The 72,089-nt window shown below is 38.1% G+C and overlaps 2 protein-coding genes across 2 annotated transcripts; both read right to left on the bottom strand.

Moving 5' to 3' along the window:
- Positions 1-2,433: 2,433 nt before the first annotated feature.
- LOC149011600 (Protein kinase superfamily protein) lies at positions 2,434-23,974 on the bottom strand. Its single transcript, XM_089164252.1, has 13 exons — positions 23,320-23,974; positions 21,719-22,159; positions 19,995-20,098; positions 14,399-15,666; positions 8,471-8,511; positions 6,748-6,816; positions 6,515-6,615; positions 5,688-5,766; positions 5,506-5,604; positions 4,732-4,800; positions 4,232-4,281; positions 3,946-4,122; positions 2,434-3,802 (listed from the first exon to the last, which is right to left on the bottom strand). Exons 1-13 carry the CDS (start codon positions 23,767-23,769, stop codon positions 3,721-3,723), a joined length of 3,030 nt encoding a protein of 1,009 aa, XP_089020378.1. The 5' UTR covers positions 23,770-23,974; the 3' UTR covers positions 2,434-3,720.
- A 2,595-nt stretch (positions 23,975-26,569) lies between these two features.
- Positions 26,570-35,192, bottom strand: LOC149011601 (glycine dehydrogenase (decarboxylating), mitochondrial). Its single transcript, XM_089160361.1, has 15 exons — positions 33,778-35,192; positions 33,433-33,678; positions 33,272-33,349; positions 33,072-33,172; positions 32,796-32,991; positions 32,556-32,681; positions 32,249-32,434; positions 31,448-31,561; positions 30,318-30,470; positions 28,417-28,605; positions 28,002-28,079; positions 27,789-27,914; positions 27,603-27,701; positions 27,311-27,428; positions 26,570-26,892 (listed from the first exon to the last, which is right to left on the bottom strand). Exons 1-15 carry the CDS (start codon positions 35,020-35,022, stop codon positions 26,798-26,800), a joined length of 3,150 nt encoding a protein of 1,049 aa, XP_089016487.1. The 5' UTR covers positions 35,023-35,192; the 3' UTR covers positions 26,570-26,797.
- Between the last annotated feature and the right edge of the window lie 36,897 nt (positions 35,193-72,089).

The raw sequence follows: 72,089 nt of genomic DNA on the forward strand, positions 1-72,089 counted from the left end.
TCATATTATCTCTAATATCCAAAATCACCTTATTCCTGAAAAATACACAAAAATACTCAATTAGCTCTCTTTAATTAAATAAGTATGGGGAATTAAATCAAATAAATAATGGTAAATGCATGTTTATCAATTTCTATCTTCAATTTTAAAGGCATTATTGGGTGGCAACACCCTTGCCCTTGTCATGTATTTGAGGACCTGTCAACATTTACAATAAGGAGCTTTACGGCCTAGTAAGCAATATTAACAACCATGTAAGTAAGTCAGGCAATTCATCATGCATCCATTATAACATCAAAATCATATAGCATTATGCATTCCAATTTTCTTTCTATTTTCCTTTTTTTTTTTTTTCCCTTTATTAAACCAGACCTAAGCGCTACATGTAGAGAGGACACCATTAGTCTATAAGCCACACAAGTGGCATTAGTCTCAGTCTCACTCTTAGAGATTTTCATTAAGAGATTCTCTTTTTAGTTTTTTTGCACAAGGCCAGGTGTTCTCTACAGGAGGTCATCATTAGTCTAGTCTATCTTTCCACTTTTCAGTCTTGCTTCATGCCCTCCCATTTGGATACACTAAGCACCAGGACTTACAGAAGTTGCTTCATGCCCTCCTATTTGAGTACGTTAAGTACCAGGACTTACAGAAGCCATTAACATTTTCTTTTTCTTTTTCTTTTATTGTTTTTATATTTAATTTCAGTTTTGCATTACTATACTCTGTCCATTTCAATGTATCTTTTGCATTTCAATCATCACTTAGTCTTATATGAATAAGACTAGACACAATTCATACAATCCAATCATTTAAATATGAGAATATGATAATTCTAAATTTAACAAGCATAACCATCATTTCAAATTCATAAGTCAACATCTCAAAAATACTATCGGCATTTCATCAAAACCTTAAGTTGTCATCCGATCCCATGCATTTGTATTCCATTCACAAAGCAATATATCATGCATTTCTATAAATTGTATAAGTGAATAAATAAAATAAAATTTATATTAACATGTGAATGCTATATGTCTACTAAGTGAAATCACCCACTTATAACATGCATGGGTTGGTCAATATCACTTATATGTTCATGTTCCATGTTCGTCTCTCGATCTTGCCTCAATTTTAATTTTTATCTTCTCTCTTGTATTTCGAATAATTATCGGCTATTTTCAATTCAGTTGAGCTTGAATTGAAGGAGTCCTACAGCTGAAGAACCCTAGGTTCAAAAGGTTTTTTTTTTTTTTGGTAAGACCTTGGTTCAAAAGGTTAAAAGGCAGGAAAGTTGCTAACTAGCTTTCTGTAGTCAAGAGTGTCGTATCCATGGTAATCGCCGACATGAGGCGAAATTTCGAGGTGTCGCTGGGGAGCGACACGATACCCCCCAGCGACACCGACTTAACATTAAGTCGGCGATATGTCGCCGATTATCAGTGATATATCGCCGACATCGACTTTTTCGACGACACTTGACCACCCCACCGTCGGAACCCAAGCGAGAACCTCAACCACCTCCACCTCCACCCTCACCTCCGGCACCCAAACCAGAGCCATCAACAGAGCAATCAGGAAGATAATCAGCTTGTGGATCAGTCGATCTCTAAACGAAACACTTCTGACCATTCGATTTTTGATCATTTTCCAACCAGTTTGAAGGCGCAGCAGCTGATTGCTGAGGAATTTGCTAAAGAAAATCACAAGAAAGAGAATAACAGTCCAACCGTAAAGGATAGCACATTAGCACCATGAGACGAGGGATCGATAACCAGACTTATTACGTGTTAGGTCACCGAACTGCGAAACCACACAATCACCCTTCCATCTGCTAGGAACCTCCATCTGCTAGGAACGCGACCCCGATCGTTGAAGTTCTTCCATCTGCAGATTCCGGTGTTGATGACTCCAATCACAAGATTTGAGCCAAAATCGCACTCCTTTAGCAACTTAGAGCTATCTTCAGTTCTCAAGCCAAGGAACTGAGGAGATCAAGTGGTTTGGGGATGGCAAACATGTTTGACAGCGAGTAACGCTGGGAAGGAGCGAGAGTTGCAGAGAAACAAGAAACGGAGAAAGTGAGAAATCCGACCGACTTTAGGTTGGGGGAATTGGTTTTGTGATATTTAGGTTTGCAAATATCGACCGACTTCTGGCGACATGTCGCCCGAGTTGCCGTGTCGCCAGGGTCCGACACGGGCCGACATGTCAAACCTTGGTCGTACCTCTGCGCTCGTTCTTTTGACAATTATAGGTCTCACTCTCAGCTTTGATTTCATATGATCCATACTCAACACTGATCGATGTTTAGACTGCCGGCACCCAGTGCGAACCGGTAAACGGGTGGCTTACCCATAACAGGATCATATAACTATATAAGCCTCTTCAATTCATAGACATAAATTTCAACTACAAATGCTACCACAAACTCTTTCATTATTAATTTAAAGCTACATATCAAGTGATATGCTACTCCAGACTCCAGAGGATACATTTAACTTTAATGGATGCGATTTAGGCATTCGAGGACCAGCGGATAATGGAGCAGTTTTCACAAGTTTCATTTGATTCTAAGAGGAATTCTTTCTATGAAAGTGTAGATTTTGATCCAACTTCCCTGAAGAAACAGAAATGTCATATGAAGCCAGTACCGGAACCTCCCCAATCCAATAAGAATCATTCGTCATATCGGTTTTTCATTTTCCGATGTTTCTGCATTATTACAGATCTATTGCCCATAAACCCAAGAGCTGTGTGCACAAACCCCCATTTAGAAATGACACCGTGATGCTCTACCAAGAACCCAGAAACAGCTGCAGCCATGTTAAGCTACAGCATTAGGTGGCCATGGCCATAGAAACTCTCTAAGAAACTAGAAACAAAGGAATTAATGAAGTCTTTGTTGCTACATTTAGTTTTGTCCAAACCTAAACAACATAAAACAAAGAAACGCTAGGTCATTCAGTTACTTCATGAGGAATCGCAACGGCTAGACATTAAACCCCACCGGAATTATGGCTGGGAGTAAACTGCTCTCTGGTATAGAACAAGTCTAAATGTAATCAGTGGAGACCTTCCTGCTACAAGATGAAAAAATACATTTGCAGACATTTATTCTTACCCCTTTGGCTGAATAAATAAATGTAATCTATGCATAAACAATTTGTTCCCACACTTTTGCCTTTTCCATTGCTTTTAACTTTTTTTTTTTCCCTTTTCTTTTCCACAACAATGAACAGAATAATACAGATGTATACATTTTCAAAAGCTACTCACACTTGTGTGAATGAAAACCCTTTTTGACAACCACCCCCAACCCAACCAGAAAAAGAAAGACATAAAACAATCACTGCATATATAGTTTCCCCTCAAACATTCTTTGCTGAAGGTTGGAAAAGAAATGAAAAGAAAGAAATACTTCCCCGTGGTATCCTCAACCGCACTTTGCGCAGTCATTTCAAGGATTCCCACAAGACTGGACTGAATTTCTTTGCTTGGTTGGGTATTGGTCCCCACTTTGAATGAACCAACAGCCCCAATTCAGTCCAATGATTTTCCCGTTTTCCCCGCTAATAATGGGTGACTATAGTATGTGTTTGTCTCAAATGATATCTCCACCTAGAGTTTCCGCCCCAGCTCTTTGAGCCTCGGCAAAAGTTGTTCTAGAATCCAAAGGTGCTACTCCTGTTTGGAGTTGGCTCTTTACTTACAGCTCCGTTCCTACGATTTTTCAACTACTAGGTGCTGAAGACTCTTGAGACGGGACATAAGCTGAGCAAAAGAAGGTCGCATGTTCGGTTCACTGCACAAGCAACAAAAAAGGGTTCATTAGGACAAATTGATTTTCCTTTCTTCCAAGTCCTCCCCCACCTCTCAAGAAGAAGAACAACAATAATAATAAGTAAATAATGAATCCCTTTGACAAACTCCCATTTAGGGACCTACCTCTGCCAACAATCACAAATGATTTGCCCTACAGCTGGATCAACCTCTTCAGGGATCTCCAGGCGTCGATTTTGGAACCCAACGGCTCCAACTACCTGCATTGGGTTCATACCACCCCATGGCATACGCAAAGTAGCCAATTCCCACAAGATCACACCAAAACTATAAACATCACACCTGTACCAAGGTCAATTTGTCAATTAGCACAATGCAAAGAAAAAATATTTAAGCACAACTGCCCTATTTTTCAGAGATTTCCAGCAATCTAATGGATTTCACTACTTACTTTTCATTGGATGGTTCATTTCTGAGAACTTCTGGTGCCATCCATTCTGGCTGCAGTTCAAAAGAAAACCTTCAACTTATGGCAAAACTTTATAAAACAGAATGTATAAATTTTTCACAAGATGAAATAATGTCACGCATGTACAATTGTAATTTCCTTATTGTTTTCCCAGTTAGCAGGCCCCGAGGAGAGTAGAACTCATAACCTAATCCTACCTGCGAAGTGTTGATTTTTGCCAAGTGAGCAACCCCTTTGGTTTACATGGATAAACATTATTCTGGACCAAAAAGTATTTCTTGAACAAACCCTATCAAATATTTTGCTTCCTGAATAAGTTTGTTATTGTTATTGGGCCAAAAAGAAATCAAGAAGTAAATCGGAACCTTGTTATAGTTGGTGGAACTATATTCAAACTGTATAAAACTTAGAACAGACACCCAAGACAAATAAATAAATAACAGAACAGGGATGCAAGTAGTTGGAGTTTTGATGGAGAATACCGTTCCAGCAGTAGATTTTGAAGACAAAAATGTGTGGTGTTTCAAACGTGACAACCCAAAATCGCAGACCTGCATAAAGCCACAACATATGGATACAAGACATCAGAAACTTCTAAGATGAATCTCCAGAGGTAGGGCCATTAACAGCCCAGTACTACTAGCCCAAGCAAAGGGAAGTCAGTCAGGAGGAGTAATTTGACGTTAGAGTTCAGCCAACCCTGCCTTACAGGCTTGAAGTTGCCAAAAGAGAGTTGAAAATTTAAAAATTTTGCTCATTAAGAAGATTATGCAGCCCTAGCTGTCAACTACTATTTCAAACCCCCACTCCACCCAACAAAAAAAAAGAAGAAGAGAGAAAGAGTCAACATCTTTAACTATGGTCATGAAAAACTCAAACTTTCGCAGTTAATCTTAAGTCAAGCTTCTAGGCATTTGCCAAGATATTGTCGTTCAGAAGAATTAGAACCAGGAAGCTGGCTTCTACGGTAAACCCCTGGTACATATGACTAAATTAATTAATTAAAAGACCAAAAGAACACATGTCAATTGAATATCTAAATCGACAAAGACAATTAAATTCTGGTCTAAGTCCAGCATCCAACATCTATTTCCTTTTAAGGATTAATAGTTCTGCACTTGAGCATATAAATTAGGTTGGTAATAGAGTATCTATGGCACTAACTCTCAAAATTCAAATACTTTGTAGTCATAAACTAATAGAATAGAAAAATCACTTGAAAGCACTCAAGGCAAAAACAATCATAAGAACCACACCTTTACAACCCAGTTTTTATCAACAAGAAGATTAGGGGACTTCAAATCACGATGTACAATTGTCGGATGGCTAGTATGCAAGTAATTCATTCCCTTTGCCTGCAAAACAAATAGGGAAACTTAGTTTACATGCATGTAACCAGATGCTGGAAGCTTGAAAAAAATAATGATCACATTTATACCACATCCAGAGCCATTCGTAGGCGTCGCTTTTCATCGAGTTGAACACTGGGCCGATGCAATAACCTATATAAACTCCCCCTGCAGATGAATATTTGACAGATTACGTCTCACAAATTGATACCATCAGGTTCCATCACAAAACACAGTACAAAAGTTGTACACAATCCATGGTAAATACAAGGAACCAATGTGGAATATTATAGGATGTAATGTAGATATTTTGTACCCATTGTCCCAAATAATACTAAAACAAAGTTCATGGATGGTGAGAAAGTAGATAATATCTGTTAGAAAATTCATTGCGATGAATTTTAAGCCTCAAAAGACAAGTTGACTCCACATTCAGAGATTTTCTCCACCCACATCTGTGGTTTGGGAACTCAAAGACTCTAATCAGTTTAGCAATTTAAATGTTGTATAAGTTCTTCATTTTTCTTTTTCTTTCTTTTGGTCTCATTTATTATTCCTCTTACTCTATTCTCTTTATGGGGACCTCAGTTTCCCAAAGGCTGTTGCTTTTTGTTGTGAAAATATATCACCTCTATTGTGTTACACATCCATGCATATTCAAATTCCCAAAAAAATAGAAATAAATAAATAAATATTAAAAAAAATGCACACAGGAGAATGCTAATTAAGAGTGATATGTTCTACAGTACACCCTGCCCCATTCTAAATGACAAAGTAACAGACGAGCCATTTTGAATAACTTAGTATGAAAAAGTCAAGGCCATAGCAATCAATATTAGCACACTTGTCAAGTTTTCAGGAAAACGAACAACAAACAACAATCACAGCATGCTGCAAAAAAGATCAAATATACAACCTAGGAAGAAACTCTGTCAGTATTGACAAATTTGGAGGGCGAGTTACTGCACCCATAAAAAGAACAACATTTGGATGCCGCAGCCGTAGCATGATTTTAACCTGCAAAGTAACACCGGTGGATGCTGTTTGAATATCTTGTTAAGAAGATTAAAAATAAATAAATAAATAAATGTAACCATAATTCGTACTGCTTTAGCAGTTCACGAAAAAGTTTGACATAGTGATGCTTACTTCACATCTGAATTGTGCCAACGCATCACCTGAAAAATCCTGGTCCAAGAACTTCTTCACAGCAACTTCCTGTTGTACAAAAACTAACACCATCAATCATGTAACAAAACATGAAAGAACAAATCTTGTCAGGTAGGACCATACATGACGTCAATTTTCTATAACAAAAAGGGTCCATGATTAATTACAAAATTAAAACATACTGAATGATAGATCTACAAGCGATGGACAACTAAGTTGGTGGTAGAATTTTATGATCTGAAGTTTGATATGGCCAAACCTGATTATTACCATAAAAGGAACTGGTGAAGAAAGTGACAAATTATTTGTAAGGCAAATGAGTAACACAAGAGTGTAGAAAGGAGACCACAAACAAACAACAGAAGCTGTTTTGCTGGTTACATTGCTATTTATAGAAACGGTTAGATGTCCCCCAAGTTGACTCCACCAACAACTCCTGACCTTTCTAACTGACAATTAACCTAAAAGATCTCTTCTAGATTAAATTACTTAACAGCACATGGGACCCAGACAATTGTCCATTAATCCCGTGTATACCTTAAATCCCAACTTTGGGGTTTATACAATAGGTCAATTACAACTGAAAAACTCATAAATAACAGGCTTATGGTCCATAGAAACCAACCATGGACCACAATGAAATATTCTATTGTTAGACTGGCAACTGTGAGCCACATCACAAATTAGGGATGAGTTTGAGGCAAAGGAGCTGATAATGGACCGTAAATTAGCTTAATAACATGGCAAAATACTAGCAAAAAGATTCCAGTATCACACTAGACCGCATAGCCAATTAAATTAATACCACAGGAAAACAGTAGCAAAGATATCAAACCAGCATAACAACTACGCAGCCTCCTCACAACTAAATGGGGTAGGGTACAAGGATACTTGCCCTCCAATCAGCTCTATTTGATGCAGTTCTTGAAAGAAGACCTATGTATGTCTTTCGTGACCACTCCTAATGTCATTGTCATTTTAGGTCTACCCTGGCTCTTTTGGTTCCTTGAATCTGAATCAAATCACTCTTCCTAACTGGAGCATCAAAAGGCCTCCACTGAACGAGGCCAAGACAACTTGACTTCTCATAGCTTATCACATATCGGTGCTATGATATCACACTAGTTTTATTTCTAGTATGTAGCATCAGCATCTCAGAGATCTAATTTGAAAACAAGATTTCAACCAATAAAAATCTAATTGCCTTCAATCAATCTCATAGGTATACAAACAAATAAGCGAACTGAGAGCAGCATAAGAAAAGAAAAAAAGGATTGACGCTGTGTAGATGCTTTTTGTAAAGGGGAAAAAAACAAGGTTTTGAATCGAACAACTTCAAACTCACATCCAATAAGCAATAAACTATTTGATATTTTCAGATTACTCATGCAACCTCAACCATCACAAGTTAAATATATAATGATTCAGTTCTACATTAATTGGATGCTGTTTAGAAAATAAAATCCAAAGAAGCCAATTAATTTATTAACAAAGTTTCATCGTTAAGAGCAGAACTTACACGAAGCCAATTCTCAAGTATAAGCTAACCATCACTAGGTTGAAACTGAAGATATTTACTAAATCGCTCTCCCACTCATGAGTGGGACAACTGATTTAAGTTGACAGTGAGGGGAATGCAACAAATAGCCTATATCAGAGAAGGATAACTAACTTATGGTAAAGAAACAAATGCGTAACTTACAGTGCCATGCCAATCTGCATGATACACCTCCCCATATGAACCTGGTAGATAAGAAGTTACACGAAAGTGCATCAGGATGTTGATGTGTCATAAAATCAGTTATCGTTATATTTCTAAGTCAGCAACAATAAAAATTTTGTATGAAAGAATGGAGAGAAGATTGCAAAGAAGCACGGTTGAAACTGGTTGACCATTGTTATTCTTGAGATGGGAACTTTAATGAGACAGAATATCTTATGGTGGCTCCACCATTACTTTTTTCTTTCCCTAATCAATTGGATAAGTGGAAAATTTTTCTATACAAGTCCCATCCAGGGGCTGTCTTTTACAAACCCAACTTTGTAGAAGCTAGTCGAGCATTACCCTTTAACACAACCGTAAATTCATATGAAAAAATGATACAGCAACATTTTAATTTACAAAATTACAAACCATTCAGTATATGAAAACATAAGGAAAACTCTTGGTACATTACCAAGGACCTTTTAAAGAAATGGCGGGGGGTGCATGGGGAATATATTAGACGGTGCTCCATTAGGGGTGGAAATTCTCACTCATCTGGGCATATCTAGGGCTGGCGACATGCCTATATATGTAAAACTTCACTCAGCCTTGTCCGAGCATGGGGAATATCAAAACATTAGAATTCCTTGAATATGGCAAAATTTCCCTTCCCAGCAGATCAGATGAAGAGGTCCATGATTGGGACACCTGCTTCTGCCATGTGAAAGGCTCAAATGGCAAAATTTGACCATAGGAGATCTAGAAATGGTTTGTGAGACCATGTCAAATTTCAGGGCCAAATTCACTAACTAATCCCATGCATTGCCATACCCCTCCCATTTATGTCCAGTCTCTGCACCCATCTGGAATCTCAGCTATCTGTTTTGCTGAGGTCAACTCCATTTAAGTCGGCATCAGGTCCCCACATGGGAACCATGGGTCCAATCTGGAACTTCCATGGGGAATGGGACCCACCTCTGACAAGTGGGACCTACACACCCCATAGAGGATCCAGATTCGATACCATACATCCCCATGGGGACCTGACCCAAACTCACCCCATTTGGGCTGGGTTAAAAAAAACTGTCCAAAAACTTAGCCTGTCACATGGCAGATGCAGCCATGCAGGCAACTGACCATGGGTTGGTTATGTAGACAGTTAGATCAGAAAACCTAGTCCAAATGTAAGGAGTAAGTATCAGAAAAGGGAATTGTATTGGAGGAATGATTCAAGACAAATATCAAATTGTATTGGAGATACACAAGATACATTAGAGATATGCATAAAAACGATCAGCTTCTATTTTCTTCCGCCCAAGAACATTTTCCACCATCCAAGCTGTTGTTCCAGTAATTCTGCAATAACTACAAGTTCACAATATCCCCAGCCCCAAGCTTCTTCTAATCCTCTGATTTCCCATATCCTCCTGGCAAAACAATTTAAATTTGACTAAATTCTGAGCAGTTAAAACCCTAAATCCTCCCCCCCCCCAACAAAAGATTCTGTTTCCCAAAATCCAGGAACCAAACCTTAATTTGCTGTTTCTTCAAGTTTGGCAATATTCTACCATCAGCGAAACCCACAAATATTCACTGATAGACTCACCTATATTCACCTAGGTTCTACCAAGCTCTAATCCATGGCCCTAATCCTTTTTGACCTACCTGAGCTTACCTGTTCATCCAAGATCCTGAATGTTGGCTCCTAGTTGGATTTTTTCCAATCTGGGACTGCATTACTTAGACAGTAAAAACCCAACCCCAGAGAAAATTCTAATTTCAAAGAGAAAGAATGACTGTTAAATGTCTCAACATTAAGTACAAACGGGCATTATAGAAGAAGGGAAGAAATCCTACACTACGGCCTTATTGTTAGCAGTCATTCTTGCATTTTCCAATTTTGTATGCACTACAGATCTGTCTAGTGCTTCTTTCCATAAAAAATAGATGTTTCATGGACTTTAAGGAATTTCTATGGTGTCTTAGGCTCTGGCATGGAATATTGAATGGTAAGGAAGATACAATATGCTTGCCATCAGGCCTGGGTTCTGACAGGCAATACATAGGGAAGGCATGGGCCAAAGTAGTGAGGTCCCAAGGTCAGGCCTGAAGTTCTTACCTGTAGGCTAGGATATGCAGATATATCACATAAATAAGGCTTATTTTAGTGGATACAAGCCTTGGGAAGATTTCTATACATTTTAGGCCATAGGTCCCAATTAGTTTTCACTATAATGGGTCTAATCTAAAGGTAGAGTTAGGAATATGGCATTTATTTTATAATCAGCTAAAGTTGGGGAGTCTTTTATTAGTAAACTAACTAGATCGATAATAGTTGATTAAGGCTATTTCAAGAATGTTGGAAGTTTTGTTCTTAGAGGGCAGACCACTGTGACCAAGTGGAGACAGATTCAATTTGGGAAACAAAGTCTTCACAAAGTGAGGTAAAGCCTGTGTATATTATGTGGCGGCAGCCTCGTGCACTGGGGACACCCTTTTTGTTAGAAGTTAAGACTCTTAGAACGTCATGCAGTAACCTTGGCCCGGCCAGAGCTGCATCATCCACATTGGAGATCCAAACCAAGGGCTGGCCCTAAACCAGTGGGAAGGGCTGGAATTAGAATTAGTACGGAAATTATTTACTTGTGTAGATTACGTAAGAATATCATAGTAGCTTTTCCTTTGATGGCAGTTCCCTATTTTAGCTGGTTTCTATTTTGTGCAGGGCCTACTGCCTGATACTTCATTGTAACCATAGAGGACTCACTTAACAGAATTGATTATTGAAATTTTAGTAAAGAGCTGTAAGTGACTGCATGAATGAACTTCCCTTCTCCCTTCTAATCCTTTCTCTGTGGAAGCCCACCACTATATATAAGTATGAGATGAAGTCGATATATCTAAACTGAAACTTCCTGTTTCCTCACTGCTCAAGTAAATCTCTACTTGTTATCTGATAATTCTGACTTCTAATTCTAAAATTTGAAGTTCCAGCTCGCTAGTGAAAAATCACTAGAGCACTAGGAAAGCTCTGTAACTTTTACCAAATTATGTAGGTCCATTCATCAACTAAGATAGACCATCCTGACCTAAGTCCTAACCTTATCTGACAACTTCTAAGTTTTAACCTTATCTAACAACCATATAACGAATTGTACGAATTCCTATTTTCTGGTCCTTCCTTCTCTACTCTTGCTTGTTAAGTACTAGTTGCTTGCTGGATCTTCCCATTCGGGATTAAGAATGAAATAGTGAAAATGAAGACTTCTATTCATAAAATTTGTGTGAATTGTTGACCGGCCCATAGAAGGGACGGATTATGATAATTTGTTGGAAGCCAAGTCTACATTACTAGGCTTAGTCCAGGATTGGTTCATCGCCACCCAGTGTCCATGCTTGCTTCTCTTTTATTATATACCTAATTTAAGATTTCCAATTATTCTTCTGTTCAATCGATTATGATTCAAGCCACTAGACCACTCCAAATTATTTCGGCAAAACACTAATATTAGGCAATAAAACACAAGCTCTAGATTATTATTTGCTATCAAAACATCTTTTCTTCCATTGGAAATCAGAAGGGTGGGTGATTCAGCTAGGGTAAGTCAGTTCAAAACCTCAACAGACTACCACTTCGTCAAAGAAACAGGAGATATCAGCAGATCAATCATTTCAGATGGTCTGACAGCTGCAATCATCCAGAATTCTAGATTGTTTGGATCAGATCGACCATCTGATGTAACCAGCCCAATCGGCCCCAAAAGAGCTCAAAAGAGGCCCAAGTCCACCAGAAGAAGGCCCAAACCAGGGAGGGGGACCAGAATCTGACCAAGGGCAAATTTGTCATTTTCCACCCCTTGGTTCGAGTCATCATCAGCAGGATCGAGTCCAGATTAATTTCTGAAGCTTAAATCTGCTTTTATTTCCCAATTTAGAGTCTTAGTGTCCTAGTTGTTGAGTTAAAGTTGGTATTAAATTGTTAGCGTGATTTGTTAAGATCATAGTTGTCACGGCGACGAGGCGATACAAGGCGGTTTAGGCTAGTTGAGGCGATGAGTCGATGAGGCGCCCTCCGAGGCGCTTTTAAGGCGGTTGAGGCATTTTAAGTGAAATTTTTAGTGTACATCTCATTCACTCTAATCCATTATAAATCTATCATATCTTATATAATAAAAAACTAATATTAGCCTACCTCAAGTCATCCAACATACTACAAACCACACATAGTAGGTCCTAAATAAAAAGTCACAGGAAGAAACCAAGAGAAGAAGTCGCATGTCGCTGGCCACTGCTTGCCGGAGTGTCGTCGTGGGAATCGAAGAGAAGAAGAGAGGAAAAGAGAAAGAGATTAGGATTAGAGTGAGAGTGAGAGTGAGAGTGAGAGTGTGAGATTCGAGTCAAGAACTTATTCTCTTTCGATTTTGTTTGTTTTTATTTTGATCACATGTAGCTTCGTTATAAATATGCATATAGGTTCAAACAATAAACACTTTACAATCGGAATCTAATAAGTAATTCAATATATGCCTTCAATTTGGCATCTTTCATGTGATTTAAAAGAGAAAAAAAAAGCGGACGCCTTAAGGTATAAGGCGTCCAAGGGGCCTGAGGTGACGCCTCATACCCTAAGGCGGTCGCCTTATTGCCTAAAAATAAGGCAATGCCGATTTGAGGCGCTTCAAAGGCACTTGGACGCCGAGGCGACAATTAGGCGACGCCTTGACAACTATGGTTAAGATAGGGTTTACCAAATTAGAAACCTTATCTTAAGGGTAGTTTTATTTTAGTCAAGTTCTATTTTAGTATAAAGTCCCAGTTTGTTAAGTCTTAGTTACTTAGGAATCAAGTTTCATTGTTTGAGTCTACTTTTGGCTTGAGTGGCTATAAATAGCCTAGTCTTATTATAGTTTTACAGATTTGATTAATTGAATGAATTGAGTTTTGAGCATAGACTTGGCATAGTCGTGGGAATCCCCTTGGGACCCTGCAGCTGGGTTAGAGAGCCTTGTCCTCTACAATTTTGAGATTCCATCTTCTCCTTTATGTTGCCACCGGCAACTCCAGCAAGACCTTCTACTCGCAGGTAAGGTTTAAATATCACCAAACCCTTCCCCAACATCACCAAGCCCTTTCTCCCAGCCGAGACCTGAATCACCATAATCCCCACCCTCCCCCTGCCTTCCAGCAATACCTCAACCTATACCTGCTAGGATTCCCTCATCCCTTGCCCAGATTGAACTCATTCCACCACCATTAGAGTGGCCCAAGCCTGTAGAATTTAGTCCTAATCATATTTTCTGCAAAACGGCATTTGTTAGTGATTTCTAAAATTTTGCACTTCATCTGCAACCTTGGGTAGTTGCAGTATTTTCAGTGTAGCAGAATGTGAGTTTTCTTAGATCTTAACCCTCTAAACTAGTTCTGGTTGTTGAAGCATCAATAGGAAACAATTCTGAACATTAGATCAGCAACCCTAGTCCACCCCTCAACCCAACTGAACCCTAGTTTTGCTCTAGAATTCAAATTTTGAATTTTGGAATTTGAATTTCATTCATTTTCAGATCTGTTTCAATATTCCAGCAGCCTTATCGACTCCTAAAACCCTAGCTAAAACCCCTAGAGGCCCTAAACAACTGTTGAAACCTTATTAGATCATCTTGGAAGCTAACCCTAAAATCTGAGGTTATATCACCATCTCTGATGGCATGTTTTATATTTATTTCCACAAGTTCAAAAATTATGAAAGAGGAAGCTTGAAACTTACACCTTTAATTATGTAACCATCTTAGCACTGAGTTTATGGCATCATAAGAATAGCATACGACAAAACGGTTCTCTACTACAATCACAACATTTATTATTGAAACAGAATAAAATTTAATTTCCTTCAAATTAAATAAAATAAATTGCTGCTCAGTAGCTTACCAAGACCAATTCGTTCACCAATTTGAAGATCCTCCCATGGAATCTCCCATTCTGCAACCTCATCAAGTATTGGATTAGTTTTCTGACCATGAAAACCAAACTGTGAGATTTTATTGGCTGGCTCAATCAATCCTCTGGCACTTGGCTGAAACTCTAGCAAAAAATTATTTTGCATGGGTTCCACATTATTTGCAACTCTTCCTGCATTTCCTTGAGAAGTAGTCTCATCCCCAGCAAAAACATTTTCAAGTTGCTTTTGGCAAGAGCCAAATGCAGATGGTGCGGGATATTCATGAACTTTTTCTTCACATACAGGTCTTGCTAATGATGAACTAATCACAGGAAGCAAGCCCGCAACAGGAGAACCATCACAAGTCATTTCATTAACTGCATTGTTAACCATCACAAACTCCTCTCCTCCAGAAGCCACAGAAGCACAACAAGCACCATGGCCAATTACATTTTTGCCAGCAACACAATGAAGATCTGGGCTGGCAAAGCCCGGTTTATCCATTGAATTCAGAATTAGTCTCTTGTCATTAATATTAGCCAAATCAGTTGCATTCTCTTTCTTTTTTCTTGCCACCTCCCCTATCAAAGTTGGTTGTCTATCATGACTTACTGAGTCAAAGCTGAAGCAATTATCATGAAAAAATTGATCCCTACCAGCAATCTTGTTGGCATCGACAATCTGGCTTTGACCAAGCACAAAATGTTCTTTCATGGCAGTAGGAGTCATATCAGAAAACAAATCTGGTGGAGGTGATGCACCACTCTCTAGCAAGACGGCATGAAGTTTCTGTGCAAATTCTGGATCCTGTGCTGCACTAATCACATATTTAGAAACATCTGTGACCTTTATATTCTGAACAGATGAAGCTTTCCCAACAGGGCTAGCTGAACTTTCATGTGATCTATGCAAGCACGGAAGAAGTTTTCCAAATTCATACTCAAATCTCTCAGTTTGATTTCTTTCAGAAATATCCGTGGCATCCTTCTTTGCTTCACTGCCAGTATCTGATGCTTCATTGGAGGTTAAGTAACCATCTTGAGAAACATTATCTAGGCGGGATGGAATTCCTCCAAATGTAGTTGTTTGATTTTCAAATTGACAATTTCCCTTGTCAATGGCAAGATGTGGATCCTCTACATTCTCTCCAATGCTTTGAGAGCTCCTTACATCTAATCCAAAACTGGGAATGCAATTATTAGGTATCTCTGCAGGAATTAGGGTCCCTGGAGCTCCCATTAAATCAATTATGTACTCACTGCATTATACATAATCAACAGTGTCAGTAAAAGTATCCATTAAATCCACACAAGTATCATGCAATAAATGAGATAGTTGACAGAAGTTAACAAAGAATACAACGATACTATCCGTAATCAGCGAAACAGTGAGTTCCCACCTCCCCTTCTGACAGTAGAGGAATGTAAAGAATAGAATTTTTTACATGCAACACCCCCCACCCCAACCCACTTTGCAAATCTTACAAAAATGTCCCCTGATGTGAACATGATTTTACCCCCTGGCCAAAACCCTAAGTGGGGCCACAAACTGACCCTAAGAAGCCACCCTAGGCTGCCCGAACACTCAGGGAGGGGGTGTTTTGGGCATTTCCAGCCCCATTTTGTTGCAGGAATTTAAATCCAATTTGATTAAGAAGTCCTATGTTGAGTTAGTAATTGAGTCCTTAGTTCTTTCAAACTCCAGCACATGTGTCAATTAGAGCTCTAATTAAACAGAAATTAGCATATGCTTATTAGAGTTTTAAGTTGTTTAACAGCATGTGTCTATTAAGGACATTTACTTTAGATCTTTTGTTTTTATTTTCAATGGTTGTGATTATTGTGGTGGGATCCTAATCTATAAAGGAATCCCACTTAGTGTCAAGTTATTTTAGTAGCCTATAAATTAAGGCCTACTCTCTTTCTTTGTAAGTTAAGTCTGATTGAATAAAAATAAAGTGCTGGTGAGAAACTGGGTCATGGTTCTCTTTGGGAGGGCCATGGCAGATTTACAGCTCTTCAACTGTCAAGTGCAGCATCCTTCATTAATAATCAGCAACAATTCTCAACTTCCAGTAGCTCCCAAGTACACACCCACCCAGCCCCTTCCCTTTCATCCAATCTCAATCGCAGCCCCTCCCCTTTGCCTCCGTCCCATCGCAACCCCAGGAGAACTCCTCCCCCACCATTGCAGCCCCCTCCCTCCCCTTCCCCAGTAGTCACACTAGCACCCTAGCCCTTCCCCAGCTCCTGTAGACCCCCACAAGTACTAACTGCCCCTCCCCTGTCCTGCGCAAGTGCCTCACCCCATTCCCCCTACTTCCACAGCTTGGCAGCAAGCATCCCAGCCCCCCTCCCACCCCCTGTGACCCTTCTGGACCTCTCTCCCCTTTGAACCCTGTAGCACCCCTGCCCCTTCACCTTCTTCCTTCAGCCCCCTCTCTCTGCCTCTTCTCTCTTGTGGCGGAACTTGAAACAAAGGAGGGGGGGGGAAGGAAAAGAAAGAAAGAAGGGGAAGAAAAGAAAAGAGAAAAAGAAGGTAAGATCCAAGGAAGATTTCAAGATTCAGCCCATATTGTTCAATCCCTAGTTTTTTCTTTTCCAAATTATCCCATCCTATTGAGATTCCCATCTTTGTTCTCCACTAGTTTGTTGCATTCCATAAGGATTGATAAAACCCTAACTTTTTGCCTTCCCAAAATTATCCCATCCCATATAATTTGTCGAAACCTTATTGATTCCCTATTAATAAATAGACCATCCCATCCAGGATCTGGAGTTCTCCCATCATATTTTTAAAGTATTTGCTGGAAGATTTTGGGTGAATCCTAAATTCTAGGGAAATCTCTTAGAAACTCTAACCCATGAATCGGGTTCACAACAACCCCCGCCCCCCATTAGGCACCATCAAAGACTACTTACAATATTAGAATTCAAGAAAAGAATTTTAGTATGACCAAAATGCCTCAACTTGTAAAAGTGACAAAGAACCCCTTACTTTACATTCAATTTTCAAGTTTGAATCACACTCATAGAGGCGGATGGAGAGGAATTCCTCCACCCATACTTGAGAGATACCACAGATTATGTGAAAGAGCTTCTGGAAAAAATCAAGTGTCTACAAGGGATAATCGAATAGAAATTCTGATCAGGTGCACCTGATGGACACTTCCAAGGACCTAATTCCAAATGAAATCCTGGGTAGAAATAGCCACAAGGTACAGTTTCTCCATTCTGCAAGGCTCAGCTCAGCTTACAATCAAGCAAAACAATCTCCAGGAATTTCTTTTTTACCCTACCCCAGATTCAGACAATCTCCAGGAATTCCCTTGTTTTTTAACCCAGATTCATGAATCAAATCTTTATCTTGTGTAGTTTGATGTGCAAAGGAGGAATACTGATACCAGGGTCTGGATTTGCTGCGCAGGAAACCTTGTTGTTGCTGTCAACAGTGAACACCTTGGAAGCACTGGGCCTTGAGATTCAACAATGCATCATAAGCTGTTTCAATGATTTTGTTATGCATGTATCTCGTTCAGAGGTACGCTTTTAATTGATCCAATTTCTTCACCCAAACAAACACACTTCACACTTTCAAATTTAACATAATCTGGTGGTGGGTGATCTCTGGCAGGGCCCTTCATTTTTCCTGGGGGACCAACTTAACCAAATTAATGAAACAAATCCCGTTTTCCTATTTTTTTGCCCATATTTTAGGCCCATTGAATTGACCAATTATAAAGTAAACCCAAGGAATTAAAGGCCAAATATAATTTGGTGATGATTCTGCATCAGGACTACTAGACTGACTATTCTTGCTAATCAAATAGGATCTCTAGTGGTGCACCAGCAAATTTAGGCTGCACCTTTTAGGAGCTGGAGATCCTATTTAATATCTATTTTTACTGACTTCTAGTTACTATCAAGTAAGTTCCTATTTTAGCCAAGTGATGCACTCTACATAATTATAACAGGCTAACAGCCCTGACAGACTCCTACTAATTATTAAAGTTAATTAAGAATTTCCTTGACGCAAAGAATGCTGTCATTTCTGGTAGGAATGAAGGGCTCACACACCTGGCTGGTGAGAGCCAAAACCCCTAGGGCTGAGAGAGGTTTGCTAGCAAAAGCTGATGAATCTCCTTATCCCTTTCTCTTTTTCTTCGATCTTGTTATGCTGCCTGCTAAATTTTCCTTACTGCTGTTATCACTCAGAGATTCTTGCAAGTGTTGTGAAAAAGTTCATGAAGATCAGAAATTAAAAATCCCAATCAAGTCCAGATCTGTTGCTGTTGCTGACACATTATGATCGTTGCAAGTTCTGTGAATGGCCATTGAAGAACAAAATCAAATCCCAATCAAGTTCAGTGCCCAGTTTTCTCTATCAACTTCAGACTTCAACATCTATTCAAAAAAGTTCAGATCCAGGAGAGGTTAGCAGATTGACCTTAAGCACCAACACACTCAATTCCTGGTTTAGTGTCCAAATACCTACTGCTTTGGAAGACCTGCCCAAACCTTCTACTTATGGTTCCAGTTTATACCTCCACTAGAAGCCATCAGTACAGGTGGATCTTTAAAGTACATGACCTACCAAAAGCCAGTATTCCATTCAATCCAAGTCTGGCTGGATTCTATTGTATTTGATATTTTCTAATTCTGACCTGTTGCAACTATTAATGCTCCTGCTGAAGGGTATTTCTTAGCTGAACCTCTAATATGTCACACGACTTACACAACAGTAACTTATGAGGTTGTGAATGGTGATTAAGGAAGACTTCAAGCACACTCTACATAAAGTTGTCATCACCTCTGATGCTACTCTAAAAATTCAAGAATATTGTTAAGTTTGTGATTTCACCTCACTACTTTGAAGAGAAAATTTTTAGGTTATATATGTTTTTCCTAATTCCCTTAAATTATTGAAGATATGTTTTGGAATGATCGAAATCAATATCCATAGGTTGTATCCCCTAGTCACTGCAAAAATCAAGGTTGGGTTTTTGTCAAGTCGGGAAATTTGGTTCAGTTAGTTTAAGCAAATAGGTTTATTTTATTAGAAATAAGCTTTTGGCTGGGTTGTGTATATCCAGGCCTTTAGTCCAATAGGTTTTCAATATATGGCTACTTTACTCGGTCTTAAATATTGGAACAGTGCTAGATATACAGGATTAGTCCAGTTAGCATCTTTATGTATCTGTTATTTCAGTTTATTAATCAGCTTAGGTTACCTAATTGGTTAGATATACAGGATTAGTCCAGTTAGCATCTTTATGTATCTGTTATTTCAGTTTATTAATCAGCTTAGGTTACCTAATTGGTTAAGGATTGGATTAAGCCTTTCCCTCTTAGCGTCAAGAGTCTGTATTTGAGTCTTCAAATTCAGTTCTAAAGTGCATGGTCTGGTTATTAACCACTCTCATGTGATTTCATACCTGTTCTCTTTTGTTCCCTCTATTAGAAGATATTGTATCCATAAGATCTTGTTTTATATCCAACAAAACACTTTTAGCCAAATCAGGTGAAATAGAAGGATTCAAAGATTTTAACATCTGCATTAGGAAAGATCCAACAGATGAAGCATCACCTGTCATAATCAACTTTAACCAAATTTACTGCTCCATCATCAGTACCAGTGTAGTAGCTCCCTTTCACCAGCCTACATGGAAGATTGATCCGATCGGCTAGTACCTAGCAACAAACAAGAAAAGGATCGTTCAATAAAATTCCGGCAAAGCATTGATGGGAAAGAGAACATGCAAAAAACAAGGGAGAAACATGGACTGCCACATCAAAACTAGGAATATAAACACTGCAACAATGAGTATAATTTTAACAATCTTAGCCACTACAATTTATCTTTGGTGAAGCCAGATTTTAGACATCAAGTTCCATTTGTTGATGAAAACTGGAATAAATGGTGCTGTAAGAAAATTTAAAGCTTACAATAACACATGAGGAAATTCTGCTTCATGAACATGGTGGGAGATCTCGCAAGATATCTCGCTTTTTCAAATAGGGGAGACGAGATGGAGGTCAAGAACAGAGAGTTGGGATATCTCACTCGAGATCTCGCCATATCTCGCCATGGATCTCGCTGGAACTCTCAATTTTTGCTCTTTTTTTTGTGGATTTCAGCTAGATTTTCACTTGCAACTACTCTTAGCACATCTACAATATCGAAAGAAGATCAATCATTCTCTACATGTCTTATGAACTTATGATTTAATGACTTACATAGAACTTCCAATGGTTGTATAATTTTATTATTCTATTCTTGAAAATTGAGATTATGATACTCATATGGATGGAATTTTGATAACATTTAGGTTACTTGATGCATTTGATACACTTATTTTCATTTATATACCTTGAAGGTTCTATATTACATATTGTATAACCTTGCATCCCTATCCTATAACATTTCGGTTTCACACTATGGGTAGACTTAGAAATCATACTTAGGGTCTGACAAATCCAATGCCACCAATGTATTGAAAAGGCCTTAAATAGGCTAAATACCAAATTTCAACCTAATTTGGACCCTAAAACCCACCAAGATGAGCCACCAAGTTGATGCCAAAAAATTGTATATCTCGCCGAGATGGTCAAGATCTCAATGTGTTCTATATTACAGCTTGCAGTTTCATGAAATTTGAAAGTTCATCCCTTCATGTATGCATAAAACAATAGAATAATTTGATAATTGAATTTCCTTATTGACACGCCTTAAGTTGTCAACTAATCATTAACCTTATTTATTTTCCCTAGTAAAATAACGTTACATTTTGGCATTGGTAAAATTATGTAATTTCACATGTGACAATGACATTATGGCCAGTTACTTTTGAATTATTTTAACAACCTACTTTTACCCTTGATATATAATTTTTGAGAATAAGATAAAAGGCAAAGGAAAGAAGTTTATAAGTTATAACTACAAGTGTGGAGGTCAATCAGATAATTTCATTGATAATGGTCTTAACAGTGGGAAACAGGTAAGAAAGACACCCTAATACAAGGAGCAACATGGGCAGCAATACATTAATATAACTTGCCAAAACAGTTAAATTAAACTACAGAAACAGTCAATTTTTCATTGTCAGGGTCAATTCCATGAAAACCAAACCCAGAACTAAGAAAAGATGAACAGTAAGTTGACATACAGCCATACAGAAACATTGAAAATGCAAGCCAGCCATATTTAAGAAAAATAATTTGATGTGCTCAATGACAAGAAGATGAAAATTGAGATTCAATATTAGAATTTTACTTGACATATAAAAGCAGCAAAAATCATGACAATTATACCTTAAAGAGCAGCGCCCTGTGACGAGAAAGTCCAACATCCAAGCAACCAAGGGGAAGAATAATTGTGTGCAAAGTATCTCTTAATTCATAACTCCTAACTTTCCACCGCCTTAACATTTCATCAGCATCTGCAACTGGCCCACCCATGCAACCAACTACAAGATCTGCAATCTTCTGAATAAGATCACTTGAAATTCGACCAAGCTCGCTAGTTCGGTATTCCGAGGCTAGATTAACCGCTCTTCTCTCGAGCTCACGCAGTGCAGGATCCGCACTTCGGTTTACTACAACCACTTCATAATCAACATTCTCAGAAGTGGATGCTGCTTGAAGGTCTACTAACATTGGCATTTTTCCCTCCGTGTTTGAGTTTGAGGTAATGCCGTACACATCATAAAATCCATCAATCACTTTTTCATCATAATTTACAACATTGAAGTTCTGTACAGAAGAAACAAGGAAAACAAAATATGGTTCTTAAAGAGTCAATGGCAGATAGAAGTTGTGAACATCTACATGCATGTTACAGAAGGCTCCCTAATGATCAATAATCACAAAGAAAACGATTCCACAATTTAATAAAAAAATGACTTCAATCTATCAGAAGAAAATATAAAGATAGTTTCACCTTACACATGAAATAAATTATCACAGGATTTACCTTCAGATTGACCAATTTATTACTTAAGTATTTACTTAAGTTCATGCTGAAGTTCATAGGAAAATATAGATATTCCACAGTGTAAGAAATTGATCCCTAGAAACTCAAAAACCAATTATTATTTCCTAGTTGAAGACTAGTCTACACCAAACTGTGAACGGTGCCACCACAAGTGAGAAATCAGAGCTTCTTTCCCTATCCTCATCCCTCTTTTCCTCGAAGAGGGGAGGAAGCATGTTTTTCCAACTGTTGCTAAGGATCTTCTAGGCGCAAATTAGGCCTTAGTCAACAGTTAGGTGACTTATGTGTGATGTCCCAGTTGGAAGAGCGGTTTTGAATTGAACCTTGGCAATGGAAGGATCAGACCGAACCCCAAAGCAGTTCCAAACTATGAAAACAGCGTTATTTGATATGAAAAGCGGACTGGAGCATATGGGAGTTCCAGAAGAGTCAGAGAAGAACAAAGGGAATGTGAATTGGATAGCCCCACGCATATAAGGAAGCATAGAAATGCAGGAGGTCGAATAAGTTCACCGATAATATCCGATGAAAATTTCACACCCAATTAGCTGCACTTTGGTTTTCTCAAATCGCTGAGTCTTCGAAGCTTAAGAGGTTTTACCGCTAGAAAGGAAAAACATAACCGAAAAGAGAAATGAAGAGAAACAAGTCACAAATACACGATGGTCAACTGCAGAAATGGATCCCAATGACACCCTAAAAATAAATTTCAAGGACAAAGTAACCACTGCGCTAGTTTACCAGGTCTGGGGCATCAAAGTCAACAGGCAACCAATATCCACAATGAGAATCGAGTAAAGAACAAAGAAGTTGAATAAATAAAAATTCCAGCACCAGCAACCCAAGAGATCCAAAGTTCAAAAGTAGTAGTATGTTCGACCTAAATCTCGCACGAAATGGTAAAAAAAAAACTACTTACCCAGTACCGAAGAGAGAGGTATTCAACAAGGGTTTCATTAGCAGAAACAGAAGGTGAACAACCCAAACTCATCCGCTTCGCGGCCTTGATCTGGGCAGCTTCGGGGTCCTCACGACCATCAGGATCAGAAACACTGATCGCCAAAGCAAGCTGTACCTGAAACTCCTCTTCAAAAAAACTAAAATCAGCGGAACTATCCGATGATGGGGCTGTCGTAACGGCTCCAGTAGTTGCCCTATCTGATGCATCCACCACTCTATTCCTCGGCGCTAATGTGGGAGGCGTCGGCGAAACTAGCGGAGGAACCACAGCCGCAGACGACGACGACGAAGATGCCGAGGAAGACGAAGAAGACGAATTAGGAGAAGGACGCGTTTCGCCCAATCTCTGATGCTCGCTCACTGCTCCTCCGATGTGGAGTTTGCGCAACAGATGCTTCATCTTGGACATTGGAGACCGATTTGAGAGAATCAAACCACTTCACTCTCTCTCTCCTTGGAACTCCATCGCTTCTTCTTCTTCTTTTTTCTCTCTCTCTCTCTGTAACCTAAGCTATTCTCTTCTAAGCCCACTTCTCTCTATCTCTCCAAAGCAGATTCTTTCAATCTGCGCACGTCTTCAGCGTCAAGCTACCACCAACTGGAATTAAATTAACCGCTCTCCTTCCCTCCAAGCATGGCTAGTGGGGGAAGGATACCGTATATTAATTAATCGTAATATTGTATTTTGTTATTTTTTATTTTCTTAATTAATGTGAGTCAAGGGCCACAAGGAAGCTTAGGTAAAACTCACATGCAACATCATCTTTCTTACACCTTCTTCTGTCTGGCCCACCATTTACTCAATCTTAAACGTCAGATTAACAACATAACCCAATCGAATTCGCGATTGCCCGCGGGCCCCCCTCTGGGCGCGGCTGGATGCTGACGCGCTGTTCCCCGGCCGCGGGGGGCCCCCCCGCGGGCCCCTTCGCGCGGCCCTTTTGTTGGCCCATCTCGGCTTGGATACACCCCTATTTGAATCCAAATCCAATAAGTAAAATAGTTATTTGAATCTGATCCAATATTCGGTAAGAATTTACAGAAGGAGGTTCATCCGGACCAGTTTGTGCACACCTTAATTACATCCTCAGGGAATGCTTGTCGTCCGCAATAGTCGAACCCATGACCTCTCTATTGAGAAATACCCATGACCTCTCCACTAAGAAGTATGGATCCTACTACTCTACCAACTCTGCATTTGCCAAAGGTGGTATGTTAAAGCGATTAAAGACCCAACTTCCCTAGGGGAGGTCTTGGGTTTGCACCCACTCGGCGGCATTAATATAGAGCTCCCCCTGAGAAAGTAAATCGTGGTGCGCACAAGCTGGCCAAGATAAACCTCAATTCTAAAAAAAAAAAAATCTAAATTTAAATTCAAAATATTATCGATCCAATAATAATTCGATCCATTAAACTATCGGATTGCTGATTGATAATTGTCATTATTTTTAATTATTGATTTTTTATATTTTTCTTATTTTTTATCAGTGATTACCGATTTTCGAATCTGGTTAACAGCCATTTTCAAAGAAAAAAATGGTACACCATTTAGTCTCATAGACTTGGATGTACGTAGTAAATGTTTCTCTCACGACAAATAATTGGTTTACCTTCCTTTTTGCCTTTTATGATTGTGTAGTTTATTATTAGGATTTACACAGAGTTAAGAGTTTTCTCTACTGGGAATCGAATGGATCAGATTGATTGGGTGAAGTCCACGTGTAAGGGCAATATGCTTATACTCATCAAACAAAATGGGGCCCACTAAATGAGTCTATCTGAAGTTCGCAATTCTTTTTGACAAGGTTCAACGTAACATAAACAAATTGTTTTCTAGTGTCTGAGAAACTAAATCATATTTATTTTTTGATAGAAAATTTATTTATTTTTTATTTTTTATTTTTTGAAAATATGGAACTATGCGAATGTATGGATATGTATATAAAGAAGCATGCGTACGATATAAGTAAATGAAATTAGTTGAAGATTTCATATGAGTGGTTTCAAAAGTATCTTAAATGTCATTGTATAACAGCGTGATGCCAGATATACATCTAGGATAAAAATAATTATTCAAATTGAGTGATTTTTAATCGTGATGCACTTCAATCAAATTTTATCAATCAAAGAAATCAAGTATGAATAGACAAATTCATATGGATGCGAATATTTGGATATGTTTATCGAAAGATCAAAATTACCAAATCATTGTTTTGATTAGAACAATATATTTTATATAAAATAATTGCTTAAAAATACAATAATAGTTTGAATCAAATGAAGCATTTTCAATGAAGAAACTTGGCCTCTCTGCACAACATTTCATGGGGTTGAATGGTCATTTTACCTTCTTCCGTAAATGGGTGTGCAAAACACTTTCCCAATAAAGTTTAATTTTTTTTTATTTTTTATCTAAAATTTATCCAGATTACTCTATATATACCTCAATTACATGCTCAGAGTAGTTTATATATATAATTTAAATATACAACAAAAGCTCCGCGCTCACCCAATGATGGAAAACCAGTACAACGAAGAGATGCCTGTGAGTTTTTATATGATGGTGACAGATACATAATTGACTTCATCTTTCCTTTTCTTACTCCCTTATATGCTTGTGTTGGCTTTAATTATGGTTTTGTGACGCAACCAGAATTAGTAAGTCTTATCTAATCTGATCCACTCCTACTTGTATTTTTATTTTTTTGTCTTTCTTTTCTGAGTCTATTTATCTTTGCTCTTACCAGAAAAAATTATACATTCAACCATGCCCAACAGAAAGCAGAAAGGTGAAAGCGATGGGACCAGAGGAAGTACCTCTGGTTTTGCTACTGATCATAAGAAGTGAATTACTCTCATCAGGGATTTTCAGGAGTTACCAACTTCCAAAGCTTGTAATTCATCATCAAAATTATTGAATTTCCAATTCATTTATGCTGAGCAGTAAGCATAGAAGACCCATTTGCAGCTGATCATTTGTTCCCATGGTGAATTGATCTCATCAAGGACTTAGAAGTCATCTTATCTTGAAGATCTTCTAAAGATTGTAATTCATAATCAAAATTTGAAGGTTGCCATTATGATTATAGAATCATGGTAACAAGCACTACCTCCAACAATTGGAACTTCTTATATACTTCATTTTAAGGGATTCGCAGCATCAAATCTTTCACCTATTCTACACAGGTAAATTGACAGGATGCAAGATCTGAAAAAGAGAAAACGGAGAACTAGTAATTACAGCAACTTGTGTTGCGATCAGAAACAGATGTTATTGGAAACTGCAGCTGATCAGATATCAGATAATTAAGCTTCAAAGTATGTGACTGCTTGAGCGTATGAATATGAAATGTTTATATACAATAAAACAGGGAGGGATTGAGAAAGCTTTTCTCTTCCAATGAAGAACACAGGTAACATCCAGTGCGTGTTGAGAATCATGCAGTTGCAGCAGCTTGCTCCTCGGCGGCAGGAGATGCTGGGAGAAGGGTGCAAATGAGGTTCCGGTCACCGTAGACATTATCCACCCGCCCTGATTAGTATTGCATAAACCCATCATTAACGCCAAGTGGAAAATGATAAAACACTCTAATGACTTCATTGATATGCTAGAAGGGATGGTAAAAATAAACAACTTTAGGCTGGCCATGTATAATACCCAAACCGGAATCTACCAGATTTTAAACTGGGTAAAGATAGCCAATGCGAACCCAAAGAAGGAATCATCTAGACTAAACAAATTTCAGGTAATGAGAACATAGAACCTGATGGACATCACGGGATCAAGGCAACCCAAGTTACTGGAGGGGGCCAAGATGCAAGGCAACATAAACTAAGTGATCAAGGTGCCTGGAGACCTTGACAACTATGAATTGGTGAAAGTTGTTACCATTTTCAGTACAAGTAAGATTTGTTAATTCATGTCCTCTTGATAGGTTAGATCCACATACCTGTTGTAGGCCAGAATTTAGCAGCACGGAGCCAAGAAGCAGGAAAAGCTGCATAGTCACGTGAATATGGCTTTGTCCAAGTATCAGCCATGAGCATTGATGGTGGATGAGGAGCTCCCTACATATGTGATTTTCAGTTAATGTTCAGAGAATATTTTTCTGACAACAGAATCATGATGGGATGCAATAAAATGGATTCATGGAATTTGAATAAGAGCTGAACCACTAATCCATAGCTTTTCGAATAAAATCATCATTTACTTGGGTCCATCGGATATAAACTCTTTTTTACCTTGAGAACATTGTTGTTGATATCAGCCTTCCCAGATTCTATCTGTGCAATTTCTTGTCTAATGGAAATAAGAGCATCACAAAACCTGTCGAGCTCAGCCTGACATAGGAACCAAAGTAAACTTCATGCTAAAACAAGGCAAGCCTGGAAAAAAGTTGAGGTAAGTTATTCCAATTGACAGTATACCTTGCTTTCACTCTCGGTTGGTTCAATCATAAGTGTGCCTGGAACTGGCCATGACATTGTAGGACCATGGAATCCATAATCAATAAGACGCTTAGCAATATCTTCAGGTTCTATCCCAGCAGTATTCTGAACCATCAACCACATAAAGATAATTATAGAAAGTGTAAAAACAAATAAATAGCAAAAAAAATTTGCAACATTAAGGTAAAGTACCTTAAAACCTCTTAAATCAATGATGAATTCATGGGCAACTGTGCCACTGACACCACGGAAAAGAACGGGATAGTGGTTCTGCAGGCCCAAAAACACAGTTAAAGACAGCAAATTGTAATAACAGATTCCTACCGGGAGGATTAAACTAATACTGAAGTTATGAAGTTAGCAATTGCCCTTTTTTCCCATATGATAATGGACAAGAACAGACCCTTCAGTTTAAAGGCTTGATAGTTCTATCACCATCAACTTTAAAGGCAGTTTCTGTTGTTAGTAATGCAAATCACAAATCTACACCCTGAACTAATTTTCTTAAGCTAGGGGCATGGCATGTACATGAAACCTGCCCCTTCAGAAACATTAAGTACGTTCACAAACTTTAATTGCAAATTCAAGTCAAGATTGATTCAGTAACCTCCAAACGCTTTGCCATGTAGTTTGCATTCAAGATTGCAATTTTTGATGCATCTGTAAGTCCTTGTGATCCCATCATGGCTATGTAGCAGTAGGAAATGGGCAAGATAAGCGCAGAACCCCAGGGTGCAGCAGAAATGGTACCAAGAGGCTGGGAATTTTCAGGCAAAGGAATGCCACCAGTAGGCACCTTCAGCACATCATAGGAAAAAAAAAAATTAGAACTTACACCATGGAGGCACCAAAGAAAGAGCAAAAAGTTAGAGCCTTAGTCATGGAGAAGTCAAAAATAGGTTTATGCATCAGAGAAATCATAGACTGCCTAGCTAGGAACCTATTCATTATATGCTCAGAAGCTCAAACATTTGTAGCCTAAGTTGTTGCAAAATGAGCTTAGCTTCATACTGTCATAATGAGCATAATACACAACAAATTTCAGGTCTTCCAAATCATGGGTTAATATGATAATCCATATAATTAATCACTACATCTTGTCTCACTAATGTTTCCTGGGAAGGTAAGCTAATCCATATCCCAGCTAAAGCAAAATAAGGGACGCATATGGAAATACACAATTGATTCAAGATTTCTGAAGTTGACAAAAAAAATTGTACCCCATAATTAGTTTTTAGAAAGGTGTTTCCTGCATAGTAACCAAGGCTACACTAGCAGGTGAGAGCCAATGAGGGTCTCCCCTGTTGGTTCAAGCAGTGGGGGCAAATAGAACATTGCATGTGGAAAGCAGAGAGAATGAGAAAGGAGGTGCAAGCAAACCCCCACAGGAAACATTCGTCCTAAATTTTTCAACCCAGACATGCTAACAAAACTTAAATCACTATTTCAGTGGTTCATTCATACCAATGCTATTGCCAAAGCTATCAACTACAAGGGCAAAGTCATTATTGCCACTTGTACAACTGGGTGAACAAGATAATAACCTAGGCATAAATCATGGATTTAGCAATGAGCCATCTTGAGCTTTCTAACTCTCATCAAAACCTTGATAGAATGAAAGAAAGAGCAGGATTCTGTAGAGACACGAAAAAACACAATAACTTCCAACATGGAACACAAAACTTTAAATTAAGGTCCCTGAAACAGCAGAATAAGAAAGCAATCACCAGATATATGTAACCCATATTGTTCCTTATGATTTGGAGCTACTAGCTGAAATTATCAGTTTAATATAAGACAAAACTCCACTAATAAACCCATCTACTCTAGACACATTTGAACTCCACATGGTGCATCCATGCTGACGCAATCAACTGCTTGTTAAGCTGTAGAGTGGCCACCTTTCGTAGCACATCTGATAGGACAATCAAAGATCCTTTCTTTCACCCCCCCCCCCCCCCAAAAAAAAAAATTAAAAGAAGAGGAGAAAGTTCCTATCTTTCTTAATGAAAAAACCACACATGTTCTTTGGTTAAATCTTCTACAAAGCACAAAATATATTGCACTGGACTTCAAATGGAGCTCCAACACTAAATTCAGAAAGCATGTAATCCAATTATTCTAAGAATCCTACTTTGGAGAGTCAACTGGCTTGTACTTCATAGGGACTCTCAACAAATGGAACCCAACACTAATGAAACAGCATAGGAAACAAGAATTATCAACCTTCTTCTAGACTGCATCATTTTCGCTTGATATATTAGTGAAGATGGGAAGGGGTAAAGAAAAACAATAATGCAAACTTTCTACTAGAAATACCATTCGAAGTGTTCTGTAAATACAAGGTGAAATCCAAACAAACATGTTAGATACAAGTTTCTACATATAAAAGCACCTTAAAAATTCATTTAATAGTCAACTAATTCTTATGTCAACCATTTATATTATTTGGTGCACAAAAGAAAACATAAAGCATTGAAATTTGCATAAAAAAGGTAATAGTCATACCACAGGATGTGATGGCAGGAATGGTGCCAAGTGTTTTTTCACACCTATGGGTCCCATGCCAGGACCTCCTCCACCGTGTGGAATGCAAAATGTTTTGTGAAGATTGAGATGGCAAACATCTGCTCCAATCCATCCTGGACTTGTAAGGCCAACCTGCCATGAGAGAGATCCTCAACAAAATAAGACACAAGTGATTAACACCTTACTAGAAAATAAACTCAGTTGCAAGGATAACGAAGGCAGAGAGAGAGAGAGAGAGAGTTAAGATGTCTGACTCATGGCTGCATGTTAATGAAAGATATCAAATTGGGTTCTAGGCTGGTTTACTTTAGATCCGGAATTAATCTAGCCTAGATGATATTGGATCTATAAGGCCAAATTGTCCTAGTTTTTCAGTATGCATTCACTTAGTATCACAGCTTCATCCATCCCAAAAAGCATACATTCCGTAGGATGGGAAATATTATTATTACCAAATTATATGATTATCTTGGATTAGTTTAATGGTAAAAACATGTGTTTTACCATGTTAGAGACAATGCTGAAGTGGGAAATACATGTTTTCCACCATTTGTGATGCTTGACCAGAATGATTTGTGTGTGTTTGATCCCAAACCAATACATATGGATTTTTGAAACTCAGTTGCTTCTTCCCTAGCTAAGCTCCCGCTACTGCAACCAATCAATCACATCTCCAACTTCTCTTTCAATTTTCCTTTTCCTCATGGGGATAGGTGTTTGTGAAAAATGACATTAGATACAGAGGCATGAATCCTAACTGCTTGATCATCAAACTTGCATGACAAAGCATGAAGGAATGAAAAACATTTTTTGATGTACAGAAATATGTTTTCTGATTGTTAAATGGCACCAAACATCCACTGAGGGATCTTTCTAACAGAACAATCAACTATCTACAATTGCAAGATTCCAAACCAATAGCACCATGTGTTTGCACATTTTCCTTTTATCACAGAATGTCAGACATAGCTTATTTTAGTCTAGCCCATTTCATTCAATATCTTAGGGACATCATGCACAACCAAAAATAGAAGTGTAAATTATTCAACAATGAGGGAGGAAACTACGGTAAGAGCAAAAGTTGGCAGAAAGAAAATAAGAAAGTAAACCTGTGCATTCATGTTGGCCCCATCCATGTAAACTTGACCACCGTTGTCATGGATTATCTTGCAAATCTCATCAATGCCCTCCTCATAAACTCCATGAGTGGAAGGATATGTGACCTGCATATTCAGTCAAATGAATTATCACAAGTATGAAGTACATCTTCTTGCACATGGAACATGGATTTAATTTTTTCAATCAAGTCGGCATTTGTTAACAGGTTAAACATTAAAAATACAACTTTCAATTTTTTTTCTTTTTTGGTAATAACAAGTACAGTTTTCAATTGGAAAATCCTACATGCAAATTAGTACTCATAGATATTACATCGGAAAAACTTTTGTTAACGTTATCTGTAGAAAGTAAAACATGATGTATAATAACACTGTGAGATCTTTCCAGTGCTTGTTTTTCATTCATAGTATGTATTAAAATCCTATATAAAAGATGCATAACATATTTTTATAACTGAATATGGATTAAGCAGCTCCTACCATATGGCTGTGAGAACCATAGGTCAATGAATCCCACAGATACATAGTACGCATGTGATCATCAAAGGAATGCAAGGGTGCCTTGAGATATTGAAAGTTTTATGACTGAAGATATAATGTTCAAATTGCACATGAAATTTGCCAGGGAAAACTCTGGAAAATGTGTAATCCATCGTAAATACAAGTTTAAAACAAACAGTTGAAAAATGGATTATACAATACAATTTTCTTTTCTGACAATTCTACACTGAAACAAATGAAAGTTAACCAAGAAAAATTGAAGAACCAACTCAGAATCCAAAACATCATTACCATAAGAGCAGATAAGTTGTCCTTATTTCCTTCAGCAGCTTTCCTTAGCTCTTCAATGTTGATGTTTCCTTTAGCATCAGTTCCAACAGCAACAATTTTCATCCCACACATGGCTGCACTTGCAGGATTAGTTCCATGTGCTGAAACTGGTATAATGCAAACATTGCGGTGATGGTCTCCTCTTGCCTGCATGTTAATTGTAAAGGTAAATCATCCTGACCAACAGTGAACTTTGCAAACTTAAAGGAACTCCTGCTGCTGTCGGAGGAACAAACAACTAATGAAAAATGGGTCTCTTTCACCTTACCTGATGGTAAGCACGGATAACCATCAGTCCAGCATACTCTCCAGCAGCACCAGCATTGGGTTGCAATGAGAACGAATCAAATCCAGTGATGGTGCACAATAGATCACCCAGATCTTCGAACATTTCCTTGAAAAAAAAAACCAAAGAAGCAGTGATTACTTATGCTTACTCAAAACTTCTTCCGTGAAAAAACCAAGTACAAAATCAGGTAGCCTGGGATGATGAAGTCTTTCTACCTACCTGGTAACCCATAGCTTGCTCGACAGGGGCAAATGGATGCATGTTTGCAAAGCTAGGCCATGTCACTGGCATCATCTCAACTGTTGCATTCAATTTCATCGTACAAGATCCCAAGGGAATCATGCTGTGGCAGAGTGAGAGATCTTTGGACTGTAATTTGTGAAGGTATCTGAGGAGCTCATGCTCTGTATGGTACCTGAAATGAGCAAAAAACAGTAAGAGTGACGCATTAACTAGTAATAATTGCGGTAGCAAGCTCACAGGGAAAGGATATACATGTTAAAGATTGGATGGGTCAAGTAAGGGCTCTCTCTGGTAAGCTGAGGTGGAATTGCAGTCTGAACCTCTGGTGCAAGAGATGCAGCAGTGAAGGGCACCTGGGAAACAATAAGGACAAGGTTACTTTCAGAGTGTCAAAAAACACATGTAATTGGAAGTGAATTTCACCAGTTTGCCATAGATATACAGATACTGACAGGCTTGCCACTTGAAAAGACTGAAAAGAGCTCATCCACATCCTCTAAGGTGGCGGTTTCATCAAAGGACACAGTAATCTGGAAATGCATCAAATTAGAATCAGATCTCTAGAATGGTATCAAGATCCATAATCAACAGAAACAGAAAGAATGACACTTACTGTCTTCGAATCCACGATCCGCAGATTCATCTCCTTCTTGTAAGCAGCATCTGCGATGGCTTTTGCATCAGGGCACTTGATCTTTACAGTGTCAAAGAAGGGAAGCCCTTGAACTTCCACTGTACCAAGTTTCTTTAGCCCATGCGCAAAAGTCCCAGCAAGACCATGGACTCGTTGGGCAATAGTCTTCAAACCCTCAGGTCCATGGTAGACCGCGTACATAGCAGACATGTTCGCAAGCAATGCCTGATGGAAAAAACAGGATAATTATCCAACAAGAAACACTACCCGCATTCGAATTCAAACTGGAGAGCAGAAACACATTTATTATGAATGAAATAAGACCTGTGCTGTGCAGATGTTGCTGGTGGCCTTATCCCTCCTGATATGCTGTTCTCTGGTCTGCATTGCCATACGTAAAGCAGGCTTTCCGGTTGAATCCACACTAACTCCGATGATTCTACCAGGCATCATTCTCTTGTACTCCTGAGATGTGGCCAAGAATGCAGCGTGAGGGCCTCCATAACCCATTGGGACACCAAACCTCTGAGCAGAACCAACGACAATATCAGCCCCTAATTCACCAGGAGTCTTCAACATAGTCAGCGCCAACAGATCGCTCGCCATCACGACTTTAACCCCATTCGCGTGAGCATTCTTAATGAACTCCCCATAGTCCAGAATCTCTCCCTCTGTGCCTGGATACTGGACAAGAACCCCACAGACATCTCCGGACTTGTAATCGAAATCCTTGAGGTCTGCAGTGACCACCTTGAGATCGAACCCATCAGCTCTGGTCTTACAGATATCGATGGTTTGAGGGTGGCAGTTGCTGGCGATAAGGAAAGTCTTCTTCTTTCCCTTCTGGATGCTATTACACATTGACATTGCCTCTGCTGCGGCGGTTCCCTCGTCAAGCAAGGAAGCATTTGACATGGGAAGACCAGTGAGGTCGGTAACCATAGTCTGGTAGTTGAGAAGGGATTCAAGGCGACCCTGAGCAATCTCGGCCTGGTAAGGAGTGTACTGGGTATACCAACCTGGATTCTCCATGATGTTCCTCAATATCACAGCAGGAACAAAGGTGTTGTAGTAGCCCATCCCAATAAAGGACCTGAAAACTTTGTTCTTGGATGCCAACTTGGTCATGTGTTCGATCATCTGGCTCTCGGTTAAACCCTCATCGAACTTGGGAAGCTTCATGGATTCGATCCGGATTGCCTTAGGAACGGTATCATCGATAAGAGAATCAAGGGAGGAATATCCACAGGATTCAGACATGACGACCTTGTCCTCCGGTGTAGCAGAGTTGTGGCGACGTGGAAATGTATCGCTTGGTTTCAAAGATTCAATAGATATAGAACGGGTCTGTGACCCAAGACTGAAACCACTGCTAGAAGCCGTATTTCTTCGAGAGAAGGAATCGATTCCGGAAGAAGTTCCAGATGGGAATGCAGAAGGAGAGAGTGACGAGACATACCTGGCTGGATGAAACAAAGCTGATGAAGAGGTATGGTCCTGCGGCTGCTTTGAATCTGAAACCAGACGTTTAAGGATCGCTCGGTTTGCTAGTCGCCGAGCGCGCTCCATGTATTCGTTAAAAGATAAGCTTTGAGAATCAAAGCAAAGAGACTTGAGAATTGAGAAAGAGAGAGAGATCCTCCAGAGGAAGCCAGAGGAGGAAGAAGAGAGCAGGTGGAGTCGAAAGGATTCTGTTTTCCTCAGCAATTTATTCCATGAATCAAAATTGAGTGGGTGGTTGAGGCTTTTTCTCCAGATTTTAGGACTCCAGCGTGAAAAGATTCAACCTTGAAAAAGGAAAAAAAGAAAAATATACTGGACAGATACACCTCACCAATACAGTCGCAATCCACGGATTTGGTGGTGGAAGGTTGGTGTGGGTGGGTAACTGGTCTGGTTCTCATAATTTGGTTTGGTTTGGTTTGGTTTGATTACTGTCCTCTAGTTAAGATCCTCTACATGACTTACAGTTCGGTAGGGGTTCCAAATCTCGGTTAGACTTCGTTTGTTTGATGGAATAAAGGTGAGGCGGACAAATTCTTTAAAGAAAACAAATTTTTTCTACTTTTCCTTTAAATCGTCAAAATGTATATTGTTTGATTACTTGGTGTGGAAAAGTTAGAAACTCGTATGGTGATGTGGCAACTCAACTTTTCAATTCCAAAACTTTTCAAAATCCTACAAAATATATGGAACTTTGTAGAAAAAGTAAAATGTGAAACCCATAATTAACAATTTTATACACTTTTCGTTCATTTTCTTCTCCCTCACCCCACTACATATAGGGCTTACATATTTTTTTTGGTTATTTTCATATGGACCTCCTGAGGTTTGGTCTATATCATATTTTGTCTAAAAAATTTGAAACTTTGCATATGCCTTCCTCGTATTATAGAAAAAGTCAATTTAAGGGCAAATTATCGTTTCTATGACCAATTTGCCCTTATTATTTTTTTTTTACAAATTTCATTTTGACCCCCTGAAGTTTGATTTATGTCATTTTTAGTCTAAAAAAGCTAAGACTTTGCATTTGCCTCCCTTATACTATAGGAAATGTGAATTTAAGGATAAATTATCAATTTTATGACCAATTTGCACTTATTTTTTTTTTTAATTTAATTTTTTTACATATACATCCTACTTGCCATGAAACTCGTGATTATCCTTTTAGTTCAAAAATAGGGTTTAATTTTTTACATACATCCTACCTGCTTGTACTATAATTTTTGGATTAAAGGGGAGTCACGAGTTTTATAGCAAGTAAGATGTATATGTAAAAGATTTAAATTAAAAAAAAAAGAATAAGGGCAAATTAGTAATAAAAGTGATAATTTATCCTTAATTCACTTTTTTTATAGTACATGAGAGGCAAATGCAAAATTTCAGCTTTTTTGAGAATAAAAATGACATAAACCAAACCTCAGGGAGTCCAAATGAAATTTGCCCAAAAAAAAGAATAACGACAAATTGATCATAGAAACGATAATTTGTCCTTAAAATAACTTTCTCTATAACACAGGGGAGGCATATGCAAAGTCTCAATCTTTTTGGACTAAAAATGACATAAGATTGAACCTTAGGGGGTCCATATGAAAATTACTCTATTTTTTTTTTCACCCCATCTTTGCAAACAAATGCAGTCTTAGCAAACATGCATTTCAAATTTCCCAGAATGTAGTTGTTGTATGTTATCATTTTAAAAGTGTTTTGTTGTATACTTTTCGGAGTTTATGCTAAGAAAATAAAAACACCAACTGATGCATCCCCAATTTAAGTATGTTTATAACAAGATTCCTCTTTTTTTTTACTTTGAAGTTGTTGTAAATTAACTCCAAATAGTGTTGACTGTCGGTCTCAATTTAAATGAAGAGAATTGGTGTATTACATTGGCAACTAATACCAAAAGAAAAGCCCAACCATACTAATTTTACATGGATTTGCTAAAAAATCCAAGTGACTAACCGTTGATTGACCATCTCTCCCTCTATTGTACATTCTAATGGATTTGGTTTTCATATAATATCGCCTTCAATATAGGAAATTGTCTAGAAATTTCGAAACTGATTACAAGCTAATGGATCTATTAATACCAATTTCTCAAACGACTTCAACTCCAACTAAATATCCATAAATATTTGAGCAAATTACATTGGTACCCCAAAATAGAGGCCTAAATGCACTGACACTTTATTTTATGTCTAAAAAGTACAGACCCCAAAATTAGATTTTTATTGAATTTATTTATCTAATTTGTCACTAAAAACCTATTATATTCGGTTTATTATAAGATATTTTTTTAAAATAAACAGTAATTTAACTATTTTTAGTGATAAATTTGATAAATATATCCAATAAAAATTCAGTTTTGGGTCTCTGTATTTTTTAAACATAAAGTGGAGTGTTAGTGCTTTAAAGTCTTTATTTTAGGGTGCCAGTGCAATTTACACTAAATATTTTGGTTGTTTTTATATAGTTGAAGCATTTATTTCAAATAAAACCTTCTTAATTAATATGAAAATAATAACTATTTTTTCCCATCATTGCATATTCTTTTTTACTTGGTAAGATTTGAAAAATTACACATTCTGTCTGTTTTCCTTTTTTAATAACCATCTTCCCAAAAAAAAAGTCGAGGATTTTATAATGCCAGTAACAATCAAACCGGGAACGGAAACTATGAACCAAACCGGATTCGCTTCATAGTCAAGTGAGTGAGTTTGGTTCGATTTAAAAACATTTCCATGGGTTTCTTTTCGTTTTTAGAAAAAGACATTCTATGGGTTGGTGAGGGAGTGTGCGCAAGTTAAATAAACTACGCACCATCGCGGATCATGCACTAGAATAAAACAGAGAGATCGACGTGGCAAGCAATGGTGTTTGTCTTCCCTTACCAGAGATCACGATTCGCGATTCGCGATTCACGATTCAAGTCTGTCACAGTCATCATAGAAAGACCAGAAAACCCAATCCATTGAAGCTTCAAACGGTCCCCAAAAAAGAAATGAATGGAAGACATTGCAGCTCAAGAGATGGAGTTTCAGTGGACGAAAACGTCTCTTGTTAGTTAACCAGAGAGAAAGAAGAGAAGATCGATTTACCTCGTTGGAGGGTTTCAAATTCACACTTTCCTTATCTCTCTTCGCCACCTTACAAATTAATAAAAAGATCACGTTTTCTAATGTTCCCTTTACCTGCTTCTTCTCTATCACATATTATTTCGCCTTCATAATCTAAAACTTCAAAAAGATCTAAGTGCTAGGGTTTTGATCCGAATTTACAACTTAAAACGCCTGGGGGTTTCTGGCTCGGTTTCGGTGTCGCCGACGTAATTTAAGCCGGAGTGTTCTGCCGTTTCGGGCCGAGGGAGCCGGGACGGCTACGATCGTTTCGTTCAGAGAATAATATTGACTAGTCAAAATTGTGGAGTACAAGATCTTATCCTATATCTTACGTGGTTTTCTGGTTGGATTTGGGAAGATTCTCTCGAGAGTGGTGATTGGGTCACCCACTCATCCAGCATATCATGTGGGCTGAAAAGGCTTCTCTTAATCGTGGCTCAAGATTTTTATTTTATTTTTGGTGATCCAAAAAAAAAAAAAAAAAAAAAGGGGATGCAATGGCTGCGACCTAGCGCCCCCCCGCTACGAATATTCGGACTTTTTATCGAGTGCGACTTATGCAAGCATTAGCCCTGTGCACTACCAGCTCAAGCACTGGCCCCGTCAGTGGAGCCCCACCGGAGGCCTAGTATAATCCATAGAAACCGGTAGCACTCATGCCCAAGGTAAAAAAAAAAACAATTGTCCAATGCAAGAAACAGAGAAGTAGAGAGGATTTAAACTTGGGACATGAGGTTTACCTAATCACTTGGGAGTGAACTTGGGACCACAAGACCACCACCCCCGGTGGTTTTTCTAATTAAGAGGTTCATCTAGAGTGAGTTTAGGTGAAATATCTTTAGTATAGTTTTTATATAGGAAATTTTCTACTCCTTTCATATATCATCTATTGGTCAGTCAGAGATTTATTCAATGCAATCTGAAAAGGTGGCTGACATATATTAATATACCCATCCCCGACTTTAATAAAGCCCCTTTGTACCTAAAAAAAAAAAAAAAAAAAAAAAAGTGGCTAAGCAAAGCTCTAATTACCACGAATCACAAGTGGAACAAGGCCAATATCGGGCTTGTAACCAAATTTGTCTTCCTTGTTAGGACATCCACTAACATCTTAGCACACATAGGTGCATAATATATCTTTAAGCCTTCAAATTTATATGCCATTTTAAGGATGTCTTGAAAAATTGCCTTGAAAGTGAATGGACAAGCAGCTGAATTCCCTTGCACTAACCTCACCAACTGTTGGTTGTTTGATTCAACATAGACACTCATTGTAGTTTACAAAGACCTCTAGCAATCCTCTTAATTCAAGAGCTTCACCTTAATTGTATAGGTGCATACTTACTTACTTATCAATTATACCTCTTCCATCCCAATTTCTTGCAATAATAGCGAACCCCTTTTTTCTCTTCTTTTTTCCCCATGTGGCAGGGACATTTAGTTTGATAAAGAGTTGGACGGGTAGAGACCATAGGCAATTTTGATCCCTTGGAATTCCATTGTTGTGGCTCTCGATGTGAATTGTTTTGTTCGAAGGTTCCAAAATTGATTGTAAGCCCTCAATGCTTCAAGCACCAGTTTCACATGATCATTTCTTGCTTTCTAGAGAGTCATACCACGAAGGAAATAACACTAATGCACCTCTCGGTTTCTCTAGCTCCCTCAACCTTGATATATTTCCGACCTCTTAGCCACTCGACCATAGAGTTTGAACACATAGATGAGCTTTTGCATGACAAGGGACCACCAAACCAAACCTACCTTGCAAGGCAACAAAGAATAATGTGAGAGATATTTTCTTCAACTTCAATACACTCACCACATATAGGATCAATCTTTATGCCCCTACCATTCAACGTTACAGCCAATGTTAGGCTTTCATTACATGCCCTCCACAAAAAGGAATTGATTTTAGGTAATGTGGGGCATTTCCATATGGCCCTCCACTCCTCATTGATGCATCTCCTCCCAAGCATGAGACCTTCAAGATAATGGTGTCGTCAATTCCTCCTTGTTTTGCTCCCTTTTCTTGCAGTTTATAGGCTGCCTTTACTGAGAATGTGCAGTCCTTGCTTCCCCCCACGACAAGAAATCCTCACATGGGAAAAGAGAGAGGTGGACTTCAAGCATCGCTTTAGCCTCCTCTTTAGTGAACCATCTCCTTATGCACTCTATTCTCCATGTCCTTGAGTACTCATGAATTAGATCATCCACCTTTGCAGGGCACAAACCCGGCTCCCTCCTTGATGAAATTCTAAAGCCTTCCAAGCTAGGAACCCATGGATCCTCCCAAATATTGATGTTGTCACCTTTACCAATTTGCTAAATCAACTTCCTCTTTAGGACCTCTCTCCTTTCCATAATGCTTCTCCATGTCCATGATGGGAAATTTCCTAACTTGCCTCCAAGAAAGTGTTAGAACTCTAGAGAGGTCACCACACTCCAAATCACAGAAGAAGAAAGGCATATAATCCACTTCATCTTAATTGACAAGATCAACCTTGATCCGGATATAAGATTCCATCTTCGAGCGTGATCTAGTCTAGATCATTGATGGGAAGGATTCTAAAAACTCCAACTCACCACTAAAAAATTTTCAAGGGAGGAAAAACTCTCTAACAATATAGAATTTAAGTAATACGAGAGTGTGCTTAACTAACCTCAAAAAAATCTGGAAGTCACAGCAAGATCCAAGCCTTCTTTGTGAATTGAGGGTTCTTCACCACCAACCACGTGTACACAGTCTCCCCACTATCCACAACAACCTCCATGAATACAATAATGCAAAATTAGGTCATGGATGACTATCTTTAAAGGGTCAGGGGCAAAACAGGATTTAAATCCCTCAACCAGATTGACTTGTCACTTGGGGCGGTCAATCCCGCCTTAAGCAACCGCCCCCTAGTACTTTTCAGTACTTGGGTGCTTTGCTCTCCCGATTGATTCCCAACACCAAATTAACTTAATCCAACATGGAGGGGGGGGGAGAGGGGGGCTCTTACCTTGATCTTGGACATCTTCAAACTCGACTTGACTCATGCTAGAATTCCATCTAACCTAGTCCATCCGAGTTTCCATTGGATGTTCTTCACCAATAGTATCCAAGTCCATGGGCTCAGGGTTTGGATCATAGGCTTCAATCCGGATAGCCCACAACTTCTTCCGACTAGAATTTTAGGTACATGGTCTTGCAATACGGATCCCATGTTAGAATTACAAGGGTTATTATTGTAATTGCCCACATGAAATCAAAGAAGACTTTCCCTTTTGTGTACAAGGGTTGATCACTTTTGGTTGTTTTGTGATTAAAATTTAATATGGTTTTTTGTCAAGACATTACTATTTCATGTGTAACATATACACTAAGATAAGTCTCAACTTGAAATCAGTTACTTGATTTGCCCAATTTTGTAGAAGAGTTCAACACCACATCCAAAAAAGTATGAAACATTAGAGGCATTGGATAACATTGAGTCCATAACTAAAGTTAGAGTCCAGACAATTTCATTTCTTCCTTGAGGCTAACTAATAGCTCTAATCAACATAACCTAAAATGGATGCTTCAGGAAAAATGTTAAAACAAATATCACAAAATAGTGAATCAAAAAAGAAAATAAAAACAAAAACGCAAAGAAATTCAAGGTGGTTCACACACTGATGTGGTATATTACGTTCACAGCTAAAAAAGATGTGTTTTTCCACTATGTAGAAGAACAACAAAAGGAGATCTCACAACCAATTGCCAAGAACTCTCACTCAAAACGTTAATTGAAAATTTCAAATCTCTAAATAATGTGGTAGGTGAACATAAGATATATATATATATATATATATATATATATATAAACTATATTAAGGATGTAGTCAAGGGGGTACTTGCCCTAATTAAGGATGTAGTCAAGGTGGTGTAACTGCCCAAGAACCTGATAAAGGAAGGTGAGTCAAGCCTTCATATTTCATGAAGAATATTGAAACAATTTCATGGTTTATTTGAATGCCCAATGCAAAGTCAGAAAACAAGATGGCAATTTTGTTCTACTGCACAAAAATAACAAAGTTTTCTAATCCACATAAATAGGTTCATAATGTTTGACTATTTACATTATGATCAAAAAGGTTTTTGATCCTTCATGTAGATAAGAGTTCATGACCTTTCACGATTTTTATTATTATTATTATTTTTTTTTTGGTTCTATGGGGGAGGGGGGGTGTTGTGGGGAGGAAGGATGTAAATGCTAATGAACACATATAAGTGTCAAGCACATTGGATGGCAAGATCCTATGATTCAAGCCTTACATGCAAATTCCTTGTTGTTTTCAATTACTATGTGTTTTTTTTTTCTTTTTTTTATTTTTGTTCATCCAAGCCAAGCTTGCGCTCACCTTGTTCACATTTTCAGAGGGTAACTTTATAATTATCTAAATATATGAGAAGATTTTGCCGTCGGTTCCGAGATATTATCTTTTGCATTTCTAGTGAATATCTATAGTCCAACATAAAACTTTTTATCTATTAAAAATTCTAGGACAATATGAAAATTCTAGGACAATATGTGTTTATTTTTCTCTTTTTTATTTTTATTTTTTATTATTATTTTAGAGAAGAAAAAAACTTGCTTTCATGGTAGTGGTCATAGCTTTAAGGCTTTTGCGTTCATGAGTCTAAAGTCCAACATAACATTTTGTTATCTTTCATTTATTTATTTTTTTTTGGTGAGAAAAAAAATGTTTTATGGTTCTTTAAAATCATAACCCATTTTCAAGGGTCATAAGAAGTTTTCAATCTGTTGACCTTTTTAAAAGTTTGTGGATCCCTCTTTGTGCCAAAACTAGGCACTTTATGCATTGCTTTTGTTTCCAATAACCATTTGTTTGAATGGTTGCTATCTTTCCTTTTTTTTTTTTTGTCAAGAACTAAAAAGCAACTTCATTAAACAGTTTAAGCCAGAAAACCTAGATGATAACAAGGAAATGGAGTTGCTTTTTAGAGGTGGAACATTCCACCATGATGTAGAAAGGGAGAATCGACAGGTTTCCTTGGCTAAAATCAGCAAAAACATTGCTATACCTAGGGATAAATTAAAGTACACAAAAGTGAAGTCAATAACAACCTTATGAATTTCAAAAACCAAACTATGACTCATCCAATTAAGTGATGAGTTAAAACCTTGGAGAGCAATCACCACAGGTAGGCAATCCGAATGAACTTGGATGTTTGAGACACTCAAAGATTTTCCTAATGATAGTCCATCTCTAATTGCCAAAAGCTCCATAAGCGTAGCAAAGCTTCCAAAACCAAAATATGCAATAAAACCTCCACCGGCATCCCAAAGTATGCATCCCTGACCTCCATTGTGAGTGTTGCAATCCCATGCTCCATCGACATAAAGTTGAAAATAATTCACTTCCTTCAAAGGAGCAACCATACTAGGAGTGTGAAGGATTCCCACATGCAAGGGGTTATACATGGTGTTATAGATATTTGCACAAAGAGAAGCAAAGTGTAGAGAACCGAAGCATCAGTACCACAAAATAAAGCTTTATTTCTAGTATTCCATATACACCAACATAGAGCACTCCAAATTTGATTTATTCTATTTATTTAATCACAATCCTTAAATTTTACTTAATAAAATCCATCCAATCATGAAGATGTGTGGCACAAAATTATGCCATATCAAGCCTTAAAGGCGAAAACTCCCACCATGTTTTTGCATGTGGGAGAAAAAACAAAGCATGACAAATTGTTTCTAAAGCAACACCACAAATTAAGCAAATCGAGCTGAGGGATACTTGTCTAGTAGAAAGAGAGCTACCTACTACAATCACCTAATAAGAAGTTCTCCGAAGAAAATGCTTTATTTTTCGAAGGGTGGGGATATGTGAAATTTTATTCCAACAAGTAGAAGAAGATGAGGATGCAATATTACATTGATTATCAGCCATAGCAAGACATTGATAATAAGCTGATCAGACAGTAAATTTCCCATTCTTTGTGTTGGGAAATGCCATATCATCATTGCCACATCAGCCTCCATTAGTTTTGATGATAACAAACATGAATTACTAATGTCTACATTAAGTTGTGATTGTCTAGCTCATTATAAAAGCAAGTGGACCAAATCCAACTCATTGGACCAAACTCACTAGATGGTCAAGATCAAGCAAACTTGGACAGGGAACCGAAGTCAAGATGAAACATCAAAGCACAAAAAGATGCGAAAATCAAGTCAAGTTCAAGACTTAGGAGAATTCAGGATCTAGGATACCTCCACATGCACTAATATGATATATATATATATATATATATATATATATATATATATATATATGTCATTAGACTGAATTAGGACATGCTAGGAAGGTGTATGAGACTTAGGGTTAGATAGAAATCCCTAAAAGCCCCTCTAAGAGTCTAAGTCCTTGAATTCCCACCATGCTTCTTGTCTGCAGATGGATGTCTGTTTGGAACTAGATGGTCATCCGTCTGGTCACAGAAGCCTAGACGGATTTTTCGTCACAACCGTCTAATCAGATGGATATTCGTCTGATCCAAATGGTCGTCCATTTGATCAGACGGACATTTTTCTCATACAACCTAAGCCCAACGGCTAGTTTTAACAGCTAATTTTTTAGACGGATCTCCAATTGATTCAGACGGACGTCCGTCTGGATTCAAAACTGGGAGAAACTGATAAGCATGCATTTACCATTATTTATTTGAATTTAATTCCCCATACTTATTTAATTAAAGAGAGCTAATTGAGTATTTTTGTGTATTTTTCAGGAATAAGGTGATTTTGGATATTAAAGATAATATGGAGTAAAGTTGGCAAATATATTAGATATTGGTGGATTGTAAATCATTGCATTCAATCTTGCTGCCTAGGAAATCATGAAAAGTGAGATCTTAGCAAATTGGAAACAGGTGGAGGTCTAAGGAACAAAATTGGTAATAAATATGAAAATCGGGTAAACAGACCTATCTTCAGTATTTTGAGCATATCTCTCTCGTATGAGCTTGGATTGCGGTGATTCAAGATGCTATGAAACGATATTGAAAATATCTACAACTTTCTAGTTTTGAGTTTTTCCAAAATCAGAACGAATAAAGGTAAAATTGACGGGTAAAGAGAGGGGATTCATTGTGTGCGGGAGACATAAAAGAGAAGCCAACCACAGAAAAGAAGAAGACAGCGAATGCGGCTCTCATCTCTCATTGCTGAAGAAGAAGACCACATTTATCTCTATCTCTCTCTCTCTCTCTCTCTCTCTCTCTCTCTCTCTCTCTCTCTCTCTCTCTCTCCCCTATGTTTCATCTTTATTTTTCTTATGAACTTTGTGATAATGAGTAGCTAGTTCCTTTTCTTTGGGATGTAGATGAACCATGTTTATTTCATTAATTTGATTGTTTTATATTTTCTAGTTGATTGTGTTTGAGTTTGACCAAAGATGTTCTATAGCTTAGCGAACTAAGCGTGCCAAGCTTCCGCGAAGGACGATAGTTTTGCGAAGATAGGGCATATCTAGGAAGACCATCCCTAATTTGCTTTGAAGTGTAGAGTTATATCGGTTAAGGAAAAGCATTGGGGATTCGAAATCCCAATGATCTTCAAATATTCATAGTTTAAGTTTTTGCATTAAGTAATAGATTTAGTTTAAATTTAGTTTTGTTGAATTCAATCTTAGTAACTTAACCTTTTAATTCCCCATAGTTTGACCTCGTACTTTCTGCTTGCTAAATTAGTATAGGATTTTATTTTTGATTGGTTAGCGACACGATCAGAAACAAATTATATCCGTTGGGAGGTTGGGCCAAGTAATTGATTGCCATCTTTATAAGCCCAACCACCCCCATTTGAGAGTCTTTACCTTGCCTATTGAGCATTTACTATCTCACAACTTTCAAAGCTCTCAAATTGGTGAACAAACATTGATTATTTGCCTTCCAACTTCACTCAACTTTGAAGGACATTCCAAAGTTGCCAAACAAGCTCACTGGAGTAAATCTTGGAGTGATTGAAGGTCATTGATACTTTATTAGTGGTGCATCTCTTCCCTTGAGTGAACATTCATCATTGCATCACACTCATACAAGGGGTGTGGGGGTAAAGTATCACACCCCTTGTTAGGTAATATCTTCCAATTCTTCAAATTGTATTGTTGTTTAATTCTAGTCTATGTTGATTAGAATTGGTAGAGGGTAAGGGTGTTCTTGCCCTACATAGAACAAAGATTATAAAGGGTGCTTTTGCCCTATTGAACATAGATTGTAATGAGTTTGATCTTTATCCATTGTATTGAAAAATAATCACTAGTGGAATACTCTCTTGAGGCCAAGAGAGAAGTGGAGGTAGACTTGCAAAGTCGAACCACTATAAAATAATTGTCTTGTGGTTGATTGCATTACTTTAATCATTGAAATTTACAATTTATATTGTATTTGCAATTAAACCGAAAAATTAGGCAAATCCACTAGTTGCAACCTATTCGCCCCCCCTTTAGGTTGCCTTAACACTTTGTCTTACCCCAAACCCAAGAATCATGAGTCTCAGTAAAGAGAAGGGGGATACCGAAAATTTCTTCCACCTCAATAGGAGTGAAAAGAGATATAAGTAGGGAAGGTTCCACTGCATGTCCTCCCAGTGAAGGACCTTGATTGGTGGGAGGCTACAAATGCCTCTAAAAGGAAGAGTAGGTAACTATGGATCCCTATATATATTGGTATGTGCCCCATTCCCCACTTGCTGAATTAGACCTTGCCTAAGAATGTCCCTACGAGCTAAAATACTTCACCAGCCCCATGAGCTATAAGAGGGTGCCATGCAATCAAGAAAAGGGGTATCTTATATGTACTTTGCATGCATAATCTAGGCCTATAAGGAATCAAGGTTTGTAAGGAGTCTCTAACTCTATTTAGGCAGTACAACTTTGTTAAAACAATGGACATTCCTTAAGCCAAGACCACCCTCTCTTTTCCCTTTGCACTAAGTTTTCCACTTAACCCAAAACAAACCTTTTCCCTGGTCATCCTTCTACCAAAATTGACGCCTTTTTTGGTCCATCTGTTTACACAATTCATTTGAGATCAAGAAACAAGACATGACATGTAACAACCCCTGTATTTCTAACCCAAGATCCGTATTGCAGGTCTGAGAACCCGAAGGTCTAGTTGGGTAAATTTGTGGAGTGTTCGGATAGAAGTCCATGATCCATACCCTGAACCCATGGATCTTGATCCTTTTCTGAAGAGCCTGCCTTGCTTGGTAGTTGGTCTTCTTGAAGGTAAGTGTTGTCTGGTGAGGTCTGGAATGAAGGTAAGATCTCCCCCATCTCTTCTTCAGGGTTAGGTTATACTTGGATATCAACCCCCTAGCAAAAGCACCCTTGTATGGCAAAATACATGGGGGTGGTTGCTAGTGGCGGTCGATCAAACCAAGCGACCGCCCGGTCTGTTTTCGGGGTTTTGCCCTATTTTGCCCCCTAACTTCTATAAAAGGTAACCCTCATCCAAATTACGAATATTTTATTCGTGGTTATCATTTTTGGAGGTTAGACGGCTGTGGAGAAGTGCCGAAAGCGGATCTGAAGTGATGGCGGTGATCTGGAGATCAATCCTTCCCTGTTTCTGGTATTCCGAAGTGAGGTAATGGATTCACCCTTCATCCTTTATCTCCTTTGTCTTTCAATTTCGTGTTAACCCATCCCCTCATCATGGTGATTACCCTTTTGATCAATCGTAACTCTCTTTCCAATCTTCTTGATGTGATTCATCCGAAAATGAAACTCTACTTTCATGAAAAGGATAGATCCAGTCAAGGGGAGAGTTCTGGGTAATCCAATGATGGTAATTGTTAGGTTTCCTTTCACCCATTAGCTATAGGAGTGTTAGATTCGAGATTTAGGCCATGATCACTAGAAATTCGGATTGAAAATGGGTGATTAGAAGCCTAAGTTTCGGATTGAAACTCCCTGTTTTTGGGGTGGTCACTAGTGGCGGTCGCTCAACCTAAGCAACCGGCATGAGCGACCGGCTGGTAAACAGTGACCAACTGACTTTTGGTTTTGATCCAAATTGATTCAATTGACTTATGCATTATTGTAACCCTGTATATAGGTGTTCTCTGTTTGAAGAGAAAGCCTTATAATAGTTTATGGATTCCGTTTTACAGACGATTTACTTATATGCAGGTAAGGACATTCAGTCCTATCTTTATGAATAGACTTAAACATGCTAGTCCAATGTCTGTTAGCATTAGTCTTTCATTATATATGTTGCTGTAGTCATGTACTACATACTGATTTTGTTATACTACTGCTGTTTGTCTTGTTTACATATATACTTTGTTGGTTATGAATGTGATATACTGATGATGCATAGTATGAGGTTCTGATGGATGAGGTATTCCTTGGGGATATCTTAGCTTGGGATATCAGAAGGCTGTGGAATGGGACACATGCCTGCTGATGTCTCAAGCTCTGTCATAACTATTGGATGACATTCTTAGGTAGAGTCTAGAATTGCATGGCTAGGTACCCCACATGCTACTATCCTTTCGGTAGGGGGATTGAAACTGGATGACCCGTGATGACAGTGATGTGACGTTGGTCCACTGTTAGTCATGTAAATGGTAGGGTTGCATATGTTAGGGTTGGGCTCATGGACGTCCAAGGAACGGACCGGGTGTCGTGGTGAGTCATGAGAGCATTCCGCCCCAATAATATGTGGATGACCATAGGGTTAAGGAGTGGAGTCCAACAGCGGTAGCCAGTCCGTGAGGATTCTCATTCCTAGGTTGCGAAGGATACTGAACCGAGTTGGTTGGTGCCATAGGGGATGTATCTAGACTTCATGTAGACATGTTACCTGTATGACCTTGCATTGGATTAGAAACCCCGACATGCGCCAGTACTCATTACCAATGGTCGTGGTGAGAGAGTGTTGACTTAACCCTAGCCATGGTTTGAGAGCCAGGTGTGGACCTTCCATTTTTGCCCAGGATCCCTACAGAGGTAACCAGTCCTTGCCGGATCAGAGTGACTAGACTTACCCAGAGGAGGGCTGGTGGATATCTTAAAGCATGTCAACAGCTAGAGATTTGCATAGTTAGAATCATAGTATCATTCATACTTTGCACTCATTCATATCATTTATGCATTTCTGACTTGTTGGATATTTTGATGGGAATTGTTATTGCTCTTACTGAGTTCTCTAGAACTCACTCCTTTATTGTATATGTTTTATTAGCCTGCACAGATGGAGGAATTATGCCGGAAGATGGACTGGTTTTGTCACACCCCACCCGCCGGTCTCGGTTACCCGCCCAACACCTCGTGGGTGCGATCCGTCACAAGATCCAAGGTTTTAGTCTATCAACAACATTAAATACAAATAAAGATAATCAAGAGCAACAAATGTTCAATAAATGAATTAAATGAATTACAGGAGTCCAAATACTCCAATAACAATAATAAAGGAAAGAAATAATGAATAAAAATGAATAAGGGTTCAGCGGAAGTAAACAAAAGAGTTATATCAATTTCTTCCCAGTTTCCTTTTCTAAGTTTAAAAAATGTTTTTCATGAATCTCAAGGTAGGGTGTCCTCCAGTTCTTTTCTATTCGCTGAGCAAACTTTCTGACCACCTTCTGTCTCTGACCATCAATAGGTGCGATAAGCGCACTCTATGCAGCCGCAGGAGCTCCCGCACATGCTATTTCCATCTCCCATTGACGGTGCCACATCTTCTTCATACGGGATGGATCCTTCATAGGAAACCAGTCCATCTTCCTGTACAATTCCTTCTTCTGTGCAGGCTAATAAACATATACAAAATAAAGACATGAGTTCTAAAGAACTTAGTAAGAAACAATCATAATTCCCATCAATTATCCAGCAATGCCAAGATGTACAAATAATAAGAATGAATGCAATGTATGAATGATACTATGATTTCTAACTATGCAGGTCTCTAATAGTTGACATGCTTTAAGTTATACACTAGCCCTCCTCTGGGTAAGTCTTATCACTCTGATCCGGCAAGGACTGGCTACCTCTGTAGGGATCCTGGGAAAAAGGGAAAGTCCACACCTGGCTCTCGTTTCCATGGTTGGGGTTAAGTCAACACTTTCTCACCACGACCATTGGTAATGAGTACTGGCGCATGTCGGGGTTTCTAATCCAATGCAAGGTCATACTGGTTACATGTTTACATGAAGTCCAGATACATCCCCTATGGCACCAACCAACTTGGTTTAGTATCCTTCGCAACCTAGGAGAGAGAATCCTCATGGATTGGCTACCGCTGTTGGACTCCACTCCTTAACCCTATGGTCATCCACATATTATTGGGGCGGATGCTCTCATGATTCCTCACGACACCCGGTCCGATCCTTGGACATCCATGAGCCCAACCCTAACATATGCAACCCTACCATTTACATGACTAACAGTGGACCAATGTCACCTCATTGTCATCACGGGTCACTTGGTTTCAATCCCCCTACCGAAAGGGTAGTAGCATGTGGGGTACCTAGCCATGCAATTCTAGACTCTACCTAATAATGCCATCAAATAGTAAAGACAGTGCTGGAGACATCAGCAGGCATGTGTCCCATTCCACAGCCTTCTGATATCCCTAGCTAAGATATCTCAAAAATAGATACCTCATCCATCAGAACCATATTCCAACTATCATCAATACATAACATTCATGATCAACACAGTATGTATGTAAGTAAGACAAACAGCAGTAAAATAACATGATTTATATTTAAGACATGAATACAACAACATATATAAAGAAATACAATTTCAAATAGACACTAGATTAACATATTACAAGTCTATTCAAGAGATAGGATGAATTGTCCTTACCTACATATAAGTAAAATTGTCCGTAAAAAGAGATCGATTAACTATTACAAGTCTTTCTTTTCAAACAGAGTATACCTAAACACAGTGTTACAATATCATATAAGTTAAATGAATCAAAGAGAATCAGAACCAAAAGTCATTTGGTCTCTGTTTACCAGCCGGTCGCTTAACTTGAGCGACCGCCACTAGTGACCACCCCAAAAACAGAGAGTTTCAATCCAAAACTCAGGCTTCTGATTACTTGTTTTCAATCCGGATTTCGAGTAATCATGACCTAAGTCTCAAATCTAATACTCCCTAAGCCAAAGGGTGAAGGAAATCCTAGTAATTACCATCATTGGGTTACCCAGAACTCTCCCCTTGACTGGATTATCCTTCTCACGAAAACAGGGTTTCGTTTACGGGTAATTATTCTCAAGTAGATTGGAAAGAGAGTCACAATGATCAAAGGGGGTAACCACCATGACGAGGGGATGTGTTAACACTAAATTAACAAACAAAGAGAGTAAAGAACAAAGGATAAATTCATTACCTCACGTCAGAAAGCCAGAAAAAGGGAAGGACTGATCTCCAAGTCACTGCCAGCACTCCAGATCCACTTTCGGAACTTCCCCGCAGCCGTCTAACCTCCAAATTTAGCAACCACAAATAAAATATTTGTTACTTAGACGATGGTTGCCTTTTATAGAAGTCAGGGGGCAAAATAGGGCAAAATCCCCGAAAACAGATGGGGCGGTCGCTTGGTTTAATCGATCGCCACTAGCAACAGCCCCCATGTAATTTGCCATACAAGGGTGCTTTTGCTAGGGGGTTGATACCCAAGGCCAACCTAGCTCTAAAGAAGAGATGGGGGAGATCTAACCTTCATTCCGGACATCTCCGAACAACACTTGACTTCCAGAATTCTAAAATCCAAGCAAGGCAGGCTCTTCAAACAAAGGATCCAGATCCATGGGTTCAGGGTATGGATCATGGACTTCTATCTGGACACTCCACAAATTTACCCGACTAGACCTTCGGGTTCTCGGACATGAAATACGGATCTCGGGTTAGAAATACGGGGGTTGTTACAGGTTTCCTATGAAGGAACCTTACCGTATGAAGAGGATGTGGCACCGGCAGTGGGAAATGGAGATAGCTTGTGCGGGAGCTCCTGCGAGTGCATGGAGTGCGCTCATCGCACCTATTGATGGACAGAGACGAAAAGTGGTTAGACAGTTCGCTCAGAGAATGGAGAAGAACTGGAGGACGCCCTTTCTTGAGATTCATGAAAAACATTATTTAGCCTTAGAAAAGGAAACTGGAAAGAAAATAATATAACTCTTTTGGTTGCTTCCGCTGAACTCGTATTCGTTTTAATTCATTATTCTTTCATTTATTATTTTTATTGGAGTATTTGGACTCCTGTAATTGTCACACCCCACCCATCGGTCTCGGTTACCCGCCCGACAACCCGTGGGTGCGATCCGTCACAAGATACAAGGTTTTAGTCTATCAACAATATTTAAGACAAATAAAGATAATCAAGAGCAAAGAATATTCAATAACTGAATTAAATGAATTACAGGAGTCCAAAATACTCCAATGTCAATAAATAAAGGAAAGAAATAATGAATAAAATGGATAAAGGTATCAGTGGAAGTAAACAAAAAGGTTATATCAATTTCTTCCCAATTTCCTTTTCTAAATCTAAAAAATGTTTTTCATGGATCTCAAGATAAGGTGTTCTCCAATTCAACTCTATTCGCCAAGCAAACTTTCTGACCACCCTCCGCCTTTGATCATCAATAGATGCGATAAGCGCACTCCATGCAGCTACAGGAGCTCCCGCACATGCTATTTCCATCTCCCACTGACAGTGCCACATCTTCTTCATACGGGATGGTTCCTTCATAGGAAACCAGTCCATCTTCCTATAAAGTTCCTTCTTTTGTGCAGGCTAATAAACAATACAAAATAAAGACGTGAGTTTTAAAGAACTCAGTAAGAAACAATCAACATCCCATCAATATATCCAATAATGCCAAGATACATGAATAATATAAGTGAATGCAAAACATGAATGATACTATGATTTCTAACTATGCAGGTCTCTAATAATTGACATGCTTTAAGTTATACACTAGCCCTCCTCTGGGTAAGTCTCATCACTCTGATCCGGCAAGGACTGGCTACCTCTGTAGGGATCCTGGGAAAAGGGGGAAGTCCACACCTGGCTCTCAATTCCATGGCTAGGGGTTAAGTCAACACTCTCTTACCACAACCGTTGGTAATGAGTACTGGCGCATGTCGGGGTTTCTAATCCAATGCAAGGTCATATTGGTTACATGTCTACATGAAGTCCAGATACATCCCTTATGGCACCAACCAACTCGGTTCAGTATCCTTCGCAACCTAGGAGAGAGAATCCTCATGGACTGGCTACCTCTGTTGGACTCCACTCCTTAACCCTATGGTCATCCACATATTATTGGGGCGGATGCTCTCATGATTCCTCACGACACCCGGTCCGATCCTTGGACATCCATGAGCCCAACCCTAACATATGCAACCCTACCATTTATATGACTAACAGTGGACCACCAAGTCACATCATTGTCATCACGGGTCACTCGGTTTCAATCCCCCTATCGAAAGGGTAGTAGCATGTGGGGGTACCTAACCATGCAATCTAGACTCTACCTAAATAATGCCATCAAATAGTAAAGACAGTGCTGGAGACATCAGCAGGCATGTGTTCCATTCCAAAGCCTCCTGATATCCCTAGCCAAGATATCCCAAAATAGATACCTCATCTATCAGAACCATATACCAACTACCATCAATCCATAACATCCATAATCAATACAATATGTATTTAAGTAAGACAAACAACAGTAAAGTAATATGATTTCTATACAAAACATATAAACAACAGCATATATAAAGAAATATGATTTCAAATATACACTAGATTAACATATTATAAATCTATTCAAGAGATAGGATGAATTGTCCTTACCTGCATATAATAAGATTGTCCGTAAAATGAAATCCGATAACAATTATATGACTTTTTTTACAAACAGTGGTTACCTATATACATGGTTACAATAACATATAAGTTAAATGAATCAATTTGAATCAGAACCAAAAACCATTTGGTCTCTGTTTACCGGCCAGTCGCTTAGGTTGAGCGACCGCCACTAGTGACCGCCCCAAAAACAGTGAGTTTCAATCCGAAACTCAGGCTTCTGATTACTCAATTTCAATCCGGATTTTGAGTAATCTTGACCTAAGTCTCAAATCAAACACTCCCTAAGCCAAAAGGGTGAGGGAAAACTAACCATTACCATCAATAGATTACCCATAACCCTCCCCTTGACTGGATTAACCTTCTCACGGAAACAGGGTTTCGTTTACGGTTATTCCATCTCAAGTAGATTAAAAAGAGAGTTAAAATATCCAAGGGGGTAATCACAAAGACGAGGGAAAAAGGGTTAATACTCATTTAACGGACAAAGAGAGTAAAGAATAAAGGATTAATTCAATACCTCACGCCAGAGAGTTAGAGAAGGAAAGAACTGATCTTCCTCCAGAGACTCTTTCGGATCTTCCCCGCAGCCGTCTAACCTCCCAAATAAGCAACCACGAATAAAATATTCGTTAATTAGACGAAGGTTGCCTTTTATAGAAGTCAGGGGGCAAAATAGGGCAAAATCCCCAAAAACAGACGGGCGGTCGCTCCCGGTGGTCGCTTGGTTTGATCGACTGCCACTAGTAACCGCCCCCATGTAATTTTCCATACAAGGGTGCTTTTTCTAGGGGGTTGATACCCAAGGCCAACCTAGCCCTAAAGAAGAGATGGGGGAGATCTTACCTTCATTCCGGACATCTCTGAACAACACCTGACTTTCAGAATTCCAAAATCCAACCAAGGCAGGCTCTTCAAATAAAGGATCCAGATCCATGGGTCCAGGGTATGGATCATGGGTGGACCTGATTTCCCCGATTGATTCAAGGAATACACTCGAGTTTGGAAATAGGATTTGATCCGTTAGTTCATTTATTGCATCCTCTGATGATGTTGTAGCTATACTCCACATAAAGCTTGCTTTGTTTCCCGGGGTGGGGAAGACAAGATGATTTGGGGATATACCAATAATGGGGCTTTCTCTTAAATAAAATCAGCATATCATATGTTATGTGATTTGCCATTAGATAAGAGGGTCAAGATAGAACCTGGGATTTCACATCCTTAGTGTTGCTTGAAGACAACATCATTTCTTAGATGCAAAAGTGTCCTAGAGCTGAAAAAGTATGGAAGTCTTTTTGGCTTATATGTAAAGTTCCTCCCAAACTCCAGAACTTTCATTTGGAGGGCTCTCATCCACAATGGTTTAGCTTTGATTACCCTAGCTTTAAGAAAGCTAGAGAATTGCTTGGATGATGCTAGTTGTCCTAGATGTGGTGTGGGGCCCTGAAATCCCTGAATATATTCTCTTTCATTGTTCCATAGCTGTTTTGGCACTCCTCCCCTCTTGGGTATAAAGTTCCTCACTCTAATGTCTCTCTCTCGAGGTTTTATTCAAGATTGGAGTAAAGTTGGGAAGGATAAACAAGAAGTTCTCTAGAATCTCTTGTATTGCAACCTTCATTTGTTGGGAGTTATGGCAAGCCCGAAATAGGATAATTTTTGAAGGAGACAAATTCATTTCTCTGGAACCCTATAGTTCAGCAAGCTTTAAAAGAAGTCAAGGCCTCATATAGAGGCTTATTCGAGTGGTTGAGGTGAAGGCTAACCTCCCATGCTGTTGATCGAGAGTAACTCAAACCTATCTTGGAAGCCTCCCCTAAAGGAGTTATGAAGCTAAATTCAGATGCTGCCCTCAAAGACAACAGAGGAGGTTTGGGTTATATTTTGAGAGATCACAAGGGAGTTTCTTCATGTGCGGTCTCTGTCCCTTCCTCCTTTTCTACACCTCTTGAGGGAGAAGCTTTAGGAATTCGTGAGGCTCTTCTAGATGCAGCTGAACTAAGGGGTTTTGATGGCATACCTAATGGTGGAAAGTCAGCAATTGTCAACAGGTTTTGAACAATGCTCTTAATTCTAAAGTCCCTACTTCTAGTTTGATTTTTTGGGGAATATTGTAGAGCGAGTAGGTGCCATCCACCTTTCTTCTTATTTTATGGAATTTTGTATGGTTTTCACATTTGTTCCTAGGGGATGCAACACTGTTGCTCATTCTCTAGCTGGGAAGGCAGTTACCTTAACAGGAGGCCTAAGACCTTTGGCCAAATCCCTCCACTACTTGGTTGTTGGATCTTTGTAATTTGGTCCAAGACATCCTTCTGTTCATTTCCCTGTTGCCATTTGAAATTATTTATTTGGGTTTGGTCCCCCCCCCCCAAAAAAAAAAAAAAAAAAAAACACAAAAAAACCACAAAAAAACCCCGGGGGGCCAACCCCCGGGGGGACCCCCCACCCCCCGAGTCTTCCCCCCACCAAGGATACCAAAACTAAGGTGAATGTAAAAAAAAAAAAAAAAAAAAAAAAAAAAAAGATTATGGGGGCCCCCCCCCCCCTTTTTTATTAAAAAAAAAAAAAAAAAAAAAAAAACAAAAAAAAACCAGCGGGGGACAAAAAAAACAACCCCAAAAGAGAAACCCAACAAACCCACACTGGGTGCCCCCCCCCCCCAAAGGGAGACCATAAACTAAGGTTACTCTAAATTTTGCACCAGAAGAAATAACATAAATCAATACATCAACAATATGAAAAGATGATGAGAGAATGGTGAGAGAGACATTATCATTCCATAAATACCTATTCCACCATACAAACCAATAGGATTAACAATGAAGAAATCATTGAAATGAAGTTTCCTTGCCACTCTATGTACTTCAATATCACCTTGCTTAGTTTCCATAATAAAAACAATGTTAGGCCCACCCTTCCTACATATTTAATGTAGGTGCTGGGTCAGGGGAGGGCCAATCCCCCGACAATTTCAAGCTAAGAGTCTCATGACCTCCTTGGGGGTGGGGTTTATTGAGGGCAGCCTGCCTCACTCAATTAGAAATGGGAAGGGGAGAGCCCCTAGCTCTCTTAATAGCCTTGAAGAAATTGGCGATCTACCACTAGCTCTACGGGCTAAGGCATCAATGCCAGGAACCCGAACACCCATAAACGGATACATGTCCAAATCATCATCTAGATGGAGCCTCTTCATCATAATGTCAACATGGTCAGTGTTAGAAGCCCTTTTCTTGGGATTAAAATTCCCTTCAACACCAAAGATGGTACATCCGGTTTATCTATTTCCTCAATTAAGACATGGGAACCCATAGTTGATGAATCCAAAGTAGTGGTTCTAATTATAATTGGATGGGCTCTCATAATAGCAGATGAAGAAGTACCCTCTGTTCTCAACACCACTGAATTAGCATGAGTATCAATATTATGAAATGGCAAAGAATTCAACCAATGTATCCAAATTAGATGTTGAAGAATTGCCCAAATCTGCAAAATTAGGAAGATCAGTAATCTTTGCATTTGAGGACTTGGGTCTCTGAGAGATGGTTCTGTGAAGCTGTAGAAGTTGATTAGCTGAATGGTGGGGTTGGGCCTGAGATGATAGATGATAAGACAAATGTAAATAGACATGGCTTTCAGATTCACGGTTTGTAGGAGTATGCAGCCTGTTTGCTTCAACGTTCTGTCTCTGTGATGTAGAAGAATCAGAAGATTGATTACTATTAGAAGGTGGGTTGGGCTCAGGAAGCATTCAAGTGTAAACAGCCTGAGGGTTTGGAAGAGCTGGGCCGACGTCCATGTTAGAGGGCCCAATTTCGATTATCTGGAAAGAGATACCCGTTGTAAAGTTGTTAACCAAGCTAGAATCTGTCACTTGGCCCACTTCTGAAAAGCCCACCATCCTCATGTTGTTACTGGACCTTGAGGCCCCGCCTCCAGGGGTAGGCTGGGAAATTTGCCTACGATGGTGCATTACTAGGGTAGGCAATATCGCCAAAATATTGCCAAATTTTGGCGGTTTTGGTTCAGGGCGAACCGAAACCCTGACCGAAATTCAAACCGGCCAGATATAGGCAATACCTCGCCATATTATTGCCGAACTGGCAATATATGGCAAGTTATTGTGAGAAATCGCCATTTTATTGCCAAAAATAGAGATATTTTCGGCGACAAAAATGGTGGATTTCGGCGATTTTTGGTGGACTTATCCAAATCATTTCAGGATTTTCTCTCTCCTAGTTCTTGGTATTTTTGCGATGTTTTCGTCCGATCTTTGACATAAAATCTTAGTTTTCACTTCATTATTTACGGTTATAGCATTATTTGCAACGATCAAGTGAGATTTCACACAGATCCGAGTGTTTTGTGGAGTTTTTCATCTGAGAGGTAACTATTATTTTATAAACTATATATATATTTTTTTAAATGCATGCTATGGGTATTGACCGTTCGATGAAGGGTTTGATCAAAACTGAACAGAGGCATTCAAAAACGGGATTTTTCCTCTTTTTGAATGCCTCTCACGCGGGTGACCCGGGTTCGATCTCAAGGAGATATGCCACTAGGGTAGGCTGGCGCCAAAAACTTGTCTTTGTGAAATTTTAAAAGTAACCGCAAGCGCACAGTATCGTGTAGCTAACGGGTCGATCTTAAGGAGATATGCCACTTATAATTCAACTTTTTAATAGTAATGTGAGAGTAGAATGATTCAATTTTTGTTAACTAATAAACTAAATTAAACGATCATAATCTATACGTCTAATGCAATCGAATTGAAACGAAAAATAAATTAAACACAATCAATGTATAAATAAAAGACAGGAAAAAAAATGCGAACAATAAAAATAAAAAGGAAAAAAAAAAGTAAAACCAGTTAGTATGTTAAAGCAGTCAGTATTATTTAGTTCATAGCTAAAATGCAGATGCAACACCACCTGTCACCAGAAGCAGAGGCACGACTGTAAGCTTGCTCCGGTTATGTGGTCCGAGATGATGAATGAATAGGTAGAAAGTAAATAACAAAAAATAAATAACAAAGTAATAAACAAAGCAATAAAAGGAAAAGAAAGCTTTAACCAAAGAGAGGCACGACTGTAGGCATTTCTGATCAAGGATCCAGGGGGAGGGAGAACAATAAATAATGCTGAAAGTAAATCCTAAATTAAGAATATGGAGGGGTAGATAGAAGCGGGAATGGAGGGAGGAGAGAACATTAATAAAGAATGTTACTTACTTGCGAATTGAACAAACGATTCGAATTTCAACCAACCATAACAACCAGATCTAGATCTAGAATGATCTAAATTTGCAATTGCTAGACCTAGAGAAAACGAATCTAAAAAAATTGAAACTTGAACTTGAAGCTTGAACTTGAATTGCATTACATAAAAAGATTAAACCTAAATATTGAATCTAGAAATTTAAATCTCACTAATGCAAGCAAAGAAAACTAGAGAAAACCTAAATAAACTGAATAGAGAAGAAAGAATGCTTCTACTAAGCTCTATAACATGTTCTCCTTTGATGGAGTATGCTCTCCTTTTATAGAGTTTACATGAGATATGAAGGACGGTTGAATTTGAATAAAACTCAGGGTTTCTATTTGACTCAGCCAATTAGGGTTTTGACGTACTAATCGCACCGACTTAGAGAGATCAGATGCATAATTTTACCGTTGGATTTGATGTTTAAGTAGTCGTGAAGCTCTTCTTAAAAAATCAGCACGATCGGACATCGGATGACCGTTCGATGAAGGGTTTGATCAAAACTGGACAGAGGCATTCAAAAACGGGAATTTTTCCTCTTTTTCTTTCTGAATATAATTCTTTTTCCTCTTTTTCTTTTTTTAATTAAATCCAAGATAGGAAATAAGATATTGAGGTATGCAAGGACTCTTTTCCATTTGGACTCTTTCAATAATATCTCTGTAGATTTGATTTAAAATCTCAACCGTAGATCAAATTTGCCTTCTTTATCTCTTAAATATTTCGGAGTTGGCCCATAATCACACATCTCTAGCCCATCATGCTCCAGATCAGGCCCATTTTCGCATTTGAGAATTTGAATGGACTTCTTGACGTGTAAAATAGCATGATTCAAGCCCAAAACTCCAAATATTTGCTTAAATTTTGAAAAGTCCTAAAATCTGCAAAATCAACATAAAACCCAAGGTAACTCCACTCTAAGTGTATAAAATGCATGTTTTATGCTCTAAGATTTCACACATAAATGTGCTCATCAGGTATGAAATTAAAATATGTTGAATATAATACATTGATGTACAAACTCACGGAGTTGGAATTTTTTTCACTAAGTAATTTATTTATTTTTGGGTGTTAAAAATTTTATTTTTCTACATTCAAATACTTACTTTTTGCATGACATATGGGTTGTATTGTGACTAAAAAAATATATGTGGATCTCCAGGGCCGATCTACTGACTCACGGAGTCTGAATATTTTTCAATCCAATAAATAAATTTTTTTTAAAATTTATTAAAATATTAATATAAAATATAAATAATTATGAAAAAAAAAATTAGGAACAAATAAGAGAAATGATTTTGAAAATTAGAGAAAATTATGGAATATCTATATAATTATTTTCAAGTGTTGCTCTTGTGGTTTAATTTTTGGTTTTGATATGGTAGCATTTTCTTTTGTCGAAAAGATTTTAAATATTGTTTAAAATATTATATTGGTATTGTTTAGTTGTTTATGCAATCATTTTTGTTGCAACATGTTGAGAAATGTATGTCAACATTGCCACATCAGCTTCCATTGGTTTTGATGATAACAAACATGAATTTTTAATGGCTATATTGAGTTGTGTTGTTTAGTTCAATATGAGAACAGGTGGACCAACTCTAATTCAAAGTCGTATGCCGAAGTTCAAGCCCAAGCCAAGATGGACATAAAGTCTAAGTCAAGATGACCATGAAGAATGGAGTTCAAGAACACTCAAGAACATCAATGATCAAGACTTAGATTAATTTAGGACTTAGGACACCTCCATATGAACTCACATGTAATTGTATTAAATCATGAGCATATCATGTCACTAGACTGACTTAGGACATAATAGGAAGGTGTATGAGGCTTAGGGTTGACCAAAAAGACAAAAAACCCAAGCCAAATCCAAATCCTAAACTTGACTAGCTACTATGTTGCAGACAGATGGCCGTTTGGCCTAGACAGACGAATTTCTAGTCATAGTAGGCCAGATGGACGAACGTTTGGCTTACTCAAGCTAGACAGACGACCATCTGACCAGATGGTCGTCCATCCGTCTGGTCCTAACATTAGCCCAACCGCTATATTTTTAAACGGTAACTTCCATACGGACATCCTTCGGACTAAAATTATGTCCGTTTTCTATCCGAAGGACTTAACACTTTTAGACCTCCATACTTTGATGGAGAGCGAAAAAAAATAGTATAACAATATTTTTTGGGTTCACATGATGATCACCACCACTTACATTTAGGGTTGGCTAGGGGGAGGCTCATGGGGAGAGCAGTAGCACATGCATGGTTATAGTGACGATACTCGATCGTATGGCTCATATGGCCATTTCGATTTGATGAATAGGTTGTCGGGAGTGATGGGATCCATGAGCTTGGAGGAGTCTATAGGCCCCACATTTTCTTGTGAATATGGGGCTTACAATTATGGTGTCCTTTCCGCTATTGGACGCGATGATACATACCTGTCTTCTAGGAGTTCGCACTACCATGGGTATAATGATCGGTCTTCCATGAGCTTGGGTTTGCAGGATGGCAGCACATATGGGAGTTATGATGGTTGGGGTCATCATCATCATAGTGCCCGCTTATGCCTCCATTTGGCTCAGAGGCAACTGCTATGCTGAAGACAATATACTGATATCCTTTCGAGTATACGATGCCGAAGAGCTCTGACCACGTTACCCCCTAATGGGAGTAGTTTTTCAGCCATAGATGATGCCAATTACAGAGCTCTAGTTTCTTTGTATGTTAACAACCATCAGCATGAGATGTCTTGGAGTGACTTTACAAAAATAATGGAGCGTAAGCTTGAGATTGTAGCTTTTGGGCCTTATACCACACTATCACAGAACACAGAGCTGACGGATCCACCGAGGCATAGTACTTGGTATTGAGTATTAACAGGTACGTAGTTGTATACTTGTATTTGTATACTAGTATAATAGTATTTTTTTAATGACATTTATCACTCTATTGTCATTGTGCATATTTATGTTAGTTTAATTGTTTAAAATAATGTTATAGAATTACAGTTTTACCATTATACAGTCAGGTATATGCTGATCGAGAACACCAATTTGGGTGAGTTTTTAGGCAAAACCAACCATTCTACTGTGTTTATTGGCATCAAATTAGGGTATACACCAAGTTTTAGCCCAAATTGACAAAAAATACCCCTCGAAATTATTTTTTTGGGGGGGGGGGGCGAAATTTGCCGAACTATGGGTGAAATCTTGCCAAAATATTGACGAGATTTTGCCATATTGCCCGGTTCGCTAAGTAGCGAACCTAGCAAACTGGGCTAAATTTTGCACCTTGGGTCTCATTGCCTCAGTTAAGCACTTGAGAGCTTGAAAGCCATTTTTGTTAGGGTTCACCCAATTTGCTGCCACGTAAGAGAGATGGTTGACCTTTACATACAACGGTTTCAAATTTAAAAATGGATGTTGCGAATTAGCCACGCGCCAACTCGCAAACCAGAAACATGTCAGCAAATTACATTTGATTTATTTTTCATTTAGTATTATTAATTTTTTGGTAATACGCATGGAAAAGTAAAGATACAAAAACACAAAAAAAAAAAAAAAAAAAATGAAATACAAAACGATAGATGCATAGAAACACATGGTTCCAATATAAACATTTTTTTTCTGCTAAAAGGGTCATTTTATAAAGCGAAGAAGAAAAAGAAAAAAAAATACAGCAATTAAAACCTTAAGAAGAACCAACCTCGCTCACCTGCAATAATTAAAGTATAAACTGTTGCTGGAGTAGGTTTGAACCCCTAACCTTGTGGTTGTCACCCACAACCTCAAACAAAAAAAGTTCTTCTAGCACTATAAACACTAAAAACACAACAAAAAACATAAATGAAATACAAAACGATGGATGCATAGAAACACATGGTTCCAATATAAACATCTAAAACCAAGGAGAGGAATTTGACCAATTTGTCATACATGCATTAGACAGGGTTATCTAACTAAGGTATGGGTCAAGCCCAAGAAAACCTTAGAACAATGTTATAAACACAACAGCAAGTAATAAGCCAAGAATATTATAAAAAAAAGAAGAAGTAATAAGCCAAGAAGATATGTAAAACGTATTCTGCATCACAAGCACCCAAATGGGCGAAAACATGCCACAAAGGCAAAGAACTAACAAGTCACAAAGACAAAGAAGAAACACGCTATAAATATAAATATAAGTATTTGGTATGATTTATTGGACTTGTTTCAATTTAAAATAATACAAAATCCATAATGAGTGAGAACTGCTTATGATTTATTTAGATAAAGAGTTTAATGTTATTTGTGCAGGAGACTTTAATTAGCATGTGTTTTAATAGTACAAAATTAATGCTAAAATGTATTTTCCTTCAACGTTGAAGCTCTACATTGTGCGGATTTTTAGAGATATTGGGGTTTTCTTTTTTGGGTAAATATAAAGCAAGGTACAACTTTTCGCTGAAATTCAGCCATTTCGATGAGCACCGAAACGAAACAAGGAGCGATATTCGAGATTTCGCCATTTTGACCGGTTCGCTATAGAACAAAATTTCGTTCCTTAATATAAAGAGAGTGAGTTTTATCTCGTAATTTTTTCTCAATTCTGCCACCAAAAAAAATAATTCCCAACTCACCAAAAAGTTAACTCTCTCATCCCTCTTACACTCCCACCTCTAAATAAATAAAAAAAAAAAATTCTCCCATCCCAGTATGGCTCCCCAATCTCACTTATAAAAAAAAATATTCTACTCCTTCTCTTCCATCTCGTTTACAAATATGCTTCAAGAGATAAGAGTCCTATAATTCTCAAAATTCTGGCTCCTAATTTACACGCTACAAGTCCTAACTTTTACCCATTTAAAATAAAACAAACTTTGCTACCCATCTTCACTCTCTATCTCTCATGTTTCTTTCTCTCTTAAATGTTCCTCCATGTTTCCTTTTATCTATAAATTTCTTTTCACTTAAGGAACTAGGATCCACATGATATTGGATTTAATTGATTCTCTAATTCTATTTTCCCATTTTATGTCCATTATTACCTTTTTTGTATATGAAATGTGTTTCTTCAAATATATATGTATTTCTATATTAAAAAAAAAAAACGTATATAACACATTCTGCATAATTTATATACCAAATCTATTTTTCATTATTTAATCTAGAGTTTTTTACATGTGGGTCTCTTTAGTGGACCATAAACTAATGTTAGGTCTCATTAATGCAATAAATTATGTGTGGGTCCCAAGCAGACTAACACCGATAGTCACTGTAAATATATTTAAATTTCAAACGTGAAGGGACCAAAGTGCTCCTCAAGTTATTTAATACGTTGTGTTAATATATAATTTTAAAAAGATATAATTGGTCATTAAGCGTTGAATATATGATTAATATATAATAGCACAATGTATTAAATAACTTGATGGACATTTTGGTCCCTCTATATTTGAAATTTGAATATACTTAACGGCGATTAACGGTATTAGTCTGGTTAGGACCCACATGTAATATATTGCACTAAGGGACCCAACATTAATTTGTGGTCTACTTAAGAGGATCCACACGTAAAAAACTCTTTAATCTACTATGTCTACTATTAACCAAACAATTATTATTTATAATCCATAACCTATTATCATAATCAATTATTCATAAACAGTTCATAAACATAAACTATGCCAAAGGCAGCCTAAGTAAAATAGTCTAAGGTCATAGACCTTGTACACAACAGCGAAGGTGAATTTATATCTCATGTAGAAGATGCAAGAATGGAAGAATAGAAATGATTTTTAGCGGAAGACGAAGACAAAGTTGAGCATAATTTCTGTTCAAGGGTATCCTTGTCTTTCTTCTTTCTTTCTTTTTTTTTTTTTTTTTTTTCTTTCTTTCTTTTTTTTCTTCTAAATTAACTTGCTTACATTGGCACTTAACTATGACATTAAAATGGTAAGGGGTGCCATTGATATATTATAGGCCATACTGGAATTTTTGTTTGCGTATGTTCAAGCCCTAGAGTCTTACATGCGTCCTCAAAAGTGATGAACAATTGAGATTTATTGGATGTGTTTTTATATTAAAAAGTTTTAAATAATAACAATTATTCACACCTGATGTTTCTCAAATTTATAAACTCAACCTGTAATTCTCTTGAGCAAACGAAACCTTAGAGGATTGCTAGTGCATTTGATGACGAACTAGAACACTGCCTACTGGATTTGGCCATTGCACACGAAAATCCAATTATCATCAGGTCCGACGCCAAGCTCACCAAAGCATCTAATATTAATCACGATTTCCCACAAAAGAGAGAACAATGGATAAGAAAGAAGATTTGTATCAAACTGTAAAAGCCTGATCCTAAATCTCAACAATAACAAAAATGAACATGATCAAATGACAAAGAATCCAACTGATTTATTTGCAAGCATAGGGAAAAAAGTGAGAGGTTTTCTTCCTTTTTCTTTTGGTATTTAATGAGAGGTTAGAAGGGTAAAGTTTCTCCAATTACATTTTAACTTTTTTGCTGTGCAAAACAAAGGAGAATGATGACTTGGAAGAAGATCCAAAGAAACTATTGCGAAAACAATTTCAAAGTTTAGGGTTCAGTTGATTGGAAGAATTCTGAGTTGAGATTGTAAATTTGAGAATTTAGAGGAATGAAAATTATAATTTTCTAGAACCTTTTAAATATATAAGATCCCATCCAATAAATCTCAGCCATTCATTTTTGAGGACACTTGTCGAACTCTGTCTGCACGACGTGAAAAAAAATCCTTCTTAATTAATAAATTGAATAACTCAAAAAGGGGTCATTAATTTTAAAGGCAATTCGAGGAGGGAGACTATTTTGGTATTTGATTTTTTATTTTTCTAACACACGTTTACTAAGGACGATACGAAGAAAGAAAAACATCATTAAAAATCTTGGAATCAAGGTTTGAGTATCGTAATGGTCAGGTGATCTTAAGAGACGTATCGTCTTGTATCGAGTATTGTATTGCTCTAGCTAATGTATTTTAGTGTAATTTAATGAAGATACGTATCGAGATGTATTGTATCAGTTGGGTCAAATATGGATACGTATCAGCTAATATCGTATAGTATCGTGGGATACTTTAAACCTTGCTTGTAGTTACCTAAAAAATAATTTTGTGAAAATTTGGACATCTCATACTTAATTTACACTATTAGAGAAGGGGGAGGGACACCAACGGGGGTTGGTCCAAGTGGTAAGCAACTTGGTCCTTTTAAGCAAGGTTCCGGTATTGAAACCTTGTGGATGCAAAAAATCCCCTCTGGGAGACTCACTCACCACAGCCAGGTGCTCGACTCAGGTCGAACACCGGATTAGTCAGGGCAAAGCTTTGAAAACTGGAGTTGGCAAACCAAAGAAAAAAGAGAAAGGGAGGGACTGAACATATGAGATATAATTTGGAATTCATTTTCTGTTGTTACCATCTTTACTTACACTAGGGTATCATATTAATCCAGAACCCTCTTACCAAGTCATTTAACAGATTCATGAAAATCAAGGTTCTTCTATACTATTTCGATCTTTGACGAACTGTTAGTGGTCTAAATATGATCAGTGGGTTTAATTAATTATGATCACTGGGTGAAATCTAAGAAATATACAATATTTCAAGAGGTTGCAACTTGCAAGTGATATTTTTGTGACTTTGTCTTATCTATCTCACTTAATGGACAAGAGAGTTGAAGTAACCTATCTAATAAATGAAAAGTAAAAATATCACTTTTGCCAAAGGTGGTATGTTAAAGCGGTTAAAGACTCAACTTCCCAGATGAACCTCAGTTTCAAAAAAAAAAAAAATTTCTAAAAGGAACTCATTAAAATAAAAAAGAGTATACATATCAAAGGTACTCTAGCTTTATTTTTTTATTCTTCTTTCTAAAAAACGTAAAAGCTAATTCATTGAATGCTTTCGGGTAAACCCTACTAAGAACAGAAACATTGTCTGGATGGAAAAAAACAGGAGAGATGTGCATCCAAATCCTGGTCGTAAAAAGAACTGAGTTCCTTGAACTATACAGTCAGCCACTCTAACAAAAGTCCTAGTTACATGGATGAAAGTATAGAGTCAAAAGGTAATGCTAACTTCCTAATGTCAAGTGTACCTTTGTCTAAACACAAGGATAAAATGGATGAGCTAAATAGGAGGGATAAATATAGAAAGTAATTGAAATCATCTATCTAAAAATTGTCAATAGAAAATGGCTCCAATGTATCACCCATATCATAATAAGGGATGGAATTTGATGGAACCACATAGCAAATCTTAAACAACAAAATGAACTCCTAGATGGAGAGCTTTAGCCAGCTGATACTCTTACTCCAAAGAACTCAAGCTTCAATCAAAAGTAAATATTGTGAGTCCATTGGTTTCCTTCAATGTTTCAATTTTATTCTCTTAATTTTTTTCATTATACTACATTGGGGGACAAACTTGAAAAAATGAATGATATTGTGAGTCCATTGGTTTCCTTCAAGATCTCAATTTTATTCTCTTAATTTTTTTCATTATACTACATTATGGGACAAAACTGAAAAGATGAATGATAAATTACTAAAAACTGTCAAGCACAAATGTGACATTAAAAACCGTCAAGCACAAATGTCACATTAAAAATGTTTATGTATTCACGATTCATGAAAAATACATGATTTTTTAACCAAAGAAATCATAATTAAAAAACTAAAATTTTTCCTTTTAGATATATGACGTTTTGTTATGAAACACCAATCCTAATAAGACCGTAAAGTGAACCATGAATTGACCAATAAGTATTTTATTTAAAGGTATTTTTCATCTGGACCCCCGGGGGCCATGCACTTTAGCCAAAGTTATTCTTTGCATCGCTCCCCGGTTTGAAGATAAAATGACACTCTTTTTTGCCAATGCCCTTTTGTGTCCTTTCTTACATTCATCTTTTCTTTTATTCTGGTTTTGTTTCAAATTTCGTTGCCCTTGTTTGGCTCTGTCTCCTCGCCTCCTCGGGGGGCGTTGGGGTCTTTCGTTGGGGTCTCCTTTGTCTCCCTGCGTCCGGTTCGTTCGTGGCTCCTCTGCCGTCCGGGGTCGGTTTCGGTTCCTGCCTTGTTGTTGGTTTTGGGCGTCGTCTCCTTCTCTCTTTCCCCTGCTTTTCTCCTTGGTTTTTCTTTTTGTTTTTGGGCTTTTTCCTCGTGTTCCTTTCTCTTTTTCTTTTCTGGTGTCGCTTTCATTCCTGGTTCTTCTTTGACGGGCATGCGCTTTGATATATCATTGGCCATCCGTTGCTTTGGCATGTCAGCCAAGTTGTGTTTCGTCTCGGCCCATTTTTGCTTGTTTGCAAATCCGCATCATCTTATCATGCTTGAGCTAGGCGTTGTGGGCGTCTTCCTGGTGGGGTCTGTTGTTCGGGTTATTTTCGTGTGCTTTGCCGGTGTCGGCGCCGCCGTGGGGTTGCTGGTTTTGGGATAGCCGCCTGGTTGCCCGCGTGGCTCCGGGTTTGTTGTTGCTGAAATCAATCTTGTGGTAGGGCGGGAGTCTTTGGGGATCGTGCCGGTGTTGTTTGAGTTGGCGTGGGCGCGTGTCGGGAGGTCGGAAGCCTTCGGGTTGGGGGCAGTCCGGCCGTGTCGCGGTGCGGTGGCGCTTGTTGTCGGTGGGTGGTCCGAGCCTTTGTCCCTGTTTTGGTGCGCCGAGGTCGGATGTTGGTTTTCTTCATTTCATTGGTTCCAACCAAGGCATTTTTGTTTTGTCTTAAAACCTTTCAATATATGGTTATTTGTTTATTTTGACTTTTGTATGCCGTTGATCAATGCATATTGGTATATCTTGTCGTTGCATCATAAGGCATTTTGGTCATCAAACTCATGATATGTCCTTATTTTATCATTTCTCAAATCCGGGGGCCGTGCGGCTTTTTGGCTGTGCATGCCTCGGGGCGTGTCCCTTTATTTACAATACATGGATATATTTCGACTGACTAATTAACTAATCAATAATAATAACGTAACTTAAGATTTTGGCCTTCAATTCGATTACATTCAAGAGTTCAATATAATCATCTTTTGGGCAAAATAAATAAATAAATAAATAAATAAATTGTTCATTATTAATAATGTTTCAATATTTTTTTTGGTATAAACAATATTTCAATTTAATGTTTTTCTGATATCAGTTTTCATTATTTTTTTTTTCTCGGGATAATTTTTCATTTTATTCGTGTTTGATATCTATTTTCAAACATATTTTTATTTAAAATAATAGAAAAAAATCCCATAATCTATAATAGGTATAGATTTTGGAAAATTTTCATTCTTATCATTTTTATAAAGCTTTAATAAATATGCATATATGACTTGAATAACAAGGGTAAGAATGTAAGTTATTCATAGTCTAGCCATTTAATGGTAAGTTATATCGCCGAAATTTGAATTTTTTGGTGATATCTCGCTATTTCTAGCTGATTTTCGCGATATATGGCGATATATCGGCAAAATATCAATATTTTGCCGATTTTTAGGCGATTTCTCTCGCGATTCTACAGCAGAATCTTTAGACAACCTTACTAATTATGTCCCAATGATTCAAAACTCAAAAGATAATGTGCTAAATGTGATTAAGGAGGAGAATCTACATTGAATAATTTCTGGAAATAATTCAAATTATGAAGACATTTTATAGCAACATTTTCAAGATTAATGAACAATCTTACCAACTATATTCTAGTGATTTAGGCCTCAAAAGTCAACATGCCAAATGTAATTAGGGAAGAGTATATACATGAAATAATTTATGGAAACAATTTAAATTGTGAAGGGATTTTGTAATAGAATCTTCAAGGTGAACGGATAATCATTCCAATTATGTCCGATTGATTTAGGCCTCAGAGGGTAACATGTTAAATGTGGTTAGGAAGGAGAATTTAAACGGAAGAATTTATAGGAAATAATTCAAATTTACCAAATATTGACATCAAATTAAGGTAGGCACCAAATTTGGGTTTAAAATGACAAAAAATACCCCTGAAATGGGGGTTGAAATTTGGCGATCTTTGGGCGAAATCTCGCCGAAATTTTGGCTAGATTTTGCCAGTTCGACTGGTTTTCTAGGTAGCAAACCGGCGAACTCTAGTGATATTTTGCACATTGTGCATTACTACTGCATTAGGGCTCCTTAGTATGTGCGGTTAACAAAGTCATTGCTGGGAAATTTTCCCACGATGATCCATGGTGCCGCACATTTCGCTACACTCACTCTATTTTACTAATTTCTTTGTAAATTGGAGTTCTTCCAACTTGTAGATACGGGTGTAAATGGATAACCGAAATCCGCTTCCGAATTTGCATTTGCATCCGTTTAGCAGTATCTGAATCCGTCCGATTACTAATAGGATGCCGATATGATATACCCCTTTCTTACCAATTATTATCCGTCCGATTAAATTATCCGATTAAGTTACTTATTTAGATTTATTTTTCTCATTTTTTCAAATTTTTACTTGAAATATGTGACTATTTTTCTATCTTTTCTACTAAAATAATTACCAAAGTTGTTAAATTTTTAGATTTCAAAGCTAACCTTGAAAACAAAATGGTAAAGATGTTAACATGTAGTCGAAAACTTATATTCAATTTGTATTCATGCCCATTTAAAAGAATTTACTTAACCAACGGGGGTTGGTCCAAGTGGTAAGCAACTTGGTCCGCTTAAGCAAGGTTCCGGTATCGAAACCTTGTGGATGCAAAAAATCCCCGCTGGGAGACTCACCCACCACCAGGTGTCGACCCGGTCGAACACCGGATTAGTCAGGGCAAAGCCTTGGAACCGGGGTTGGCAACCAAAAAAAAAAAAAAAAAAAAAAAAGAGAATCTACTTAAGAAAATAATTATCCGATTATCGTCCGAATTCGACTGAATCCATCCAAAAACCGATAGGATATTATCCGAATCCGTCCGAATATAATAGGAGTCGAATCCATCCAAAAAACGATAGGATATTATCCGAATCCGTCCGAATATAATAGAAAGCGAATATGATACTACCACTATCCGATCCAAATCCGATCTGTTTACACCCCTACTAGTAGATGTGTTTTCCAATGACAGACTGACAGACCTCACCTTATGGCCAAAAAACCCACTAGCAGACCGAAGGTAAATTTCTATATTGAAGGTCAGCCCAAATTTCACCACGTCTTGATCAGAACAAATGAAGTCTTGGATTGATCGGTGCCTGAAGAGATCTAGTCACCTTGAAAACGATTGGCCTACCAAAATCCTTAAACCTATTGTGAGATTTCATCTCTCTGAATGTGCCCAATTTGTTTCTGTTGGATTTTATTAATTATAATATGCCCAAGGGAAAAATTGGAAACTCACCTTTTGGGCCGTTACAAAATCTAGGGTTATATATTTTGGTAATCATCGCATCCACTTGGCAGATCACATTATTCATACGTGAGATTTTCCAGAAAGGCGGCTCTCTCTCTCTCTCTCCCCCTCTCTCCAAGAAAATACAGGAGGAAGAAGGTTCTGTGTGGATTTTTCCCTTACTCTTGATCTCCGCTTTCTTCCATCCACAAGGCATTTGGGTTGTGGAATACATTCCCTCTCCTTGTGATTGTGGAATCAATTCCGGTGACGAGTTTGTAGAGGAACAAGGACGTGGATCCAAATTAATTTACGCTGCAGTAATTCTATTTTGGGAAAACGAATCCAGGTAAGGATTATTCTCCCATCTATTATAGAATAGATATATAGATTTTTCCCACATTGGCATCAGAGCCACGGTTCCCACGATTCTTGGTTCCTCCCAATTGTTTGTGCTTTATTGAATGGATCCAAAGGGAGGATCAAGGGTTTATAGAAA

This window comes from Hakea prostrata, chromosome 7 (genome assembly GCF_041222555.1).
Source record: "Hakea prostrata isolate BN-2017 chromosome 7, UWA_Hpros_2, whole genome shotgun sequence".
Classification (NCBI taxonomy): domain Eukaryota; kingdom Viridiplantae; phylum Streptophyta; class Magnoliopsida; order Proteales; family Proteaceae; genus Hakea; species Hakea prostrata.

Excerpts from the sequence above, each read along its gene's own strand:
- LOC149011600 (XM_089164252.1), bottom strand. The coding sequence starts at position 23,769 with ATGTCCAAGATGAAGCATCTGTTGCGCAAACTCCACATCGGAGGAGCA. Across the intron at positions 5,767-6,514 it reads CTGACAGAGTTTCTTCCTAG|GGGGAGTTTATATAGGTTAT; the intron begins GTTGTATATTTG and ends ATTCATCTGCAG. Across the intron at positions 4,282-4,731 it reads CAAAATCTACTGCTGGAACG|CCAGAATGGATGGCACCAGA; the intron begins GTATTCTCCATC and ends TTTGAACTGCAG.
- LOC149011601 (XM_089160361.1), bottom strand. The coding sequence starts at position 35,022 with ATGGAGCGCGCTCGGCGACTAGCAAACCGAGCGATCCTTAAACGTCTG. Across the intron at positions 32,992-33,071 it reads ACCCATCCAATCTTTAACAT|GTACCATACAGAGCATGAGC; the intron begins GTATATCCTTTC and ends TGCTCATTTCAG. Across the intron at positions 27,915-28,001 it reads TTGATTTAAGAGGTTTTAAG|AATACTGCTGGGATAGAACC; the intron begins GTACTTTACCTT and ends TTGATGGTTCAG.